This window comes from Papio anubis, chromosome 5, assembly GCF_008728515.1.
Source record: "Papio anubis isolate 15944 chromosome 5, Panubis1.0, whole genome shotgun sequence".
Taxonomy (NCBI): domain Eukaryota; kingdom Metazoa; phylum Chordata; class Mammalia; order Primates; family Cercopithecidae; genus Papio; species Papio anubis.
Genome location: NC_044980.1, coordinates 170,619,858 through 170,689,543, shown reverse-complemented (window position 1 = coordinate 170,689,543; position 69,686 = coordinate 170,619,858). Strand labels below are relative to the sequence as shown.

At 48.3% G+C, this 69,686-nt stretch overlaps 3 protein-coding genes, 1 long non-coding RNA gene and 2 pseudogenes across 12 annotated transcripts in view; 3 read left to right on the top strand and 3 right to left on the bottom strand.

The window, feature by feature from the left end:
- The window catches only part of LOC103885634, a 12,733-nt gene extending 2,247 nt beyond the window's left edge, over positions 1–10,486 (bottom strand). The window contains exons 1-2 of the long non-coding RNA XR_648814.2: positions 10,458–10,486; positions 4,650–4,809 (exon numbers count right to left, since the gene is read on the bottom strand). This is a non-coding gene — a long non-coding RNA (uncharacterized LOC103885634). The remainder of the gene's footprint in view (positions 1–4,649; positions 4,810–10,457) is intronic.
- A 61-nt stretch (positions 10,487–10,547) lies between these two features.
- On the top strand, positions 10,548–13,105 carry GMCL2 (germ cell-less 2, spermatogenesis associated). The gene has a single exon (XM_003900609.5). It carries the CDS (start codon positions 10,796–10,798, stop codon positions 12,365–12,367), a length of 1,572 nt encoding a protein of 523 aa, XP_003900658.2. The 5' UTR covers positions 10,548–10,795; the 3' UTR covers positions 12,368–13,105.
- A 7,961-nt stretch (positions 13,106–21,066) lies between these two features.
- LOC108586558 lies at positions 21,067–21,511 on the top strand (annotated as a pseudogene).
- A 7,294-nt stretch (positions 21,512–28,805) lies between these two features.
- LOC101007438 lies at positions 28,806–30,129 on the bottom strand (annotated as a pseudogene).
- Positions 30,130–42,471: 12,342 nt separating this feature from the next.
- Positions 42,472–46,922, top strand: NHP2 (NHP2 ribonucleoprotein). Of its 2 annotated transcripts, XM_003900607.3 has the most exons (4): positions 42,472–42,782; positions 42,863–42,932; positions 45,383–45,488; positions 46,545–46,922. In XM_003900607.3, exons 1-4 carry the CDS (start codon positions 42,623–42,625, stop codon positions 46,668–46,670), a joined length of 462 nt encoding a protein of 153 aa, XP_003900656.1. In that variant the 5' UTR covers positions 42,472–42,622; the 3' UTR covers positions 46,671–46,922. The 2 variants fall into 2 exon arrangements, with proteins under 2 accessions (XP_003900656.1, XP_009207933.1); XM_009209669.1 differs by lacking the exon at positions 45,383–45,488 and having other exon boundaries at positions 42,485–42,782.
- Positions 46,923–47,817: 895 nt separating this feature from the next.
- On the bottom strand, positions 47,818–66,452 carry RMND5B (required for meiotic nuclear division 5 homolog B). Of its 8 annotated transcripts, none has more exons than XM_009209664.2 (10): positions 65,975–66,023; positions 58,719–58,869; positions 53,865–54,010; positions 53,601–53,741; positions 52,858–52,958; positions 52,475–52,641; positions 50,091–50,256; positions 48,742–48,844; positions 48,503–48,657; positions 47,818–48,417 (listed from the first exon to the last, which is right to left on the bottom strand). In XM_009209664.2, exons 2-10 carry the CDS (start codon positions 58,855–58,857, stop codon positions 48,354–48,356), a joined length of 1,182 nt encoding a protein of 393 aa, XP_009207928.1. In that variant the 5' UTR covers positions 58,858–58,869; positions 65,975–66,023; the 3' UTR covers positions 47,818–48,353. The 8 variants fall into 8 exon arrangements, with proteins under 8 accessions (XP_009207928.1, XP_009207931.1, XP_009207927.1 ...); XM_009209667.2 differs by having other exon boundaries at positions 58,581–58,869; positions 65,975–66,012; XM_009209663.2 differs by having other exon boundaries at positions 65,657–66,007.
- Positions 66,453–69,686: the final 3,234 nt, after the last annotated feature.

Genomic DNA, 69,686 nt, shown 5'->3' with positions numbered 1-69,686 from the left:
TCTGATGGTTTTATAAACATCTGGCGTTTCCCCTGCTGGCACTCATTCTCTCTCTCCTGCTGCCGTGTGAAAAGGTGCCTTCCGCCATGATTGTAAGTTTCCTGAGGCCTCCCCGCACGCAGAACTGAGTCAGTTACACCTCTTTCCTTTATAAATTACTGAGCCTCAGGTATTTCCTTATAGCAATGTGAAAACAAACTAATACTGTTTCAAGCCAGCACCTTGTGGACTACAGTTGCCTCTTGGACCCACTTGCTTGCTCTATACAGTGTTTTGTTCTGTTTTTGTTTTTGAGAGAGGTTGCCCAGGCTGTAGTGCAGTAGCTGTTCACAGGCGTGATTGCAGCTCAGTGTAGCCTTAAACTACTGGCCTCAAGTGATCCTCCCGCTTCAACCTTCCTAGCAGCTGAGACGCACACCACTTCACCCAGTCCTACGCAGTGTTTGGCTCATTTGAAAAAAATGTTTGCCAACATTTACGGATTGTGACATTTCTTTCATATATATGTGTGTGTGTGTGTGTGTGTGTGTGTGTGTGTGTGTGTATTAGATGGAGTCTCACTGTGTTGCCCAGGCTGGAGTGCAGTGGTATAATCTTGGCTCACTACTAAAACCTTCACCTCCTGGGTTCAAGCGATTCTTGTGCCTTAGCCTCCCAAGTAGCTGGGATTACAAGCATGCACCACCACGCTAATTTTTGTATTTCTAGTAGAGAAAGGGTTTCATCATATTGGCCATGCAGGTTTCGAACTCCTGACCTCATAATCCGCCCGCCTCAGCCTCCCAAAGTGCTGGGATTACAGGTGTGAGCCACCACGCCCTGCCAGATTATTTCTACACAAGGTTGTATGTCCAGTTACTTTTGAAAAATTGTTAGCTAAGGTGACATTGGGCCACAGTCTCTTATGTCCAGAATCAGCAGGAGCTGAGTCACAGTGACCCCCAGTGGATGAGGCAGGCACTGTCCAGCTAAACCCAGCCCCCACCATGTTCTAATGTCTTCCTCCAGGGCCCCACTAAACCTATTCCCATTGACCAAAAGCATCTGAGATGTGGATCCCTAAGCAGACCTCCATGAAGTTCAGCTTCTTCATCTTTTTTTACGTTTTTTTCTGAGACAGGGTCTTGCTCTGAGTGCAGTGATGTGATCACGGCTCACCGAAGCCTTGACCTCCTGGGCTCACGTGATCCTCCCGCCTCAGCCTCCCATTTAGCTGGGACTACAAGCGTGCACCGTCAGACTCAGCTTGTTTATTTATTTAGCTAGAGACAGGGTCTTCCTGTGTTGCCCAGGCTAGTCTCGAACTCCTGGGCTCAAGCCATCTGCCTGCCTTAACTTCCCAAAGGGCTGGGATTACAGGCATGAGCCACCACTCCCAACCTACTTCATCTTAAAAAAAAAAAAAAGGATGGCGCCTGTCTCTCCAGAGTCCTGCAGCGCTATGGGAGGACGGCTGCTAAGGGTTTAGAACAGCGCCCGCTGTAAGTGAGAGCTGCTGCGACTGCTAACAGCAGCAACAGTGGAAGCATCCAAGGTAACATTCCTTTGCCTGCTGACACCCCCTCCCCCGCCACCGGCCCCCAGCCACCCCACAACAACATATCTCAAAATATATCTCAAGTCAAATCCTTGAAACAGGCGAGTAAGAGATCTGGAGAGACAACCTGGGGCAGCCTCCCTAAAATCACACTTTCTTGCAACAGCTACCCCACGCCCTGCTGAGTCTCAGAGGCAGCCTCCGTCCTTCAGAAACCAATCAGAAATGGCTAGAGCCCTGTTCTGTGGTTCCCATACAAACCCTCATCCTCCCAGTTTCCTCGAGAGCTCACAAAGCTGCATACAGTGGGCACAGCTCACACAGGGGCCCAGCCTCGTCTGCAACACGATCTCCTGTGTAGTTTTTGAAACTTCAGACTCCCTGACCCCTGGGGCTGGACTCTCAGTTTTATAAAGCATTCTAGGCACCGGTCATTGCGACAGGGGCAGATTTTAGGACTCACTACTGCAGATTAGGTGGGGAGAAAGCCTATTAAACTGGGAAATGCCTGTCACCCTCTGAGAGGCAGCAGTGGCTCCTAAAAGAGGCTCTTTATGTTTATGTCTTCGCATTGCAACTAGGTCAGTGTGGACCTGCGGGCTCTTTCTTTGAGCCTTAGTTTCTTTTTTTCTTTCTTTCTTTCTTTTTTTTTTTTTTCAGACTGGGTCTTACTCTGTGACCCAGGCTGGAGTGCAGTGGCACCATCTCGGCTCACTGCAACCTCCATCTCCCAAGATCAAGCGATTCTCCTGCCTCAGCCTCCCAAGTAGCTGGGATTACAGGTGCCCACCACCATCTCTGACTAATTTTTGTATTTTTAGTAGAGACGGGGTTTCACCATATTAGCAGGCTGGTCTCAAACTCCTGACCTCAGGTGATCCGCCCACCCCAGCCTCCCAAAGTGCTGGAATTATAGGCGTGAGTCACCGTGTCCAGCTTGAGCCTCAGTTTCTGATTCCGCAACAGTTCATCTATTCACTCATGTATTCACTCGATTGAATTGTTGAGGCTTCAATTGCCAACAACATGCCCTTGACCTCCAGGACAGACTGGGTCTCTGAACTCTAAACCCTCATGCATAACTGTCCCTTAAACATCTTTACTGAGGCTGAGCAGGGGTTCTCCAGCAGAGACAGAAAAGAAGGGGTACAGGCAGAGGAGATGACACAGCTCAGCTTCTAAGCTTGAGAAAGGAGAGGCTGCTTGGAGAACAAGTTGCCGCACACGATGAAGAGGAGCTGGGACTGCGCGGCTGGGCAAGGACTTTGGGTGCCATGACAAAGGGTTCAGATTTATCCCGCAGGAAACTGGAAGTCAGTGAATACTGCTGTGGCCGTGCTCCAGTGGAGGAGATGGGAAGGAGGGATGATGAGAGACCTTGAGGAGGGTGCGTTGGCAGAACGCTGTGTTTGTGTGTGGTTACAACCCCAACTCCATGCATGGCGCAGGACGGGTGGTGAGGCTGGAGCACCGGACCAGAACCGCTTGGTGGAGGGCCTTGGACTCAGAGGCTTGCTTCTCTCAAGAAGAAACCATTCCAACCCTTGCTTCCTGGCTATCCCTCCTGCTGGTGGCACCAATTGTCATGACCATTTCTTCTAGTATATTTGTCCCTAGAGGCTAGAGAAGGATCAAGAGATGATCCATTTGCAAGATCAAGTCCAAACCCCTTGGTAACAAAGGCTGGCAGAGGGAAAAGTGAGCCGAGCAGCGCCGGGCTGCCAGCCTCCCCGTGCCACGTCCTTTCAGCTCCTCCACCACACAAGGCTTTGGTCTGATCAGACCCGAGGGAAAGAGACAAGGGCACTCCGAGGTTTTCATCTTCCTACCCAAGTGCTGAGCCTGAAAGACCACAGAGACACAGACACAGAAAACCTGCCTTCCTCCTGCCAGCCGAGAAGCAGGAAGCCACAGACAAGACCATCCCCGCCGCACCTCCCACCTCCCTTCTCCCTGCACAGCAGAGGGGAAGGCAAAGCTGGTTCCGTGGGTGTGAACAGGAAGCGTAAGAAGCCCCAGCTCTGGCTGTTCCCAGCACAGGGCCAGACCGGGCAGGCCTCCCCAGGCAGGGCAGAGGAGGCAGCAGCGGGTGGGGTGTCGAGGACAGAGACTCAGCCTCTAGTCAACACAGGGAAAGAGCCAGAGGCCTTCTGCTGTGAAAAGAAAGGATTCTTGGCTTGTTAGGGCTTCATGTCATGGATGTCTTAACATACAGTTTCACATTCTGCCAGTGAACTGGTCAGAACCCTTCTCCAGTAGGGGCCAGGATGTAGGCTTGGAGTGGAAGACAAGGACATGCTGTGTGCTGATCCAGGTGGGTGAAAGATGGAAAGCCCTCAGGCAGGGGCTCTCTCATACTCACCACCTGGTCAATTGCTTGGCAACATCTTGCTTTTAAAATTTTATTTATTTATATAGAAACATGGTCTCACTATGTTGATTAGGCTGGTCTCAAAATCCCGGCCTCAAGCAATCCTCCTGCCTTGGCCTCCCAAAGTGCTGGGATTACAGGCATGCACCACCATGCCCAGCCAACATCTTGCTTCTTGCCACCTGGCTTGCTGCACAGCCTCTTACAGATACCCCACAAACAGCTCAGTCCCTACCCGCAAAGCCCACACCACTCCCTCAACTCACTGCTGCAGAAGCCCCCTCAGTGTGTGCCTCCCGGAGCCCTGCCCCTCCACTTCACCTTAGTGAAATCCAGCTGTCCCTCTGTGACCCCACACCCCACTGCTGAACACCAGGCCACACCCTTCCACTTCCCCCAAGGCAAATTGGGGTCATCTCACTCTGGGCGCTCCAGCTTCACTGGTAGAGCAGCACTGTATACCAGATACAGATGCAAGCCACAAGTGCAAACACATGTATCATTTAAATTGTTCTAATAGCCACATTAAAAAGTGACTCAACAGTGAGAAGATGCTATGGTTTGGATGTGGTTTGTTCCTACCAAAACTCATGTTGAAATGTAATTGCCAATATAATGGCATTGACAGGTGGGGGACCTTTCAGGGATGTTTGGATCATGAGGGATCTGCCTTCATGACAAGATATTCATGCAGAGTCCCACAGAAGCGAGTTCTCACTCTCTTGGGTCTGGATCAGTTACCTTTAGAGTTGGGTTGTCATCAAGCAAGGTCGCGCCTCATGTTTTCCTCCTTTCCCCCATGCACCTGGTCCGCCTTCCATTTCTCTGCCATGTTTTGATGCAGCACAGAGCCCTCACCAGAAGCTGCCAGATGCAGCTGTCCAATCTTGAACTTCCCAGCCTGCAGAACCATAAGCTAAATAAACCTCTTTTCTTTCAAAATTATCGAGTCTCAGATATTCAAACAACAGAAAGTGGACTAAGACAAAGTAAAAAAAAGTAAAATAAAAAATAAAAATAAAAAACTGGGGGGTGAAGTTAATTTTAGTAATATATTTTACTTATTCTGAGATATCCAAAATATAATAAAAAGTTATTGGGATATTTTGTTTTTTATACTGTCTTCAAAATCTAGTGTGTATTTTACACCTAAGCTTTTTTTTTTTTTTTTTTTTTTTGAGACAGAGTCTCGCTCTGCCGCCCAAGCTGGAGGTCCAGGGGCACAATCTTGGCTCACTGCAAGCTCCACCTCCCAGGTTCACACCATTCTCCTGCCTCAGCCTCCCCAATGGCTGGGACTACAGGCACCCACCACCACGCCCGGCTAATTTTTTGTATTATTTTTAGTAGAGACGGGGTTTCACCTTGTTAGCCAGGATGGTCTCCATCTCCTGTCCTCGTGATCCACCCACCTTGGCCTCCCAAAGTGCTGGGATTACAAGAGTGAGCCACCGTGCCCGGCCACACCTAAGCATATTTTAATCCAGTACAGCCACATTCCTTTCTCTCTTCCTCCCTCCCTTCCCTCCTTCCTCCCTTCCCTTCCTTCCTCCCTTTCTCCCTCCCTCCCTCTCTTTTTCTTCCTTTCTTTCTTTTGTTTCTTTTTCTCTCTTTCTTTTTCCTTCCTTTCTTCTTTCTTATGTTCTTTCCTTCTTTCTTTCTCTTCTTTCTTTCTCTTTTTCTTTTCTCTGTTTCTCCTTCTCCTCCTCCTCCTCCTTCTCTCTCTCTCTCTCTCTTTTTCTTTCTTTCCCTGTCACCCAGGTTTGGGATGCAGTGTTGAAATCATAGTTCACTGTAACTTGAAACTCCTGGGTTCAAGCAGTCCTCCCACGTTAACCTCCAAAAGTGCTGAGATTACAGGTGTGAGCCATCGTGAGTGTCCCTGGCCACATTTCAAGTACTCAGTAGCTGCAGGTAGCCAGGGGCTACTATGATGAACAGGGCAGATCTAGACCAGAGGTTGGCAAACTATTGCCCATAGCCCAAATTTTGCTTACTGCTTGATTTTATATGATCCCTGAACAAATAATGATTTTTACATTTTTAAATCATTGAAAAAAAAATCAGGCTGAGTGCAGTGGCTCATGCCTGTAATCCCAGCACTTTGGGAGGCCGAGGCAGGCAGATCACTTGAGATCAGGAGTTCAAGACTAGCCTGGCCAACATAGTGAAACCCCATCTCTACTAAAAATACAAAAAAATTAGCCGAGTGTGGTGGCACATGCCTGTAATTCCAGCTACTTGTGAGGCTGGGGCAGGAGAATCGCTTGAACCTGGGAGGCAGAGGTTGCAGTGAGCTGAGATCACAGCCTGGGCAACAGAGCAAGACTCTATCTCAAAAGTAAATAAATAATCAAAATAATAATATTTCATAACACATAAAAATTGTATGAAACTCCACTTTCAGCATCCATAAATTAACTGTTACGTTCTGTCAATAACAATCCCCCAAATTATGGAATTTTGTTTTATTTCTTGTTACGAACTTACCTACTTAATACCCTCGATTTTGCCTGTTGGCCCAAAGCATAAAATATTTATTCTATCCAGGCATGGTGGCTCATTCCTGTAATCCCAGCAGTTTGGGAGGCCAAGGCAGGTGGATCACTTGAGGTCAGGAGTTCGAGACCAACCTGGCCAACATGATGAAACCCCATCTCTACAAAAAATTCAAAAAATTACCCGGACATAGTGGCACATGCCTGTAATCTCAGCTACTTGGGAGGCTGAAGCACAGGAATTGCTTGAGCCTGGGATGTGGAGGTTACAGTGAGCCAAGATAGCGTCATTGCACTGCAGTCTGGGCAACAAGAGTGAAACTCTGTCTCAAAAATAAAATAAATTATTTTTAAAATAAATAAAATAGAGATCATAAGACACAAAACAGATTTTTTTTTTTTTTTTTAAGACAGAGTTTCACTCTTGTTGCCCAGGCTGGAGTGCAATGGCATGATCTCGGCTCATTGCAACCTCTGGCTCCCGGATTCAAGTGATTCTCCTGCCTCAGCCTCCTGCGTAGCTGGGACTACAGGCTTGAGCCACCGCGCCCGGCCAATTTTTTGTATTTCTAGTAGAGATGGGGTTTCACTATGTTGGCCAGGCTGGTCTCAAACTCTTGACCTCTTGACCTCAGGTGATCCACCCGCCTCAGCCTCCCAAAGTTCTGAGATTACAGGCGTGAGCCACCATGCCCGGCTCAAAACAGGCTTTTTATAGCAATAAGATGCCAAATTTCTACCTGACTCTGGTACAACATCACATAACAGATAGCAGACCCTGAAGGAAATCAAAATACTTTACCCCAAAATATATTTATTTGACAATATTTTGAAATGGCCCTGCAAAGCTGTCTCCTGTGGGGGAAATTTGCATCTGTAGAGAATTTCCATTAATTCAGCCAGGACTTTCTCAGAGTTAGGAGAGATTCAATGAGAGTCTAAAACCTTTGAAGGTCTGAAAAGAGACATTCACTATCTCTTCTCAGGGTTGCTACCTGGAGGCCATCTACGTAACAAGAACCTCAGCTTCCGCAACGCCCTTATCTTAAGCATTTCTTCCCACTGACTTCAACTCTTGTTTTTTTTTTTTTTGAGATGGAATCTTGCTCTGTTGCCCAGGCTGGAGTGCAGTGCACCCTCCACCTCCCCGGTTTCAAGCGATTCTCCTGCCTCAGCCTCCAGAGTAGCTGAGACTACAGATGGCTGCCACCACACCCAGTTAATTTTTGTAGTTTTAGTAGAGATGGGGTTTCACCATATTGGCCAGGCTGGTCTCAAACTCCTGACCTCGTGATCTGCCCTCCTCGGCCTCCCAAACTGCTGGGATTACAGGCGTGAGCCCCCATGCCTGGCTTGACTTCAACTCTTTATTTTATTTTATCTTATTATTATTATTTTTTTTGGAGATGGAATTTCATTCTTGTCACCCAGGCTGGAGTGCAATGGTGCGATCTTGGCTCATTGCAACCTCCGCCTCCCAGGTTCAGGCGATTCTCCTGCCTCAGCCTCCAGAGTAGCTGGGACTACAGATGCCCGCCACCATGCCCGGCTAATTTTTGTATTTTTAGTAGAGATGGGGTTTCACCATATTGGCCAGTCTGGTCTCGAACTCCTGACATCAAGTGATCCATCCACCATGGCCTCCCAAAGTGCTGGGATTACAGGTGTGAGCTACTGCGCCCAGCCTATTTTATTTTATTTTATTTTTGAGACAGGGTCTCATTCTGTCTCCCCAGTTGGAATGCAGCGCTACAGTCATGGCTCACCATAGGCTTGACCTCCTAGGATGAAGTAACCCTCCCGCCTCAGCCTCCCAAGTAGCTGGGACTACGAGTACACATCACCATGCCCAAGTAATTTTTAAAATTTTTTTGTAGACACCGGGTCTCACTGTGGTGCCCAGGCTTGTCTAAAACTCCTGGGATCAAGCCATCCTCCTCAGCCTCCCAAAGTGCTGGGATTCCAGACGTGAGTCATTGTACCTAGCCACTTCAACTCTTTAGACACAGCTTAACTTTTCCAACCAATTGCCAATCAGAAAACCTCTGAATCACCTATGACCTGTAAAGCCCCCGGAGTTGTCCTGCCCTTAGAGACCGAACCAATGTGCACCTTCTATGTATTGATTGATGTATTTGCTTGTAACCTCTGTCTCCCTAAAATGTATAAAGCCAAACTGTAACCCAACCATCTCAGGCACACTTTCTAAGGACCTCTTGAGACTGTACCCCAGGCCATGGTCACTCACATCAGCTGAGAATAAACTTCTTTAAATATTTTACAGAGTTTTGTTTGTTTGTTTGTTTTGTTAACACAGACCATTCACCTGGCCCCTTAACTCCAACAGAAACTCCAGATTTGCCTTTGGAATCAGGAGGCTGAACTTCCTGACTTCGCAGCTCTGGGATTTAGAACAAGTCACTTTCCCTATTGAAACCTGTTTTCTTCATCTGGGAATGGGGCAGGCACTCACGCAGGTTTGAGGAAGCCACCAGGGCTGGTTGCTCTTCACTTGTGTCCAGCATCCTATCCACCTCCCTGGCATGGCACCACCTCCCCCTGCAGCACTGGTCCATCTAGGGTTCCTCACACCTACGTATCTGGCCCTGATGCCCCTCACCAATCTCTGCCCTCACTGCGACAAAGGTGGAGCCCCGCATGGTGGTGACTCCTCCATTGTTCTAGCAGCACAGACCTCCGTCCGCCTGGAACAGCCTCCCACCTTCCTCATCAAGTCCTGTTTTCTTGCAGGAAGATACCCACATGCCCCAGCCATCCCGTTCCCCAGGACTGGCCAAGCAGTTCCAGCACGCCTCTCGGGTGGTCTCCATGTGTGCCCTTTTCCACCTCCCCTGGGTCTGGGCCTGGGTCAACCCTTTACACACACAGGGTTCCCAACAAGTAGCTTCCAGATGGCCTGGTGAGGCTAGGCTGCAGGCCAAATTTCCAGGCCCATGCCCCGCTTCTCCATGCCATCCCCCAGGGACAAAAGCCTCCTCGATTCCAACATCCTAATCCTGCTGCCCCGTCTCCACAGATCCTCCCCGCAGAGAATCCCTGCCCATCCTGCCCTGGCCCTCTGCTTGCTTCTGCCTTCCCAGACCAGCTGCAGTCATCACTCCACCCAGCCATGGTCATTTTCACCATATTGGCCAGGCTGGTCTCAAACTCCTGACCTCGTGATCCACCCACCTCGGCCTCCTAAAGTGCTGGGATTACAGGTGTGAGTCACCGTGCCTGGCTTGACTTCAACTCTTTATTTTATCTTATTATTTTTTTGGAGACGGAGTTTTGCTCTTGTCACCCAGGCTGCAGTGCAATGGCACGCTCTTGGCTCACTGCAACCTCTGCCTCCTGGTTTCAAGCAATTCTCCATTTCAGCCTCCTGAAAAGCTGGGATTACAGGTGTGCGCCACCACACCCAATTAAATTTTATATTATTAGTAGAGATGGGGTTTCACCATGTTGGTCAGGTTGGTCTCAAACTCCTGACCTCAAGTGATCCACCCATCTCAGCCTCCCAAAGTGCTGGGATTATAGGTGTGTGCCACCGAGCCTGGCCTATTTTATTATTTTATTTTATTTTTGTGCCTGGTCACAAATTTACATTGGACTGGTTAGGCTCAAGCACCTGGCACACACATTTGCCTTTGTCGGGTCCGCAAATAAACCTTTGCTCCTGGGGAAGTGGTGCTTCTAACACGGACCTTGGTTTTGGCTGCCAGATGAGAACTGCTTCCAGCAATGAAGAATGCTGTCCAAGGAGTTCAAGACCACCCTGAGCAACGCAGGGAAACCTTGTCCCAGGTCAGGAGTTCGAGACCAGCCTGGCCAACATGGTGAAATCCCGTCTCTACTAAAAATACAAATATTAGCCGGTTGTGGTGGCAGGCGCCGGTAATCCCAGCTACTTGGGAGGCTGAGGCAGGAGAATTGCTTAAACCCGGGAGGTGGAGGTTGCAGTGAGCCGAGATCACGCCACTGCACTTCAGCCTGGGCAACAGAGCCAGACTCTGGCTACCAAAAAAAAAAAAAAAATTACAAAAATTACCCGGGTGTGGTGGCCAGAGCCTGTAATCCAGCTACTCAGGAGGCTGTGGCAGGAGAATCGCTTAAACCCGGGAGGCGGAGCTTGCAGTGAGCCGAGATCGAGCCACCGTGCTCCACCCTGCGCCACAGGGCGAGACTCTGTCTCCAAAAATATATACATATCTATAGTGGGGGAGGGGTGCGGAGGATGGAGGCGGCGGTGTCCGCTGCAACGGTTGGGCTGCGCGTGAGAAGCTGGCGGTGCAGGCACCTGCGCTCGGGGAAGGCTGGCGGCGGCGGCCGGGCCGTGGCGGGACACCCCCTCCTCCGGGCTCCCCGAAGTCCCGGGAGCCGCGACCCATGGGATCGTCGAGCAGCCGGGTGCTGCGCCAGCCGAGGCGAGCCCTTGCCCAGCAGGAGCAGGGTGCCAGGGCGGGGGGCTCGGCCGGAAGGCCGGACCCTGGAGACCCTGCGGCGGGCTACGGCTTCTGTTACTGCCGGGGCAGTCACAAGAGCAGCGGGGCCTTCCGCTACTGTCGCCCTGACTGGGAGAGAGACGAGGATGAGGAGGAGAGGGAGGAGCAGCGGCCGCTCCTCCACATCCCTGCAAGGAAAAAATTAAGGAGTACATCCAGATATATTTATCAAACATTATTTTTGAATGGTGAAAACAGTGACATTAAGATTTGTGCTCTAGGAGAAGAATGGCGATTACACAAAATATATTTATGTCAATCTGGCTACTTTTCTAGTATGTTCAGTGGTTCTTGGAAAGAATCCAGCATGAATATTATTGAACTGGAGATTCCTGACCAGAACATTGATGCAGAAGCGCTGCAGGTTGCGTTTGGTTCACTGTATCGAGATGAAGTGCTGATAAAGCCCAGTCGAGTTGTTGCCATTTTGGCAGCCGCTTGTATGCTGCAGTTGGATGGTTTAATACAGCAGTGTGGTGAGACGATGAAGGAGACAATTACTGTGAAAACTGTATGTGGCTATTACACATCAGTAGGGACCTATGGATTAGATTCCGTAAAGAAAAAGTGCCTTGAATGGCTTCTAAACAATTTGATGACTCACCAGAATGTTAAACTTTTTAAAGAACTCAGTATAAATGTCATGAAACAGCTCATTGGTTCATCTAACTTATTTGTGATGCAAGTGGAGATGGATGTATACACCGCTCTAAAAAAGTGGATGTTTCTTCAACTTGTGCCTTCTTGGAATGGATCTTTAAAACAGCTTTTGACAGAAACAGATGTCTGGTTTTCCAAACAGAGAAAAGATTTTGAAGGTATGGCCTTTCTTGAAACTGAACGAGGAAGACCATTTGTGTCAGTATTCAGACATTTAAGGTTACAATATATTATCAGTGACCTGGCTTCTGCAAGAATTATTGAACAAGATGCTATAGTACCTGCAGAATGGCTGTCTTCTGTGTATAAACAGCAGTGGTTTGCTATGCTGCGGGCCGAACAAGACAGTGAGGTAGGGCCTCAAGAAATCGATAAAGAAGAACTGGAGGGAAATAGCATGAGGTGTGGTAGAAAGCTTGCCAAAGACGGTGAATACTGCTGGTGTTGGACGGGTTTTACCTTCGGCTTTGACCTGCTTGTAACTTACACCAATCGATGTGTCATTTTCAAACGCAATACACTGAATCAGCCATGTAGCAGGTCTGTCAGTTTACAGCCTCAAAGGAGCATAGCATTTAGATTACGTCTGGCTTCTTTTGATAGTAGTGGAAAACTAATATGTAGTAGAACAACTGGCTATCAAATACTTATACTTAAAAAGGATCAGGAACAAGTGGTGATGAATTTGGACAGCAGGTTTCTGACCTTCCCTTTATATATCTGCTGTAACTTCTTGTATATATCGCCAGAGAAAAGAATTGAAAATAATCGTCACCCAGAAAATCCAGAAAACTGAAGATCTCATCAGTTGGGAACAGTAGCACTTTGAAAACTTTTTAGGCCAGCTTTAATTTAATGGCTCTACTGATATTCACATCTAAGGTGACTAACAATGGTATGTCTATACAGACAATACAGAAGATTATTCTTATCCTCATTGCATTTCTCTGCATATATGAACAAAACATTTTAAAGCCAAGAAAATATCTGTCGAACCATTTCTGTTAGTACAATGTCAACTCATGCTTTTAATTTAGCAACAGCAGAAAATTACTGTAGGTAAATCTCACATTTATCTGCAACAAAATATAGATTTAATTTTTAGCTTAAACTTTGTTTCTACCTTATGTTAGTGGACCTCAGTTATCCATCAGTAAATTTATTTTTATTTGGCTAAAATAATCTGAAAGAATAATTTAGATGGCCAATTAGAAATGCTGTTTTGAGTTGGTGCATTTAAAGCTTTCTTTTAATATTTTAAACCGGCTTATTATGATTCCTCCTTTTAGTCTGGTATCTTTCCAGTTCATACGTGTTTTTAATCATTAAATGCTTTCTTCCTGGTTTTGGAGACTAAGCTGAGAAACTTTTTTTAAACTTAAGCATTGTCATGCTATTTTTTTAAATTTGGCTTTCCTAGGATTTTAAGAACAATGAAAGTTAGCTTCACACCTTCAAATGATCTTGAATGAGTGAAAAATCAGTTTGATTCCAAGGATATTTCTTGCCTTACATGGTCTTTTCTTTGACAGTCTGTACACCTTTATTATTAGTTTTTGAATTATTTACATAAATGTTATGTAATATTTATTATACTTTTAAATATATTTATTATATATTTATTATAATAAATTATTATACTTTTAAACATTAAATACTTTTAAAACAGATATTATACTTTTAAACATTAATACTCTCTGATCTTTGGAATTATTTGTGTGCAAATTTTAGTTGGGAGTTTTGTTTCCTACTTAAGCTCAGGACTTTACACCCTCTGAGTTGAGTGCCTTTGAGTGACACATGCTAACAGCAATTTCATAGTAAATACAAATAAGGTCAGAGCATCTAATATAGAAGCTGATGAAGCATTAATGTAAAAATGGAACTCATTTTTGTCAAAATTGAGATGTATACTTGTCATGATTTAGATATGTTGACCTTTTGTGTTTATTGCTGTTTTGAATATAGCCATGTTCATTTTCTTTCCAGTTAGAGTAAGTACTTCTGTGGTTAATGTATATTTTTATTGTGGCTTTTAAAATGGGAATAATTTGTATGTATCTGTGCAAATAATAAATGCACATTTGGAAAAAGAATAAGTAAGCTCTTATATAAAATGGACCAAAAAAAAAACCTTAATTGAAACCAACATTTTTTTTCTTTCTAGTTGGAATTTTTTCCAACTCCTTTTAACTTTTGGAATTTACTAATAATTTTTTTCTTTCTTAATGATATGTCCATAGGTTCATAAATTGCTTTTTCTTTTAAAATTCATTCACTTGGTTTAACTTAAAGGAACATTTTAAATACCTCACCCTTGACCCCCAGAGCTGGAATTTAAATGTTTCTAATACAGTGATTTGGCTGTTATCAAGAGGTTACATTTCAGCTGGGCGTCAGCCGGGCATGGTGGCTCACACATGTAAGCCCAGCACTTTGGGAGGCTGAGGCAGGTGGATCATTTGAGGTCAGGAGTTTAAGACCAGCTATGACCAACATGTCTCTACTAAAAATACAAAATAAAAATAAGCTGGGCATGGTGGCATATGCCTATGATCTCAGCTACTCAGGAGGCTGAGGCAGGAGAATCACTTGAACCCGGGAGGCAGAGGTTGCAGTAAGCGGAGATCACACCATTGCCCTCCAGCCTGGATGACAGAGAGAGACTCCGTCTCAAAACAGAAAAAAAAAAAAAGAGGTTACATTACTTCTTTTTATATTTGACTAGATTAGGCCTCTTTCACAGGAAGCTGTTGTTTTCTTTCCGTCTCATTACTGTGTAAAAGGTTCCTGACACTTTTTGTATTGAAAAATATAGAAATACCAAACTTCAGTTATTTGGATAATTAAATTTTTGAAAATCTTGGAAGGAAAGATAGTGTTTGAGCATATTAATGAATAAAGTTAACTGTTTCATTACACTTATATAAGTTAACTGGCCAAATTGGAATTCTATGTGGTTTCATCCACTGCTTCTGTCCTGGCCAAGTTGCTTATGCCATCCATAGACAGGATAATTATTTCTTCAATCACAAGTAGGTTAATGTTCTTATTTGAGAAGTTGATCATTGTCAGTTCGTAATTCACATTGGTCGTAAAGATGTGCTTTTGTTTTCTTACCAAATACTTTTAAGTGTTTGCATAGTATGTTCTTTTAAATAGAAATATTTTCTATAGGTCGGGCGCGGTGGCTCACGCCTGTAATCCCAGCACTTTGGGAGGCCAAGGCAGGTGGATCATGAGATCAGGAGATTGAGACCATCCTGGCTAACACAGTGAAACCCCATCTCTACTAAAAATACAAAAAATCAGCCAGGCGTGGTGGCAGGCACCTGTAGTCCCAGCTACTCGGGAGGCTGAGGCAGGAGAATGGCATGAACCTGGGAGGCGGAGCTTGCAGTGAGCCGAGATCGCGCCACTGCACTCCAGCCTGGGTGACAGAGTGAGACTCTGTCTCAAACAAACAAAAAAAGGAATATTTTCAATAAAGTGTTAATAGTGTAAGTTAAACTATTGTATAAACTATGGTTTATGAAAAAAAATTTTTTTAGAAAATTACCTGGGCATGGTGGCACATACCTGCAGTCCCGGCTACTCTGGAGGGGAATCACTTGAGCCCAGGAGTTTGAAGCTGCAGTGATCTGTGATTGCACCACTACATTCCAGCCTGGGTGACAGAGGGAGACCCTGTCTTTAAAAAACAATTGTTTTTAAAAGAATGCTATTCAAGAAATGGGTTTCCAACAGGCACTCTTGGCCCCAATTAATGTTTCTCCATTTTGCCAAAAAAGTGAAAACTGGCCCCTCATAAGTGGGACCAGTGCTATGCTGACCTAGGGGTTGTGGGTGCAGCCAGCTGTGGCTGTGGCTGGAGTCATAGGCAGTAAAGGAATTTACTGAGACCGTCATAGGTAAAGAATGGCAGGGTTTTTTTTCTGTAGATATGGTGGTGTTGCTGAGGCTGGTCTTGAACTCCTGGGCTCAAGTGATCCTCCTACCTTCACTTCCTAAAGTGCTGGGATAACAAGCATAAGCTACTGCGCTCAGCCTAGACATTGTACATAAATGGAATCATATAATATGTGGCCTTTTACGTCTGACTTCTTTCACGTCGCATAATGCTTTCAAGGTCAGCTATACTGCAGCACGTATTAGTGTCTCTTTCCTCTTCATTACCAAGGAATTTTCTATATACATATTTTTTTTTGCTGGTTCCCCCTCAGAAGATGAACCCTTTTTTTTTTTTTTGAGTTTAAGTGTAGACGTCTAGGCCAGCACAGTAACTCACACCTATAACCCCAGCACTTTGCACTTTGACAGACTGAGGTGGGTAGATCATATGAGGTCAAGAGTTCGAGACCAGCCTGACCAAAATGGTGGAACCCTGTCTCTACTAAAACTACAAAAAATTAGCCGGGCGTGGTCGCGGGCACCTGTAATCCCAGCTGCTTGGGAGGCGGAGGTTGGAGAATTGCTTGAACCCGGGAAACAGAAGTTGCAGTGAGCTGAAATTGTGCCACTGCACTCCAGCCTGGGTGACAGAGCGAGACTCCGTCTCAAAAAAAAAAAAAAAGAAAGAAAGAAAGAAAAGAGAGTGGAGGTTTAATAGGCAAAAGAAAGGGAAAGGAGAATAGCTCTATCCTGCAGAGAGATAGGGGGCCCTGAGTGGCTCTTCTGGTTAGGTGGTGAAATGCACTGGGTTTCATAGACAGCTTGAGGAGGTGGTGTCTGATTTACATAAGGCCCAAAGATTGGTTGGGCCAGGTGTAACGTTTATTGTCCACCCCACTGTAATCTTTTATTATGCAAACAAGCTTCCTACCTGGAGCGCACCTTTTCCCGTTCGCACAGCTGCCAGCATTTCCCCCAGAGGATGAACCTTGAAATATGTTGGAACACACTGTAGTGCTTGGTCCTGGGTCTTCTGCCTTCTCTGTCTACGTTCCGCCCCTAGGTGAGCTCATCCAGTTTCCCGGCATGAAATTCCACCTTTATGCAAATGATTCAAATCTCTCTCCAATCTGGCCTTTTCCCCGAGCTCCACAAATGGTCTTCCTCTCCACTTCCTGACACATTGTACTTGAAACACTAGGAATCTTCAGAGACATATGAGTGCCTTTTGTATGCTAATGAGATGACTGCTGGCTGGCGGACCCCTAGGTAGCTTCGGGTCACTGGAAAGACCAACGCACCTTTCGAAGACTGGGATTTTCAGCTCCACGCCCCACCCCCCAACCCCCTGCCCCGCCCCCAACCTCCCAGGAAGGGAGAGGGGCTGAAGGTTAAATCACTGGCCAGCGATTTAATCAATCATGCCTCCATTAAAAAAAACAAACAAACAAACAAAAAAACGGGATTCAGGGGGCTCCCAGCTGGCTGAGCATGTGGAGGTTACTGGAGCGTGGTACACTCCTTTCTCCATACCTCACTCTATGCGTCTCTTCTGTCTGGCCTGTGTGATATCCTTTAGAGTAAATGGGTAAATGTGTTTCCCTGAGTTCTGGGAGCTTCTCCAGCAAATTAATAAAATCTAAGGAGGGGTCATGGGAACCCCAACGTATAGCCAGTTGGTCAGAAGTTCCAAAGGTCTGGACTTGCAACTGACCTCTGAAGTGGGGGACACTCTTGTGGGACTGAGCCCTCAGTGTGTGGGATCTGACACTAACGTCAGGTAAATGGTGTTAGAGTTAAACTGAATTAGAGGACACACAGCAGGTGTCTGACAGAGAATTGCTTGCTTGCTGTGTAGAGGGAAAATACACACGTCTGGGGTCACAGATGTGTTGACTGTTGAGTGAGAGACTAGGAAAAACACTTTAGTTTTTCCTATATCTCAACAACAATCCATAGCACATTAATATAATTTAAAATGATATTCACGTGGACTTACTCCAGAAAGGCAAGGATGGTTTAATATTAGAAACTCAATTAATATAATTCATTACATAAATAGATAAAATGAGAAAAGAAACCAGTCTTATCAATACCTATTAACAAGGCAGTTGATAAATTTCAACGTTTTTTTCTTCTTTCTTTTTATTTTTTTGAGACAAAGCCTCCCTCTGTCACCCAGGATGGAGTGCAGTGGCATGATATCATCTCACTGCAACCTCTACCTCCTGGGTTCAAGTGATTCTTACGCCTCAGCCTCTCAAGTAGCTAGGATTACAGGCACGCACCACCATGCCCGGCTAATTTTTGTATTTTAGTAGATACAGGGTTTCACCATGTTGGCCAGGCTGGTCTCAAACTCCTGACCTCAGGTGATCCACCCACCTCAGCCTCCCAAAGTGCTGGGATTACAGGCGTGAGCCATCATCTTTTTTCTTTTCTTTTTCTTTCTGTGTTTTGTTTTGGAGGCAGGGTCTCCATATGTTGCCCAGGCTGGATTCGAACTCCTGGGCACAACCAATCCTCCCATCTTAGCCTCCCTGAGTAGCCAGGACTACAAGTATACATTGCCATGCCCAGCTCAACATATACTTTTATTTGTAAACTTCATTGAAAAAAAATTTTTAGAGACAGAGTCTCACTCTGTCACGCTGGCTGGAGTGCAGTTGTAACTAAGTACCTCTCTTTATCAAGGGAATGATTTAATTATTTTTTTTCTCTCTCTTCTCTTCTTGCTTCTCCCCTTCCCCGTTTCCTACTTAGCCTTTTAGAAATACAAATACAGCCTTCTACCTCCCCTTCACCAGACTCCCCCCAGGGAAAGTTTATCTAACTATGGGCTCCGAGACAGAACAAACCAAGGGTTAACAGTTGATTTGCAAACTGAAGCATGCTGGCTAAGGAACTCTCACCCTAGAGCAGGCTGCCTGAGAGACACCAGCTTCCCCACAAAGATGTCAACAGTCACCAGCCCAGTGGCCCAGCAGGGAAGGCACCAAGTTAACACAGAGACCCCCATCTTGCTCACTTTCTCCCTTGCTTTTTAAAAGTGTCTGCTTTTTGCTCCAAAGGCCAAGTGGCACATTTAAAGGCAGGATGCTTGTGGTGCCTTTTCCCCTAAACTAGCTTCATAATAAATTACTGTCTTTCTTTTTTTTTTGAGACGGAGTCTCACTCTGTTGCCCGCGCTGGAGTGCAGTGGCGTGATCTCAGCTCACTGCAAGTTCTGCCTCCCGGGTTCACGCCATTCTCCTGCCTCAGGCTCCCAAATAGCTGGGACTACAGGCGCCCGCCACCACGCCCGGCTAATTTTTTGTTTTTTTAGTAGAGACGGGGTTTCACCGTGTTAGCCAGGATGATCACGATCTCCTGACCTCGTGATCTGCTTCAGCCTCCCAAAGTGCTGGGATTACAGGAGTGAGCCACCGCGCCTGGCCCATAAATTTCTTTCTTTCTATCAGACCTCCCTTTTGCTAATTGAACTCTGCATGCAGCAAGCAACTCACCTGCTGTTGGGTTGCAATTCTGGTGGCCCGGACTGGGAAGTGCTGCGTGCTCCGGGTAGGCCTGTGCTTGACCACCTGCTTTCATTACTGGTGAGGACTAGGGTCACCTGTGCGCATCAGCTGCTCGTGGCTAGCAGACCCCATGACGGGGATGTTAGGGAACTTCTCAGAAGCTGCCAAAAATGCTTTGTTTGTGGGAAATCTCCCTTTTGCCTGGCACAACGTTGGCTGCCTTCAATACTTCTCTGGTTCAAAGAAAGTGAACTTTCTTTGTTTACTTTTTTTTGGGGTGGGGGGCAGGGGAAGCCACCATCATTACCAGCTGGGTAACTTGGTCGGAAGTGCACCCGACTGCCCACTGCCTTTTTTTCGGGTGTCACTGCTCTACTTAAGATTTGGCTGGGTGGGGCGCGGTGGCTCACACCTGTAATCCCAGCACTTTAGGAGGCCAAGCTGGGCGGATCACCTAAGGTCAGGAGTTGAGACCAGCCTGGCCAACATGGCAAAACCCTGCCTCTACTAAAAATACAAAAATTAGCTAGGCATGGTGGTGGGCACCTGTGATTCCAGCTGCTTGGGAGGCTGAGGCCAGAGAATCGCTTGAACCTGGGAGGTGGAGGTTGCAGTGAGCCAAGATCATGCCACTGCACTCCAGCCTGGGCAACAAGAGCAGAACTCCATCTCAAAAAAAAAAAACAACCAAAAAAACAGATTTAGCTGTTAGTGATAGCATTTGAGTATCTGCATTTGTCTGCATGTGGGGCACCCTGAGAGCTCTACTTGGATGTGACTCAGCAGTCCGTGGAGTCATTTGCAACTGCAGAGGGAAATTCAAGACCCCACCTAGCCCCTTTGATTGGGACTCCTTTGGAAGTACGGTTTATTTGCACGTATGAATGTGTGACTTTGTGGATGGGTCATGATCCCTTCTTCAACAAACAGGAACAGTGTGGATAGCGACCCCACACTCTTTAGTGGCTGGAGGGTTTTCTTTCGGTTGCTTCATCTTTTTTCCTTCCCCTCCTTTCTTTCTCTCATCCCACTTGTAAAACCTGGCTCCTGTATGGAAGCCAGCCAGGCTGTATCTTTCTCTATTTTGTTTTCTACCTGCTTTAAATGAGTGTGTATGTGTGTGTTTATGTGTATGTACAGGTATTTTGTTACGTGTTGTGGCCACAAGGTTTCAAATTGGCTTAAAGTTAAGGAGTACTCATAAATTAAGTAAAGTCTTTAATAAATAAACTGGCTTTAAAATTGTTGGCAAAATAATATTAGAAATGTCTTAACTGTCAACATACATTTTTGTTTGGATTCCTTGATCAAGTGGTTTCATGTTTATCTCTGCCAGATATTATTAGCGGTAAAAATTTTGCATAAGAGTTATAAAACTATAATGCAAAATTTTGATCCAAACCGAATGATCTTTGTGAAATTTTTGATAAATAAGACATTTAATATTGTTTAATGAAAACAGGCTGTGCTCCTGCTTGTAATCTTAACACTTTGGGAGGCCAAGGTGGGAGGCTTGCTTGAGCCCAGGAGTTCAAGACCAGCCTGGGCAACATAGTGAGATCCCTTCTCTAAAAAAAAGAAAAAGAAAAAGAATAAAACAGCTAGGCTGGGTGCGATGGCTCATGCCTGTAATTCCAGCACTTTGGGAGGCTGAGGCGGGTGGATCACCTGAGGTCAGGAGTTCAAGACCAGCCTGGCCAACATGGCGAAACCCCGTCTCTACTAAAAATACAAAAATTAGCTGGGTGTGGTGGCAGGCACCTGTAATCCCAGCTACTTGGGAGGCTGAGAGAGGAGAATTGCTTGAACCCAGGAGGCGGAGGTTGCAGTGAGCCATGATCATGCCACTGCACTCCAGCGTGGGCAATAGAGCGAAACTCCATCTCAAAAATAGTAATAATAATAATAATAATCGCTTAAATCAACCATATGTTGTCAGAAAAATAGAAACTTTAGGCTGGGCGCGGTGGCTCATGTCTGTAATCCCAGTACTTTGGGAGGCCAAGGCGGGTGGATCACTTGTGGTCAGGAGTTGGAGACCAGCCTGGCCAACAGGATGAAACCCCATCTCTACTGAAAATACAAAAATTAGCCAGGTGTGATGGCAGGTGCCTGTAATCCTAGTTAGTCGGGGGGCTGAGGCAGGAGAGTCACTTGAACCCGGGAGGCAGAGCTAGAAGTGAGCCAAGAGCTCTTGCCTCCACTTGTCGCCATGTCTTCTCACAAGACTTTCAGGATTAAGCGATTCCTGGCCAAGAAACAAAAGCAAAATCATCCCATTCCCCAGTGGATTCGGATGAAAACTGGAAATAAAATAAGGTACAACTCCAAAAGGAGACACTGGAGAAGAACCAAGCTGGGTCTATAAGATGGCACATATATTTGTGCTGTCTGAAGGTCACGATCACATTACCGTATCAAACTGAAAATGTCACCACTCTCTGGAGAGTTTGACGTATTTTCCTCTCTGAATCTATTATGAATGCGTTGGTTGGCTGGGTTCAGTAATAAATATGTGAGGCCTTTCATTTAAAAAAAAAAAAAAGAAGTGAGCCAAGATCGCACCACTGCACTCCACCCTGGGCTACAGAGACTCCATCTCAAAAAAAAAAAAGAAACATTAATGCCTTTTAGGTCATGTGTTTAAAGATTCTTGATAAAGTAAAATAAAACATCCTCAGAATTTATACATTTGGGCCAGGCACAATGGCTCATGCATGTAATCCCAGCACTTTGGGAGGGCAAGGCGGGCGGATCACCTGAGGTCAGGAGTTCGAGACCAGCCTGACTAACATAGTGAAACCCCGTCTCTACTAAAAATATAAAAATTAGCCAGACGTGGTGGCACATGCCTGTAATCGCAGCTACTCAGGAGGCTAAGCCAGAAGAATAACTTGAACCCGCGAGGTGGAAGTTGCAGTGAACCGAGATCGCGCCACTGCACTCCAGCCTAGGTGACAGAGCAAAACTGTCTCAAAAAAAAAAGAAAAAGAAAAAGAAAAAAAAAAAGCCGGACACAGTGGCTCATGCCTGTAATCCCAGCACTTTGGGAGGCCGAGGCAGGGGGATCATCTGAGGTCAGGAGTTCGAGACCAGTCTGACCAACATGGAGAAACCCCATCTCTACTAAAAACACAAAATTAGCCAGGCATGGTGGTGCATGCCTGTAATCCCATCTACTCCAGAGGCTGAGGCAGAAGAATCACTTGAACCCGGGAGGCAGAGGTTGCGGTGAGCCGAGATCATACCATTGCACTCCAGCCTGGGCAACAAGAGTGAAACTTTGTCTCAAAAACAATACAAATAAAAAATAAATGTATACATTTGGTCTAAATTAGGCAGGCCAGATACTATCTGCTAGATGCTTTAAGGCCATAAACTGCTTCTATGACTTTTAATAATTATTTGACTTGTCTTTTTCTTTTTTTTTTTTTTTTTTTTTTTTTAGACGGGGTCTCGCTCTGTCGCCCAGGCTGGAGTGCAGTGGCCGGATCTCAGCTCACTGCAAGCTCTGCCTCCCGGGTTCACGCCATTCTCCGGCCTCAGCCTCCCGAGTAGCTGGGACTACAGGCGCCCGCCACCTCGCCCGGCTAGTTTTTTGTATTTCTTAATAGAGACGGGGTTTCACCGTGTTAGCCAGGATGGTCTCGATCTCCTGACCTCGTGATCCGCCCGTCTCGGCCTCCCAAAGTGCTGGGATTACAGGCTTGAGCCACCGCGCCCGGCCGACTTGTCTTTTTCATAGCCATTAGTGTCTAGGTATGGGCTAGGCATGTGACGTTAACCAGGTCCCCTGGCCAGACTGGGAAGAGGCATATGTTATCTGCAGCTCTGTCGTTGTCCTGAGCCTTACAATCTGATACATGGTTAACACTGCTACTTACCAGGATGTTCATCGAAAAGTACAAGCTGCTGAGAGGTCACATTGTAACAGGTACTTGAGACGACCAGAGAAACCGGTTTTACACACAAGGTGCATAAGGAAAGTAGAATTTTTTTTGGTAAAATATTATAAGATATGAAAATACATTTTTTGTTCAAGGGAATATAATTTTGTCTGATTCAGAGGGTTTTTAAGGCTTGTCTAATCTAAAAGAGTAATGGGACAAAATTGAAGATTTAGACAAGTCGTAAAGGATTTCTGAAGGGTTGATCTTGTAAAGAAAATGCTGTGGGTTTGAGCAAGTTGGCTAAGATTTTGAGGGGATTATTTTGTCTTTCTGTGGGTTGAATACTGAAATAAAAGTACATTGGCCAGATATGGTGGCTCATGACTGTAATCCCAGCACTTTGGGAGGCTGAGGTAGGCAGATCACTTGAGGTCAGGGTTCAAAACCAGCCTGGCCAACAGAATGAAACGCCGTCTCTACTAAAAATGGTATGGTGGCGGGTGCCTGTAATCCTAGCTACTTGGGAGGCTGAGGCAGGAAAATCACTTGAACCCAAGAGGCAGAGGTTGCAGTGAGACAAGATTGCACCATTGCACTCCAGCCTGGGTAACAGAGCAAGACTCTTGTCTCCAAAAAAAAAAAAAAAAAAAGTATATTGATGCAGGGCCAAAATCTGGGCCCATGTGTCTGAATAACAAGGTTTTCTTAGAGAATTGAGCTGCTGTTTAACAGAAACTTGTAAAGGGCTATAAAAAGGTTTATGGAAATGTTACATTCTGGTCAAACTAATTAGGATTGGATAGATTTGTCTATAAGGTTTTATTAAGAATCAGGCTTATAGGGCCGGGCGTGGTAGCTCATGCCTGTAATCCCAGCACTTCCGGAGGTTGAGGCGGGCGGATCATGAGGTCGGGAGATCGAGGCCATCCCGGCTAACATGGTGAAACCCCATCTCTACTAAAAATATTTTAAAAAATAGCTGGGAGTGGTGGTGGGTGCCTGTAGTCCCAGCTACTCGGGAGATTGAGGCAGGAGAATGGCGTGAACCTGGGAGGCGGAGCTTGCAGTGAGCCGAGATCGCGCCACTGTACTCCAGCCTGGGCGACAGAGCGAGTCTTTGTCTCAAAAAAAAAAAAAAAAAAAATCAGGTTTAACATTAATAGTACACTAATGCAAAGGTGAAATTTGACTTTCTCTTTTGAACAAGATTTTAATGTAATATTAAAAGTTAATAAAAGATTTTTGGTTGGATATGGTGGCTCACGCCTGTAATCCCAGCACTTTGGGAGGCCAAAGTGGGTGGATCACTTGAGGCCAGAAGTTCAAGACCAGCTTGGCCAACATAAAAAAAACCCTGTCTCGAATAAAAATACAAAAATTTGCCAGGTGTAATGGCGCACACTTGTAATCCCAGCTACTTGGGAAGCTGAGGCAGGAAAATCACTTGAACCCGGGAGATGGAGACTGCAGTGAGCCAAGATCGTGCGACTGCATGCCAGCCTGGGTGACAGAGTGAGATTCTGTCTCAAAAATAATAATAATAATAATAATAATGATGATGAAAGATTTTTGTTTGCCTTTTGAATAAATGACAAAAAAAAAGTGGGGGGAAGAGAAAGAGACAGATTCAGCTGGCCTCATGCTGTCTTTATGGGGTCCCATTCGGAAAGCTGAGTATTCCCTCTGTCAATGATTAAAGATTTTTCCCTTTTACTTATAATGACCTGGGATTCTATTTTGTAATATCAAGTGCTTAAACCTAGGCTGGGTGTAGTGACTCACGCCTATAATCCCAGCATTTGGGAGGCTGAGGTGGGTAGATCACCTGAGTTCACAAGTTCAAGACCAACATGGGGTTGGCTAGGTGTTAGTATTTGTAAGTATGCTTAATTTATGGCCATATAGTTATTTGCATAAGGTCAATACAAATCTGTTCTGTCTTTGTTTTTGAGATGGAGTCTCACTCTGTTGCCCTAGCTGGAGCGCAGCAGTACCATCTTGGCTCACTGCAACCTCTGCCTCCCAGGTTCAAGCAATTCTCCTGCCTCAGCCTCCCAAGTAGTTGAGATTACACGCGTGCTCCACCATGCCTGCTAATTTTTGTATTTTTAGTAGAGACAGGGTTTCACCATGTTGGACAGGCTGGTCTTGAACTCCTGGCCTCAAGTGATCCGTCCACCTTGGCCTCTCAAAGTGCTGGGATTACAGGCGTGAGCCACTGTGCCTGGCTCAAATCTGTTTTCTTTTGTAACAGGACACCACTAGAGACACTTTACCAAGGCTTTGACTGGAATGGCTGCTTTCAGGTGTAAACAGACTGCTCTAAGGAATGAAAGTTGATTTACAGAGCCCATAAAGCCCCTTGGAAAAGCTGGTCTCATACCTTGGCAACATGGTCCCTGTACAGCATCTCCTGACCCATGGTGAGTAAAGAGTATCCCTTTTTTTTTTTTTGGCAATGGAATCTCGCTCTGTCGCCCAGGCTGGAGTGCAGTGACATAATCTTGGCTCACCACAACCTCCGCCTCCCGAGTTCAAGCGATTCTCCTCCCTCAGCCTCCCAAGTAGCTGGGACTACAGGCGCTCGCCACCATGCCTGGCTAATTTTTGTATTTTCTTTTTTTTTTTTTTTTTTTGAGACGGAGTCTGGCTCTGCCGCCCAGGCTGGAGTGCAGTGGCCGGATCTCAGCTCACTGCAAGCTCCGCCTCCCGGGTTCACGCCATTCTCCGGCCTCAGCCTCCCGAGTAGCTGGGACTACAGGTGCCCGCCACCTCGCCCGGCTAGTTTTTGTATTTCTTAGTAGAGACGGGGTTTCACCGTGTTAGCCAGGATGGTCTCGATCTCCTGACCTCGTGATCCGCCCATCTCGGCCTCCCAAAGTGCTGGGATTACAGGCTTGAGCCACCGCGCCCGGCCAATTTTTGTATTTTCAGTAGAGACGGGGTTTCACCATGTTGGCCAGGCTGGTGTTGAACTTCTGACCTCGTGATCCACCTGCCTTGGCTTCCCAAAGTGCTGGGATTACAGGCGTGAGCCACTGCACCTGGCCAAGAGTGTCACTTTCTGACAGGTCCAGGAACCCCACGTTATCTTGGGACCCTGAGGAGGGGAATTCACCCAATTCCTATAGCATTTGCAGGCACAGGTAAATTCATGGCTGGGTTCAAGACTTTAAAAAGTCTTCATCTGAGATTCCTTATAAAACAAAGTTCCAGTAAAGCCGATTTTTTAAAAAGCCAAGATGATGAATAATAATTCTTGCTATACTTTATGCAAATACTCAGGCCAAGTATTATAAGACTAAAACTTATTTTTCAAATAAATTTGTCCTACTATGATTCGTCTTTAGTAAAAACGGGAACTGGAGAGAGAAAAATCATGTTTCAGAGAAAACTATAGTATACCTGTTGTTAGATTCTAGTCTTGCCTACTGTTTTTCAGCTTTTCTTATTTTCTGCAATTTGGACTAAATCCTGAATTCTTTCCAGGCTACAATCCCAAATTAATGCCTTTAAATTTTTCTTCCATTTTTCTGAGTTGGACTCAGTGAAATTGCCACTATGTTATTCCTTGCAATACAGGTGAGAAAAACGTGTCAGACTGCCACTGCCTTCCTCCTCTGTAATTAAGGATGCCTTGAGCCTAACATCTGGACAAACTGCCCAACATTAACCTTTGTTTTTCTTCTGTTTCCATGGAAACACTTCTTATTAAAAATCTGTTTGCCTTCATTACATGCAGAGGCCTAGCCCATCTCCAATGCCACCTTCTGGATGAGACACAGCTATTTAAGCTGATCCTTTCTCAAAAACGGGACACTTTCATGAGGATTCATAGCTCTTTTTGGAGCCTGTCAAATATATATACCCAACCAACCTGTCACCATATCCAGTTACAATTGGCAGTGGCGAACCTGCATGATAATTAAGAGTTCAGGAAGTGCCTCAGATAGCCACGTGGAACATGCACCAACAAATCAAAGGTGTTTGCTAGAGCAGCAGTTAGCATCCTGGTCCAGGTCAGAACCATCCTGGTGGCAAAGCTGCGTGTAACATTGGCCCTGATCGCAGGGACAGGCATATCCCTCTGTTGTAGGGTCCACTGCTGTTGCACCCTCTGTATAGGAATGCAAGACAGGCACTCTCTCAGAGGCTCTCGAGACCTCGCACCATATTGCTCCGACAAACATCATCTGTAAGCCCAGGTACTCATGAATATTTACATCTCCAAATACATCAGGTCCATTCCGATGCCCAATGGCTATGATCCCTTTCAGCAAGAAGTAGCCAGAATGAATATGGTGCCCAGATCCCACAGAAATGGAATGGAAGTTGTCAGTGAGGAAATGTAACTGAGTACCTCCATTTTTCTAGAAGGTGGTTTAATTTTTTCTTTCTCTTCTTTCCCCTGGCTCCCCACTTTCTACTTAGCCTTTTAGAAATGGAAATACAGGCCGAATGCGGTGACTCACGCCTGTAATCCCAGCACTTTGGGAGGCTGAGACAGGCGGATCACCTGAGGTCAGGAGTTCAAGACCAGCCTGGACAATAGGGTGAAACCCTGTCTCCACTAAAAATACAAAAATTAGCCAGGTATGGTGGCAGGTGCCTGTAGTCCTAGCTACTCAGGAGGCTGAGGCAGGAGAATGGCATGAACTCGGGAGGCGGAGCTTGCAGTGAGCCAAGATGGTGCCACTGCACTCCAGCCTGGGCGACAGAGCAAGACTCCATCCCAAAAAAACAAAACAAAACAAAACAAAACAAAAAACAAAATTAGCTGGGCGTAGTGGCACATGCCTGTAATCCCAGCAACTTGGGAGGCTGAGGCAGGAGAATCACTTGAACCCGGGAGGTGGAGATCGAGGTGAACTGAGATAGTGCCATTGCACTCCAGCCTGGGCGACAAAAGCTAAACTCTGTCTCCAAAAATAAAAACAACAGACAAACAAACTCCAGAGCTACCATTTAACCCAGTACTCCCATTAGTAGATATATATTCAACATAAAATAGATTTTTCTACCAAAAAGACACATGCACATGTATATCACAGCAGTGTTCACAATAGCAAAGATACAGAATCAACCTAGGTGTCCATCAGTGGTGGATTGGATAAAGATGATGAAGTTCAACTTGAGGTGGAGAAAAAGAGAAAAAAAATAAAGATATAAAACATTTAATAACTAAAAATAATTTTTTAATGTGGCACATATTCACCACAGAACACTGTGCAGCCAGAAAACCCAAAATAATGTCCTTTGCAGCAACATGGATGCAGCTGGAGGCCGTCATCCTAAGCCAATTAACACAGGAACAGAAAACCAAACACTGCATATTCTCGCTTAGAAGTAGGAGCCAGGCCGGGCGCCCTGGCTCATGCCTGTAATCCCAGCATTTTGGGAGGCTGAGACAGGTGGATTACCTGAGGTCAGGAGTTCAAGACCAGCCTACCAACATGAGAGGAGAGGAAGGGGGCGTGTAGTAAAAAACTAACTGTTGGGTACTACACTGAGTACCCGGGCAATGGGAAAAATTCTACCCCAAACCTCAGCATCACGCATTATACCCAGAATAGACCCAGGTAACAAACCTGCACACGCCTTCCCTGAATCCAAAATACAAACTGAAATTATTTTTTAAAAATGTTAAAAAGCAAAATGCAGAATGCTGTGCATAGTATGCTACTATTTCTGTGAAGAGAGGATGGACATTTACTAAGAAATAGGTGGAAAAAAAGGGGAAGCATAGTATTGTGTATTCATACAGAATATTTGCAGAATGCAATGTTGGAAGTGGATCCCATTGGTTGCTTCTTTTTAAATTCTTTTCTTTTTCTTTTTCTTTTTTTTTTTTTTTGAGATGGAGTCTTGCTCTCTCACCCAGGCTGGGGTGCAATGGCACGATGCTTTTCTTTTCTTCCTTCTTTCTTTCTCTTCCCTTTCCTTTCCTTCTTTCTTCTTTCTCTTTCTTTCTTTCTTTTTTTGAGGGGGGGATTCTAAGTCTTTATTGGGAAGAATACCCACCCACCTTCCCTCACTGCAGACCATAGACACACTCAGTATCAGGGCAGGGGGCAGGTTCAGCTGTTACTTCTTTTCCAGAGCAGGTGGCACAAAACGACCCCTGGTGGATTCTGGTAACATGGGTTGCAGATTTTTGGGTGCTGTGAGGTAGATGAGCACGTCTGGCTGGATCCCTGCAGAGTCCCCTTCTCCACATCCCATCCTGAGGGAATGTTGATGCTGGCAATGGGCGCAGTAAGTCCCTTCAGGACACTCAGGATGCCGTGGAACGGTTCCCGAACATCACCCTTGAAGCTGAAGCCACAGGCGGCATCCACCACCAGCTCATACAGCTCAATCATCACGGGCTCTGAGTGCATTTCCCCAAGGAAAGGGATGTCCATTTTCTGACACTGGGTCACCAACGCAATGAAGAGGAGCTTGTTAGGCCTTTTGGGGTAATAGATGCTTGGCTGGTAGCCAAAGAGTTTGAGGTGTCCAGCACAGATCAGACCATCTCCTCCATTATTCCCCAGGCCACAGATGACCAGGACAGTAGAGGGCTCCTGAACATGGACGTGGGGGGTATGCCGTGGCAATGGCTGTGGCACAGCTCAGCCTGGCCAGCTCCATAAGTTGGTCCACGTTGAACTGGTACTGGTTAAACAGCTCTTGGTCCACAGCCTGGGCTTCCTCCTGGCTCAGGTACTTCACCGCTAGGCTCTCCATGACCGCTGAGTCCCAGCGGCCACCCAAGTTCACCGCTGTGGTCCCCACCAGCTGGGTCCCGAGCGGCAGGCGCTGGTCTGGCTTTTGATCGCAGCAGGTGCAAGCCCGCAACCAGCAGCCTGAGCCCCAGCAGTGCCCGCAGGCCGGACATCCTGCTCGCAGAGGGCGCGCCCCCAGCCCAGCCCGGCGCGACCCTGGGGCATCATTTTTTCTTTCTTTAACTTTGTTGTTGAGACAGAAGTCTCGTTTGTTGCCAGGCTGCTGATAAACTTCTGGGCTCAAGTGATCCTCCCACCTCGGCCTTCCAAAACACTGGGATTCCAGGCATGAGCCACGGCCCCCAGCCTCAGCTGAAGCATCTGATTGGAAAAACCGGTAGACGCCGCCACCAACATCCAAATCAGAGGTCAGCGAACTACGGCCAGCGGAGCCATGTTTTCGGTTTGTTTGTTTATTTGTTTGTTTTGAGACAGAGTCTGGCACTGTCACCCAGTCTGATGTGCAGTGGCGCGATCTCAGCTTACTGCAGCCTCCACCTCCCGGGTTCAAGTGATTCTCCTGCCTCAGCCCCCCGAGTAGCTGGAATTACAGGCACCCGCCACCACGCTTGGCTAATTTTTTTGTATTTTTAGTAGAGACAGGGTTCCACCATATTGGCCAGGCTGGTCTCGAACTCTTGACCTCATGATCTGCCGGCCTCAGCCTCCCAAAGTGTTGGGATTACAGGTGTGAGCCACCGCGCCCAGCCCCCTTGTTTTTTATAAATAAAGTTTTATTGGTACATAGCCACCCCATTTGATTACATATTGTTTCTGGGTGCTTTCCTACTATAACAGCAGGGCTGAGTAGTTACAATAGAGACTGTATAGTTCACAGAGCCTAAAATGTTTACTGTCTGGCCCTTTACAGAGAACATCTTCTGACCCTGATCTAAATCAACGGGACTGACACCCAAGCCCTTTGCCTAGGAAGCCCCAGACACCCTCAGCCCAGTTCTCCACCCTCCCCCTCAGCCCCCATTCTGGCCTGGCTGCTCTCCTCTCTTTCACAAAGAAAGAGAAAAACAGATGCCTCCTTATCTCACGAGAAAAGGAAGGCCAGCAGCGCCAGGTGTCTGTTCCTGGAGAAGGAGCACAGGTCAGAAGCAGGAGGCGCACTGCTCCCTGCCTTCCCTCCTCTCCACGGCCAACTGGAAGCCAGAGGCTGAGCAGGTGCCAAGGAACGAATGAGGGAGGGCTGCCTGGGTTTTCCTCCCACCTTGGAACCTGATTTGCTCTGGGCCCAGCCTCATTCCACTCTGTTGACAGGGGAGGGTGAATCAACGGCCTCTAAAGACCTTCCAGTTCTCACTTTCTAGGGCAGGAGCATGACCTCCCTGCCTCCTGCAAAGCAAGAGGCCGGATGTCAGTGGAGCACGGTCAGAAGAAGGAGGACACGAGAGGAGAAGACTCCCAGAACCAAAGCCCGCCGACTGACTGCTGGCGATTCCACACTGCTCCACGAGGTGGCGGTACAGGCGACGGAGAGGAGGCCACAGCGCGCTTCCGGGCGGCGGGGCCGCGCACGGTGGCTCAGGCAGCGCAATGCCCCCTGCTTTCCCCGCCCGCCCGTCACACCTCCGTGGCAGGTGGAGGCCTTTGTGCCACAACGCACAGATCTCCATTCCCGTTGCCACCGTAGGTCTCCCAGTCCCCGCTGCGGCCGCACGTCCTGTACATGCACTTGGCTCTCCCAACAGCCTGATGAGGTGGGGACCCTTATTATCCATCCCGAGTCCCCGGGACCTCTTTCCTCTGCCCGCCTGCCCTGCCTCGCCCTCTACATCGCTTTTCTTTTCTTTTCTTTTCTCCCCCTTCCTTCCTTTTCTTTTCTTTTCCCTCCCTTCCTTCTCTTTTCTTTTCCCTCCCTCCCTCCCTCCCTCCCTTCCTTTTTCTTTTTCCTTCTTTCCTCCTCTCCTCTCCTCTTTTTTTTCTTTCCCAGCCTGCCCTGCCTCGCCCTCTACGTTGGTTTTCTTTTCTTTTCTTTCTTCTTTTTCTTTCTCCTTCCTTCCTTCCTTTTTTTCTTTCTCTTTTTTTTTTTTTGAGATGGAGTGTCACTCTGTTGCCCAGGCTGGAGTGCAGTGGGGCAATCTTGGCTCACTGCAACCTCTGCTTCCTGGGTTCAAGTGATTCTCCTGCCTCAGCCTCCTGAGTAGCTGGAATTACAGATGCCCACTACCACGCCCAGCTAATTTTTGTATTTTTGGTAGAGACAGCGTTTCACCATGTTGGCCAGGCTGGTCTTGAACTTCTGGCCTCAAGTGATCCATCTGCCTCGGCCTCCCAGGGTGCTGGGATTACAGGCATGAGCCACCACACCAGGTCTCTATGTTGGTTTTCACTGCAGTGAATGTGTCCAGAAATCTGGTGTATGCGCTCCCCATTGCTGCTGTAACAACTGACCCCTCAGTGGCTGAGAAAGACACCCAGCTATGATCTCACGGGTCTGTACGTCAGAAGTCCTGGAGGGCAGGGCTTGGGCTGAAGTCTCACATCAAAGTCTCCATCCACTGTGATCTCATCTGGTGCTTGGAATCCCCCTCCAGGCTCACTCCTCTTGCTGGAAGGGTTCAGTTCCCGGTGGCTGTAGGACCTGGGTCCCGCCTCCTGTCAGCCAGTCACTCTCAGCTCCTGTGGTTGCTTTTTGGTCCTCACTCGTGGTCCCCCCATCCTCACAGCCGGGAGCAGCGTTCAGATCCTGCTTGCTCCTGGGATCTCCGCCACTGCCCCTCCGCCGCCAGTCAGAGAAAGCTTTCTGCTTTAAGGCCTCAAGGGATTACACTGGGCTAACCCGGATAATCCTGGATTGTCTCCCCGTCTGAGTCAACTGTGCCAAATAACGAGACATGCAGGAGTGACAGCTCCTCATACTCACAGGTTCTGGGCAGGGCATCTCTGGGGGGCTATCTCAGAAATTCTGTCTGCCTGAGCCATCCTCCTGTTCCACTGCCACACCCCGTATCTCAAAGTCCTGTCATGTCCTGTATATCGCTCTTGCCAACTCCCTGAGCGCAGCCTCACGGCCACCATCCTGGGCCAGGCCACCCTTGCAGCTCCCTCGCTGCTCTCATTCTTCTCCCCCTTCCCCAGGCATCCTGCCCACCCTCTGGTTCCCCTGCTAGAGCCTAAATGCTCTTCCAAAAACACGAAGCTACCATGCTACTCCCCAATTTAAAATCCTGCGGCGGTGCCCCAGGAGCTTCGGGGGATGAACAAAAGTCCATAAAAGTCGTTTGTTCAAATGATTTCTGAGCAGACTCTCCACCAGGCACCTCCTGCAGCTTCCTGCACTGTAGGATGGGAAGGTTCAACTATGAAGAAGGCTGCAGTAAGCACTAAGGGTGGCTGTCCCAGCAGGCCCTGCCCTCGTTCCCTCTTCACCCCTAGGTCTTCCCAGTACCCTCCTCCTCTGCCCTGTCACATCCAACAAATCCCGTAGGGAGCCCTTTTCCCATATCCCTTCCTAGGTTCCCTTTCTATATTGCTCTCCCGGCTGGCACTTTCCCGGGCGGAAGCTTGGGAGACCAGGACTCTCTCTCTAGCTCACCATGGCTTCCCCGATGCCCAGCACAGTGTTGGGCACATAAAGAGGCTCAGTAAGTTGTTCTGAATGAATGGAAAGTCCAGTATGCACGGTGCAGACCCAAACCTACTGAGATTCCCTTTACTTCTAATAATCGTCTGCCTTGTGTCAGTGATTTTTCAGTGAACCCTTAGGGGCCAATGGTCCTGGCCCCCACAGCTCCATGGCACAAAGTCTGGAAGGAGGCTGGGTGCAGTGGCTCACACCTGTAGCCCAGCACTTTGGGAGGCCGAGGTGGCAGATCACTTGAGGTCAGGAGTTCAAGACCAGCCTGGGCAACGTGGTGAAACCTCGTCTCTACTAAAAATACAAAAATTAGTCGGGCGTGGTGGCACATGCCTGTAGTCCCAGCTACTTGGGAGGTTGAGGCACGAGAATCGCTTAAACCCAGGAGGCAGAGGTTGCAGTGAACCGAGATAGTGCCACTGCACTCCAGCGAGGGTGACAGAGGGAGACTGTCTCAAAAACAAACAACGACAAAAAAAACAAAGTCTGGGCCAGGGGTGGTGGCTCATGCCTCTAATCTCAGCGCTTTGGGAGGCCAAGGCAGGAGGACTGCTTGAGGTCAGGAGTTTGAGGCCAGCGTGGGCAACATGGTGAGACTGTCTCTACAAAAAATATAAAAACATGGCAAGACTCTGTCTCTGCAAAAAATATAAAAATGAGCCGGATGTGGTGGCGCATGCCTGTGGTCCCAGCTACTCTGGAGGCTGAGGTGGGAGGATCGCTTGAGCCTGGGAGGCAGAGTTTGCAGTGAGCTGTGCTTGTGCCATTGTACTCCAGCCTTGGCGACCGAGCAAGACTCCATCTCAAAAACAACGAATTCTGTCTGGGAAAAGCTCAGGCTTTGGTTGGTGGCCCAGAGTAAAGCGTGTCTCCCACTGCAGCTGGGGATCTGTGGCTGATAATGGATTCAATGGCCACCCCGCTCCCCCTGGCCAGAGCCTGCAGGTGCCATCCCTCTTGTGGCTCACCTCCACCTAGAGCACCCTGGCAGTGAAACAACTCTGTGTGATACTGTAGTGGTGGATACATGTTAGAAATGTGTCCAAACCCATAGAATGTACAACACCAAGGGTGAACCCTCATGTCAACAATAGACTTTGGGTGGTTATGATGTGACAATGTGAGTTGATCAATTGTAACAAATGTACCCTCTGGTAGAAGATGATGATGGGAGAGGAGGTGCATGTGTGGGGCAGGGGGCAGATGGGAAATCTCTCTACCTCCCTTTCAATGTTGCTATGAGCCTACAACTCCTCTGTTGAGGCTAAAGCAGCTCCATCTTGGATGCTAAACTACTGTGTTGGCTTCTGATTAACTCCTGTTCCAGGAAGGCCTCTAAGATTTCCAGTTTATCTGTTGTTCCTTGTGTATGAGGCTGTATTTACCAACAATCCTGCCATGACGTCAAAGAGCCTTGATGTTATCACACTTCGCTTGCCCACACATCCCTTCTGAATAACCCGCTCCCTTGGTACAGAAGCTTTGGATCTGGGGATACTGCTGCGGGGATCTACGATTTTGTCTCCCCACACCGGAGACACAGACATGGCTTCTGTTCATAAGTCCCTTTGAAACGCTTCTTTCCAAGAAACTGGATCTGTCAGATAACAACGTGTTAAAAATGTGAAGAAATTGGGACGTTTATACACTGTTGGTAGGAATGGTGCAGCCACTTTGGAAAACGGCCTGGCCTTTCCCCAAAACGTTAAACACAGAGTTACCGTTTGACCCAGCCATTTTCCTTGTATCTACCCAAGAGAACGGCAAAATATACCCACACAAACACTTGTCCATGGATGTTCATATCAGCATTATTCGTAATAGTCAAAAGGTGGAAACAATCCAATCCATGAACTGCCGAACGGATAAAATGTGGCATATCTATACAATGGAAAATTATTTAATAATAAAGCACTAGGCTGGGCACGGTGCCTCACGTCTATAATCCCAGCACTTTGGGAGGCAGAGGTGGGCAGATCATGAGGTCAGGAGTTTGAGACCAGCCTGGCCAACATGGTGAAACCCCGTCTCTACTAAACATACAAAAATTAGCCAGGCGTAGTGGTACGTGCCTGTAATCACAGCTACTAGAGAGGCTGAGGCAGGAGAATTGCTGGAACCCAGGAGGCAGAGGTTGCAGTGAGCTGAGATCATGCCGTTGCATTCCAGCCTGGCCGACAGAGTGAGACTCCATCTCAAAATAATAATAATAATAAAGCACTAATAAAAGCTGTAACATGGACAAACCTTGAAAATGTTATTCTAAGTAAAAGAAGACAGTCACAAAAGACTGCATATTACGTGATTCCATTTCTATGAAATGTCCAGAACACAGAAATTGATAGAGACAGAACGTAGACTAGGGTAGCTTAGAGTTCAGGAAAGATAAGGAAGTCAGAGGGTGATAGCTAAAGGGTACAGCGTTTCTTTTTTCTTTTATTTATTTATTTATTTATTTTTTTGAGGTGGGGGTCTCGCTTTGTCACCCTGGCTGGAGTTCGGTGGCACAGTCACAGCTCCCCACAGCCTTAATCTCCCCAACTCAGGTGGTCCTCCTACAGGCTGGTCTTGAACTCCTGGGCTCAAGAGATTCTCTCCCGGCCAGGCGCAGTGGCTCACACCTGTAATCCCAGCACTTTGTGAGGCCGAGGTGGGTGAATCACGAGGTCAGGACTTCTACACCAGGCTGGCCAACCTGGTGAAACCCTGTCTCTACTAAAAATACAAAAAATTAGCTGGAAGTGGTGGCAGGCACCTGTAATCCTAGCTACTTGGGAGGCTGGAGGAGAATCGCTTGAACCCAGGAGGCGGAGGAGGCAGAGGCTGTGGTGAGCCGAGATCGTGCCACTGCACTCCAGCCTGGGCAACAGAGCAAGACTCCATCTCAAAAAAAAAAAAAAAAAAAAAAGTGATTATTTTGCCTCAACCTCCCAGAGTGCTGGGACAGGTGTGAGTCACTATGCCTGGTAATATCTCAATTTGTGGCTCGGCCCAGTGGCTCGAGCCTGTAATCCCAGCACTTTGGGAGGCTGAGGCTGGGTGGATCACTTGAGCCCAGGAGTTGGAGACCAACCTGGGCAACGTGGCAAAACACCATCTCTACACAAAATACAAAAATTAGCTGGCATGATGGTGCATGCCTGTAGTCCCACCTACTCGGGATGCTGAGGTGGGAAGATTGATTCAGTTCTGGAGTTCAAGACTGCAGTGAGCTATGATTGAGCCACTGCACTCCAGCCTGGGTGACAGAGGAGACCCTATCTATCACCTATCTATCTATCTATCTATCTATCTATCTATCTATCTATCTATCTATCATCTATCTACCTACCTATCATCTATCTATCATCTATCTATCTATCTATTATCTATCTATCATCTATCTACCTACCTATCATCTATCTATCTATCATCTACCTACCTATCATCTATTTATCTATCTATCTATCTATCTATCTATCTATCTATCTATCAATCATCTATCTTCTATCATTTAATCTATCATCTATCTACCTACCTATCATCTGTCTGTCTGTCTATCTATCTATCTCTCAATTTAAAAAAAATCCTCCCCAATTTTTTAAAAAATGTACCTCAGTCCATCTAGATCTAACTTTCTCAGTTTGTAGGTGAAGCACTGACGCCCAGAGAGGCTAAATGACTTGCCTAAAGTCATTTGTCATTTAGTGCAAATGGACTAGTGCCCATTAATCTTTATGTTATCAGTCATTGTACACTGCTTAAAGTAAGCTCAGCTGGGCACAGTAGCTCACGCCTGTAATCCTAGCACTTGGGAGGCCGAGGTGGGCAGATCATGTGAGGTCAGGAGTTTGAGACCAGCCTGGCCAACATGGTGAGCCTCTGTCTCTATTAAAATACAAAAATTAGCCAGGCATGGTGGTGTATGCCTATAATCCCAGCTACTTGGGAGGCTGAGGCATAAGACTCACTTGAACCAGGGAGGCAGAGGTTGCAGTGAACCGAGATTGTGCCACTGCACTCCAGCTGGGGCAACAGAGCAAGACTCCATCTCAAAAAAAAAAAAAAAAAGAAAAAGAAAAAAAAGAAAAAAGAAATAACCTCAAATAGTAGCCATTCCAACAAAATCAACAAAGCAATAAACTCACACAAAACAACTTGGGTTCAGAACAGATTTCTGAGTCTGGCCTTAGAAATACACAGTGTATTGGCTGGGTACAGTGGCTCACACCTGTAATCCCAGCACTTTGGGAGGCCAAGGCAGGCAGATCACGAGGTCAGGAGATCGAGACCATCCTGGCTAACACGGTGAAACCCTGTCTCTACTAAAAATACAAAAAATTAGCTGGGCGTGGTGGCGGGCGCCTGTAGTCCCAGCTACTCGAGAGGCTGAGGCAGGAGAATGGCATGAACTTGGGAGGGGGAGCTTGCAGTGAGCCAAGATTGAGCCACTACATTCCAGCCCGGGCGACAGAGCGAGACTCTGTCTCGAAAAAGAAAAAGAAAGAAAGAAAGAAATACACAGTGTGTTAACAACAAAAAAAGAAAACAGGCCAGTTGTGGTGGCTTACATCTGTAATCCCAACACTTTGGGAAGCCAAGGCGAGTGGATCACTTGAGGTCAGGAGTTCGAGGCCAGCCTGGCCAACATGGTAAAACCCTCTCTCTCCTAAAAATACAGAAATTAGCTGGGCATGGTGGCAGGTGCCAGGATCACTTGAACCTGGGAGGCGGATGTTGCAGTGTGCTGAGATAGCACCACTGTACTCCAGTCTGGGTGACAAAGGGGGACTCAGTCTTAGAAAGAAAGAAAGAAGGAGAGAGAGGGGGGGAGAGAAGGGGTGGGGAGAGAGAGAGAGAGAGAGAGAAAGAAAGAAAATAAAACAAAACAGTGTGGCTTTCTGAAGACATATTTTTTCTCAGCACTTCATTGTCTTATGGCTCAAAATGCAGACACATGTGACCTGGGCCAAACTGAGGTTCCTACACTTTCACTATTTACATATCCTTTTTAGCTAAACTCAAATGTCAAATCACAGGTATGGGTAAAGTCTGGGCTTGGAGACAAGTGGACCTGGGTTCAAATCCAGCTTTGTGTGAGCTACACCAAACTATTCACCTTTATGTGTGTCAGTAAATTGTTAATATAAAGGTTTTATTCCTGGTAAAGGGATGGTAAAGTCTTTACCTTTACCATAGAGGTATTTTTTGGTGAGCACTGAATGAGATATTGTATGTAATATGCTTGCCACATAAATGTTAACATGTTAACTGTCTTTTTCCTTCCATGTAAGAGCTGAAGGGACTCCACAACTGAGGCTCTGAGTGAGGTCAGTCAAGTGAGTCCATTTGTTTGAATTTGTTTGAATTGGGTTTCTCAGGAATGAAATTCTCCATCACTCTGCTGGACAGAGTTCATTGTGCCCCATGCACACAACTGGCAGTACTTCTCCCCTTGGTGAACCTGGCACATTTTCATCTGTCCTGAAAGGCAGAAACACCACTCAGAAACAAGAACAGAAAACCACCCTGCAGAGCCCTGCCACTGTGTGCTCGGAGGAGGCCACAGAGCTGCTCTCACAGACCCACACGACACTCAAGAAAGGATTCCCAGGGAGGGGCAGAACCGCTATTACAAGACAGAAAAGGAGGAAGAAGAGTGGGGAAAGTATGGGGGTGGAGAATGGTACAGCAAAGTTGTCAGCAGGAAGGCAAAAGCTGACAGTAACCTAAAGCTCAGGAAGGAGCTATCTTTTCTCAAGAAATCGCAAAACAAAAACCTTTAAAGGATCAAATTATTTTTACATTGTATATACAAACCTTATTTGCTGAATTGGTTTTTTTTGAGGCGGAGTCTGGCTCTGCCGCCCAGGCTGGAGTGCAGTGGCCGGGATCTCTGCTCACTTACAAGCTCCGCCTCCGGAGTTCACGCCCATTCTCCTTCCTCGGCCTTCCGGTAAGCAGGACTGCAGGCGCGCCACGGCGCCCGGCTAGTTTTTGTATTTTTAGTAGAGGCGAGGGTTTCACGTGTGGTATTGCCAGGATAGTCTCGATCTCCTGACACATAGTGATCCATGCGTCGGCCTCCCAAAGAGATGCTGGGATTACAGGCTTGAGCCACACCTTTGACCTCAAATTATTTTTTATTGTTTATATAGCATGTTCATTATTTAGTATATTTTGTATTTGTGAAGAGTTTTGGGAAGCTCTAAAGTGAGCATGGATTACATCATAATTTCTCTTATTAAAATGCTTTAAATTTGGGTTTGGTGCGGTGGCTCATGCCTGTAATCCCAGCACTGGAATGCGTGGCGGATCCACAAGGTCAGGAGATCGAGAGACTATCCTGGCTGACACAGTGAAACTCCATCTCTACTAAAAATACAAAAATTAGCCGGGCTTGAGTGGCGAAGCTTGTTAGCAACTACTTAGGAGGCTGAGGCAGGAGAATGAAGTGAACCTGGGAGGCAGAGGCACAGTGAGCGAGATCCCATGCCACTGCACTCCAGCCTGGGCAACAGAGTGAGACTCTGTCTCAAAAAAAAAAGAAAAAAAATTAAATTTTAAGGTAGGTGCAGGTGCACCTGTAGTCCCAGCTACTTAGGAAGCTGAGGCAGAGATTGCTTGAGACCAGGAGTTCAAGGCAAGCCTGGGCAACAAATATACTGAGATTCCATCTCCCAAATAAGCAAATAAACAAACAAGATAAAATACTATTTTTTTTTTCTTTTGAGACAGAGTTTCGCTCTTGTTGCCCAGGCTGGAGTGCAATGGCGTGATCTTGGCTCACTGCAACCTCCGCCCCCTAGGTTCAAGCGATTCACCTGCCTCAGCCTCCCGAGTAGCTGGGATTACAGGCACCCACCAAAACGCCCAGCTAATTTTTTGTATTTTTAATAGAGATGGAGTTTCACCATGTTGGCCAGGCTGCTCTCGACCTCCTGACCTCAGATGATCTGCCGGCCTCAGCCTCCCGAAGTGCTGGGATTACAGGCATGAGCCACCGTGCCCAGTCAAAATACTGAATTTTTAAAAATATTTTTTGTTCTGTTTTTGAGGCAGAGTCTCTCTCTGTCGCCCAGGATGGAGGGCAGTGGTGTGATCTCTGCCCACTGTAACCTCCGCCTTCCAGGTTCAAGTGATTCTCCTGCTTCAGCCTCCCGAGTAGGTGGGACTACAGGCCCATGCCATCATGCTCAGCTAATTTTTGTATTTTTAGTAAAGAGAGGTTTCACCATGTTGGCCAGGCTAGTTTTGAACTCCTGACATCAAGTGATCCGCTCTCCTCGGCCTCTCAAAGTGCGGGGATTACAGGCATGAGCCACCGCGCCCGGCCGTAATAAGCTATTTGTTTTGTTTTGTTTTGTTTTGTTTTGAGACAGAGTCTCACTCTGTCTCCCAGGCTGGACTGCAGTGACGTCATCTTGGCTCACTGCAAGCTCCGCCTCCTGGGTTCACCCCATTCTCCTGCCTCAGCCTCCCGAGTAGCTGGGACTACAGGTGCCCACCACCACTCCCGGCTAATTTTTTTGTATTTTTAGTACAGACGGGGTTTCACCGTCTTAGCCAGGATGGTCTCGATCTCCTGACCTTGTGGTCCTCCCGTCTCGGCCTCCCAAAGTGCTGGGATTACAGATGTGAGCCACCACGCCTGGCCTGTTTGTTTTTATTTAATGCAAAATAAATAAAATTGATTGCACTTTAGTTCCAGAGTTAAAAGGTTTTGTTGTTGTTGTTGTTGTTGTTTTGTTTTGTTTTAGAGACAGGATTTTCCTCGGTGGCCCAGACTGCAGTGCAGTGGCTATTCACAGGTACAGTCATGGCTCACTGAAGCCTCTAACTTCTGGGCTCAAGCGATCCCCCTCTCAGCCTCCTGGGTAGCTGGAACCACAGGCACGAATCACCACACAGGAGAAAGGCCAAGTTTTAAGTTGGTTTAACTGACCTGCGCTCCCACCCACAACCACCAGAACACTTCTAAGTTTCTACTTACTGGCCTGTTGCAGCAACACAAAAATGGCAGGCCTGCCACATCAGGATCAAAGGTAATTAGTATTACAAATTAGTAATTTGCAGCGATTATCTAATTAATATCCATCCAGAGTTCCAAAAAATAGTGGAAGCGGCTAATCAGAGATACCAAGATCCACTGGATCTCGGCCTGCCACCGCCCCCGACGCCCTGGCAGCCCTGTCCCTTAACCTTCTACGGACCCATGCAAAGGGCGGCTCCTCATAGCTCTCCCCGTGCACTACAGGGAGCTCTGTCCCCAAAGCTTCCCTCCGCTGTTCCCGGCTTCGCTGGAGCCGTCCTTCCCTCAGCCCCCGATGGCTTCTTGGCTAGGCCCTCCGCATGTGTAGCGTCAGGCAATGGTAAGAACTGCGGGGAAAACAGTGGTGAGGGCAAGCCAGTTTGGAGAGAGAGGGGATTGCAATTTTAGATAAAATCATCAGGGAAACCTCTCCCATGAGAAACACTGGAACGGAACGCTGCGGGATGAGAGTGAGCCACATGCTATCTGGGGAAAAGCGGTGCAGACTCAGGTCAGTGGGGTCATTACTTGCTCTGTATCTTTCACACCTGCGCAACGGGGTCCAGGGGTCAGAAAACAAAGTAAGAAAAATTATGCATGAAAGGAGGCAGCCTTAGGCCGGGCGCGGTGGCTCACGCCTGTAATCCCAGCACTTTGGGAGGCCGAGGCGGGCGGATCGCCTGAGGTCAGGAGTTCGAGACCAGCCAGACCAACATGGAGGAAACCCCCGTCTTTACTAAAAATACAAAATTAGCCGGGCATGGTGGCGCATGCCTACAATCCCAGCTGCTCGGGAGGCTGAAGCAGGAGAATCGCTTGAACCCGGGAAGCGGAGGTTGCAGTGAGCCGAGATTGCTCCATTGCACTCCTGCCTGGGCGACAAGAGCGAAACTCTGTCAAAAAGGGAAAAAAAAGGGGACAGCCTTTCCAGCACCCAGGGCCCCGCTCCCTCCGGCCCCGATTCCCACGGCTCCGCCCCTAGCCTCACATTCCCTCGGCTCCGCCCTAATCCGTTCCGCCCCGTCTCTGGACCTGCGCTCCCACCCACAACCACCAGAACACTTCTAAGTTTCTACTTACTGGCCTGTTGCAGCAACACAAAAACGGCAGGCCTGCCACATCAGGATCAAAGGTAATTAGTATTACAAACTAGTAATACTAATATATAGGGGATGGCCCCGCCTATAGGACCATGACTCCGCCCCTCTCCGCTCTCCGTAGTCACGGAGCTGAGCATCAACGATTGGGCTGAGTCGGAGACGTCGTTTCCTGATTGGCCGTGTTGTGCGGCGGCTTCTCGCGCAGCTGATGACCTGGAAGTGATGCCTGAAGCTGGGGACCGCGTGGGCTCGCCTCCCTGGGACTAGGTTTCCGTGGCCGCTGCGATGACCAAAATAAAGGCAGATCCCGACGGGCCCGAGGCTCAGGCGGAGGCGTGCTCCGGGGAGCGCACCTACCAGGAGCTGCTGGTCAACCAGAACCCCATCGCGCAGCCCCTGGCTTCTCGCCGCCTCACGCGGAAGCTCTACAAATGCATCAAGAAAGGTGAGGCGGGAGCCGGCGTGGCCGGAATGGGGTCGCGGGTGGCGGGGCGAGGCCCCCGACCGACTCTTCTGTTGTTGCAGCCGTGAAGCAGAAGCAGATTCGGCGCGGGGTGAAAGAGGTTCAGAAATTTGTCAACAAAGGAGAAAAAGGGTAAGAACCCTCCTTTAGATTTTGCATTTCTAAACGTAAACGGAGAAATCTCTGCTTAGTAGGTGCACAGTAAAAAGGTTGACTCTGACCTAGCCCCATATGCAGAAGCCAATCAAGCAGTCGGTAAAGTCCCTTTGGTACAATACCGATACATCAGGTATACGAGCTCAAAGTGAATTCCAAAGTGAAGCGAATCGTGTAAGCCAAGTTCCTTAGGGTAGACCCACCTTCATTAATGCAGGGACCTTCCTCCTCGGGCTCCGCTCCTTGCCTCAGATTACCTCGGGCCTCCGCCCTAATCCCCTCAGCCCTGAATCTCAGTCCTAGGGATGGCCCTTCTCCAGCTCTGTATTTAAGGAGCTGAGCGTTAACGTTTTTGTTTTTGAGATGGGTTTAGCTCTCACCGGGTTGGAGTGCAGTGGTGCGATCACAGCTCACCGCAGCCTCGTCCCCCTTGGGCTCAAGTGATCCTCCCACCTCAGCCTCCCAAGTAGCTGGGACCACAGGCTTGCGCCGCTACGCCTGGCTGATTGTTGTTGTTTTGCAGAGACAGAGGAGTCTCGCCCTGTTGCCCGGGCTGGTCTTGAACTCCTGGGCCCAAGGGATCCTCCTGCCTCAGCCTCCCGAAGCGTTGAGATTACAGGCATGAACCACCGCGCCTGGCAGCCTTAACTATTGAGTATACTCTTTTTCAGGCACTGTGCTGTGGGAGAAACAATGACATTCATTGATCAGATAATGACACACACACAAATAATTACACGTTGTGATAGCCATGAAGGAAAATGACAGAGTGCAATGAGAATTACTTCTTCACCCCACTTTTCTTAATGGCATTTATCAAAGTTTGAAACTTACTTACATTTTTCTTCCCTGTATCACCCTCTCAGGCCAGATGGTAAGCTCCTTCAGAACAGGGCCTCCGTGCTTTATCCCAAGAAGTGAAACTGTGGGTGCTCAAGAGCTCAATAATGTTGGGCACACTTGATGCTCCATGGTGTCTAACCTTGCTGGGGAGGGCACCTCAGGGCAAGTTTGCCTCAGCAGTCCCATTTGAGCTGAGCTCTTAAGACACAGGGATTAATTTGGAGGGGGGCGGTGGGAGGATCCTGCCAGAAGAAAGAGGCCTCGGGGCAGGCGAAGGTCTGGTGAGCAGAGGTGCTACCTTCTTAGGAGGCTTGTAGGCCACAGTAAATTTAGTTTTTATACTCAGTGCTTTGGAAGCTATTGGGGGTTAAAGCCAGGAAGTGACATAATTTTTATTACTTTTTACACCCTAAGATTTTTCTGGCAGTTGAAGAAAGGATTAGAGAGGTACGAGTAGGTTGGGGAAAGTTCAGGCAGTAGACTACTGTAGTCGTGGAGAGGTGATGGTGGAGACAGAGTTAGAGGGGACAGATTTGAAAGGACTTTAGATGTGGAGAATGGGGAGGTAATGACAACTTTTCGGTTCTGGCACGCCCAGTTGGAGGGAGAGAGGGCCCAGTCTGAGATGTGAACAGTGGAGGGGACCAGATTTGTGTAGAAAGATCACAAGCTTGGCTTTGGATAAGGTTTTGGGGTGCCGTAGACACATGACTTCCACCCCTCCCCCCACCAGGAGAACTGTCAAATACGCAGATGGCTATAGGGGTTTGGAGCATGGAAGAGAGGGCCAGGCTGGAGATGGTAGGTAAATCTGGGAGTTTTCAGCACACAGATGGCACTTGACCCCACGGCAGTGGCTCTGGTCAGCCGGGAAGAAGGTACTGCGAGGGGATGGCAGCCGAGGATAAGGCTGTGAGGAACACTCACAGTTAAAGGCGCTTAATAGACGGGGAGCCGGCAGAGGAGCGCTAGGTGTGGGGAAGAGCGCTTTCAGCTGAGGACTCTGTCCTTGTGTGTCTGCCTGTTACCCAGTGGGAGAGCAGACTTTTCCTTCTGTGTCTTCAGGCTCCTGAGGCCCTTGCCCCCCCAGTCTTCACACCTGGCCAGCTAGGAACCCTGGCTGAGGCGTCTCTGGCAAGCTTTCATTGCCTCACTGTCACTCTTGGGACAGAGCCCATGCTTCTTAGCCTGGTGCTCAAGGCCTTGGAGGTGTCCCCTGCCAGTCTCTCTGGTGCCATTCTGATTCTCCCACCTCATGCTCTCCCCACTCCCAACCCCTCCATGGGCTGCCTGACACAGTCATCATTTAGCATGCTGTTCAAGTATCACCTCCTGGTTGAAAGCTTTTTTGACTCTCCAAAGAGAGCTGAGCTTATACACCTTGGCACCCATCCTGTACTTCACCTGTCCGAGCACTACCTCACTTTGATGGCACTTACATGTTGCCAAGAGGTAGAGATCACCCCAGGAGAGTGCACTCACCACACACAGTTTTCTCTCTCTCCGTAAGACCCAGCCCAGGGCGGCACTTACAACTGAAAGGAGGGAGCAAAGCCAGAAACGACTGTTTCCTCTCATTTCAGGATCATGGTTTTGGCAGGAGACACACTGCCCATTGAGGTATACTGCCATCTCCCAGTCATGTGTGAGGACCGAAATCTGCCCTATGTCTATATCCCCTCGAAGACGGTAAGGAGCACATGGCCCCCTGACCTTGCACAGCACTGGGGTGTCTGGGATCGTCTGCCGTAGCAGAAGAGTATAGGACAGAGCCAGGAGTGTTGGAGCTAAGACAGGCCTGGATGGATTCTCGGCTCCATGTCTTCTTAGTTTTGTGACTACAGATGAGTTACCTCTTGCATTTCAGTTCCCATCTTATAAAATGGGAATCCTAGCCCAGGTGCTGTGGCTCACACCTGTAATCCTAGTGCTTTGGGAGGCCAAGACAGGAGGATCAGTTGAGGACAGTAGTTCAGGAATAACCTGCGCAACAAAGTGAGACTCCATCTCTACAAAAAAAAATTTTTTTAATTAGCTGGGTGTGGTGGCACATGCCTGTAGTCCCAGCCACTTGGGAGGCTAAAGTGGGAGGATCACTTGAGCCCAGGAGTTCGAGGCTGCAGTGAACCATGATCATACACCACCACACTCCAGACTGCATGATAGAGTGAGGCCCTGTCTGGGGGAAAAAAAAAAAGGCTGGAGGGTGGATCTTGGGTAGCTACAGTATCACTTGTTGGGATAAAGCAGGGAGAGGCCCTGTTCTGAAGGAACTTACCAATTTGGCTTAAGAGTAAGAACCGAAGTCAGTTCTCTGTGGACTATGAGAATAAAAAGAGACAGATGTATGTGAGTAAGTTTTGTAAGCTAAGATGCTTCACCCATGTTAGTCCTGTTAGGTGGGTTTAGGCTCGGGGGACCTCTAGCTGTCCTTATCTTACATAGCAGGGGCCAGATCTGAGGCACAGGAAGTGAGGGATGGCAGGGACCGGGACGGCCCCTGCTGGACTGGAGCCCTTTCATAGCTGTCATGTGGGAATGTAGGCTGTGTGTGGCTAGACCATGCCTTGAAAGTCTGATTGAGTTTAAATGATGGCAACCAATTCAAGATGCTTTTAAATAGAACATGGACCGAAGAGAACATGGTTGTGGGACAGATTAGGCTGGTGGGTCATCAGTTGGTGACTTTCTGGCATACAGGTTGCACAGCCTTTTTTCCAAACAGCACTTCTTTCCTCTCTGTAGGACCTGGGTGCAGCCGCAGGCTCCAAGCGCCCCACCTGTGTGATAATGGTCAAGCCCCACGAGGAGTACCAGGAGGCCTACGACGAGTGTCTGGAGGAGGTGCAGTCCCTGCCCCTACCCCTATGAGGGGCTCCGGGAGCACCTGGGCACCTGCCGCTGGGAGCTACTGGGCTGGCGGCGGGATGACTGGCTGTCCTCCTGCCCACACACACTGACTGCATCTTCCCACTTCCCCAAGGCTTGCCTTCTTCCCAGGCAGCTCTAACAGCCCTTTCATGAAGGTAATGCCAGTCTTCTGTCCATCAGTGCCATTTCCTGTAGAACTAAAGGCTGTTCCAAGAAAGTGGGGTGGGGAAAGTAAATGCTAAGACTAAAATGTGGTGAGTCTGTGGGTGTTTTCTTAAGCAGCAGCTGCTGGTTGGGCCAACGAGTTGGTGGGCGGGAAGAGTGAAGCGGTTTTCCTCACCAGAGAGCCCGAAGGGCTCAAAGGGTTCTGTGCTAATGCTCAGCTGCCCCGGCCAGGTGCTTTGGCTCAAGCTGAGAACTGATCCTGCTGCTACCCCAGCGCTTTCAACTCCCTCCTCCAGGGTAGATGGGGGCTGTGAGGTAAGGCAGGGGGCCCAGACCCACTTCATGGAAGCCTAAAGCCCCCACATCAGGAACACCCCCATTCCTAACTTTCCCCCAGGAGCCTTAAATGCCACTGTGAAGCTTATGGAAGCAATTTATCCACCCACACAGCAAATTTTAAATAGGAATATGAAGCTAAAATGCATCCCCCCAGGCTATCTCTCTTGCTTAACATAATGGCCTTAGTAACCCAATCCCTTCAAACATTTTAGACTTGGGGCCTCTTACTGCTGTCAGAGGCCCTGCACAGGACTCAGTATACACAGCAACCAAGTTCAGGCACCCTGGAATAAACTGGAAATAGCTTGGGCTTGAGGGTCAGATCTGGTTAAAACTCCAAGCTGTTTCCTTTCCAAGCTGTGAGCCTGTTGTGCAAGTTATTTCATTTTCCTGAATCCCATTACACGGATTTCTCCCATGGAGGTAATAAGATCTGGTAATGGGTATATGTAAAAGCACGTTGCCTGGGGTCTGACATCTAAGCTCCCCGCAGTCAGGGCTGCAAGCTGGGTTCTTTCTGCCTGGACACTGGACACCTGGCCACGTTTCTGTGTGCAGCAGCCACCAGGCCGCGCCCAGTACCTGTGTGTGGTAGACATGTGGTCATAATTTGTCTGTGAGGCTAAAGGTTGGCCAGGAGAAATGAGAAGGGCAGCGAATATATTTGTTCAAAGTTATAAAACCACGGCATTCCATTCTAACTGGGACTATTTACAGTGGGAGATGGTACATACTGTTGAGGCTGTACAGTGGGAGGAAGAGGTGGGCCACCGCTGGACACCCTTGGGCCGAGGGGCAAGGGTGGACATAGCATTGGCATGGCAGCAAGAGACTTGGCTGAGGGCAGGGGTAGAAGGATGTCTACTGCTGAAGACCAAGTGCCTTGCCACTCTGTCGGCTGCTACTAAGTCAAGGGCAAATAAAAACAGGAAGAGACAGCAGGAGCACAGAGGCCAGCATCTCCCTTTCCTTATGCCATGGAGCCAGCTGCCAGGTGTGGGCTGGTCCATCTCCCTCCTCAGTCTCTGCCAAAGGGCTGCTCCAGCCCTCCCCTCAGCGGAACTCCTCAGCCAGGTGCTCTGAAACCAACCACAGTCCACTGACGCTAACCACCCTACTGAGACAGACCAAGGCTCAGAGGTGAAAACCCCTTTCAACAAAATTCCTTCCAGGTAGGAATCAGAATATGATGCGTTTCCCATCTGCCGGGTTCTGCTCCATGGGACAGTAGGGACACTTCAGCCTGTAAAGGGAGGAGAACCAAGAACGTTTCAGGGGTGGCCAGTAGGAGAGCAAAGCCAAGGTGGAGTAGAGCACAGGGAACTTACTTTCCTCCATTAATGAGCTTATTGAGTGCATCTCGGGAGATAACATGGCCACAGATGAGCTTGATGGGAGGGTTGGAATCTGACGTCTGCTGGCGGAGGATGGGGCAAGCGAACACGGAGTGGTACCAGCACTTCATGCCTAGTTCAATCTCAATCTGGGAAGGGCAGCAAAGGAGGTGAGTTCCACTTCCTGTCCTCCCCAGTGCCTCTTGCCCACAATTCCCCGGGCCAGGCCTCACCGGTAACTCGTCCTTATGACTCCAGACCCCAGTGCACTGCCTTTGCTCAATCACAGCCTTGATGTTCATCAACACGGGCAGTGCCACACAGCCAGAGGCAAAGCTGCAGACAAGGAACAGAGGCTAGAGTGGCTCAGACCACAGCAGACAGGCAACAGGGCCAGCACGCCATGCTTCAGCATGGACCTTGAGACCGGGCTCCAAAATGATGCATGGTCCTCAAAGATCCCTCACATTGTTTGTAAGGTGCCACATAGGTACTTATGTGTGTCTGACTCTAGAGACTCATTCTAATGCACCCCAAAATTTGAGCATCTACAGGGAAGACTTCCTATAACTCTAGGGGCAGATATCTGCTCATCCTAATGACTGAAAAGTCCTTGGTGTGACTAGGGGACAGTGAGCAGTTCCAAAGGGCCCCAGCCTGCCTATAGGATGCACCCTGCTGTGTAGTCATAATACATCTTTATAATGGTGGCTACCAACTAGGCCGCCTAACAAGTGGAGGCTGGGGTTCCGTTCTCATGACAACTGCATGGGGAAGGGAGCCTACTGGCTGGAACCTCAGATGCTAAATACCCTACAATGCACAGGGTAGTCCTGCACGACACAACCATCTTAAGGTGCTGATGTTGTTCTTGCTGGGAAATAACATTCTGTAACCTGAATCCACGGTCACAAATTAGATGAGCGTGGAATCAGTCCACTATATTGAGCTGCTGTATTCAGACTCCATAAACAGTCTAAATACACAGTAACAACTGTCCACTGTGGTGGAGTGTGTGGTTCTGGGGTCAGGTCCAAGTGCCTCTTATTCCCTGTGAGGCCTTGGGCAAGTGAGTGCACATCTTGACTCTCCATTTCTTCCAACTGTAGAATGAGGGTAACAGTGGCTGTCCCTCCCAGGGTTGCTGAGCTGTGAGGGAGGTGTCTGAGCAGCAGTGTTGAATACATGTTACTCAACCACTCACATCTCCCCTGAAGGCAAGTAGTATTGAAGACATGAGGTCATGAGGAAGGCAGGCTGCAGAGGGGCGTGGGCTAGCTGGGAACGTCTTGCAGTGATCCAGGGTGAGGTGTAAGAGAGGCAGGGACCTCATTCAGGAGACCTTACAAAATGGGAACCGTGACCATGCCACTGACCTCATGGTGACCTCGGGCCATAACTCTTCCTAGTCTCAGTTTAACTGTAAAATCAGGTAATTCCTCTCCTGAAGAATGACTAAGAAAGCCAGTTTCAGTCTCTGAAAGCACCGAGCACTGTTCCTGGCACATGGCAGGGCCTTGGCAAAATGATGATTCCCTCTCCACCCTCCCACTTGTGCTGTCCTCACAGGGCTAGGTTGTACCTGACGCTAAGGGGGGACTCCACAGAAAGCCCCAGCAGGGAACAGGCGTCCCGGGTAAAGGTCTCACAGATCTCTGCCCAGTGGCTGTTGTCCAGCAGGTGGCAGTAGGGTGACTTCTCCAAGCCCAGCCGCAGGTACACCAGACTGCCCATCATCACCTGGATCTCTACAAGGCAACCAGGGGGTGCAGCTCAGGGGGTGCAGGGCTCTGGGTCCACCCCAAGCGGGTGGCAGGACTGTACAGCACCATAGACGGAGCCCAGCGGCTCCCAAGCCCCCAAGCACACTGAGCAGGGATGAAAATGCCCTCAGGCAAATGGGACTGTAAAACCCACTGGGGAGGTGGAGTCCAGGCTGCTTCTGCAGGACAAGAACAGGCGTTACCTACGTGGAATCGGGAAGGAGGACAGTTCTTTTCCAGTTCTCTTTCCTCCCCAACTGCATCAAGGATCAAATAAGTCCTCAGGTTGGCACTGGTGTCTCCACACTAATCTCCATTTAGAGTAACCCCAGGTTAAGAGCTTTCAAGAGGCAGCAGTATGTAGCTAAAACTTAAATCATGGCTTGGGGCCGGGCGTGGTGGCTCATGCCTATAATTCCAGCACTTTGGGAGGCCGAGGTGGGTGGATCACATGAGGCCAGGAGTTTGAGACCAGCCTGGCCAACATGGTGAAACTCCGTCTCTACTAAAAAATATAAAAATTAGCCGGACGTGGTGTCAGGCACTTGTTTTTTTTTTTGAGACAGAGTCTTGCTCTGTTGCTAGACTGGAGGGCTGGAGTGCTGGAGTGCAGTGGCGCAATCTCAGCTCACTGCTACCTCCGCCTCCCAGGTTCAAGTGATTCCCCTGCCTCAGCCTCCTGAAGAGCTGGGACTACAGGCGCCCGCCACCACACCTGGCTAATTTTTTGTATTTTTAGTAGAGATGGGGTTTCACCATGTTGGCCAGGATGGTCTTGATCTCTTGACCTCATGATCCACCCACCTTGGCCTCCCAAAGTGCTGGGATTACAGGAGTGAGCCACTGTGCCGGCCAGAGTCAGGCATTTGTAATCCCAGCTACTCAGGAGGCTGAGGCAGGAGAATTGCTTGAACCCGGGAGGTGGAGGTTGCAGTGAGCCGGGATCACGCCACTGCACTCCAGCCTGGGCAACAGAGTGAGACTTTGTCTCATAAATAATAAATAAAATCATGGCTTGGTTTACATATTTATTTTGAGATAAAATTTAATAAATATGAATGGAACTAAAAAAACAGGTTAGTACAGGTTACTACACGTAAGCATAGGTGAGACTCAGATTCCAGGTCTGGAAATTCTAGCATGACAGGAAGAGTGCTCAATTGAGTCTTTTTCATTTTCCTTTTTGTAGAGATGGGAGCAGGGGCAGGGCTTCGCCATGCTGCCAAGGCTGGTCTCCAGCTCAAGTGATTCGCTCCTTGCTTTGGCCTCCCTAAGTGCTGTGATTACAGGCATGAGCCATCGCGCCCAGACAAGTTTCTTTTTTTTTCTTTTGAGATGGAGTCTCACTCTGTTGCGCAGGCTGGAGTGCAGTAGCGCGATCTCGGCTCCCTGCAAGCTCCGCCTCCCGGCTTCATGCCATTCTCCTGCTTCAGTAGCTGAGACTACAGGCGTCTGCCACAACGCCTGGCTTTTTTTATATTTTTAGTAGCTACGGGGTATCACCGTGTTAGCCAGGATGGTCCTGATCTCCTGACCTCGTAATCCGCCCACCTCAGCCTCCCAAAGTGCTGGGATCACAGGTGTGAGCCACCGCGCCCCGCCTTTTTTTTTTTTAAAGGACTTTTCCATAGGCCAACCATATCAGGGAGGCACACGAGGCAGAACAGGTGGGGCTCTGAGTGTGGTGTGGTGCACAGCAGGCACGAGGACCCTGGGTGGTCTGCGCTGAAGCTATAAACTAAAGGTACAGCCGGGCTCAGTGGCTCATGCCTGTAATCCCAGCACTTTGGGAGGCCGAGGCGGGCGGATCACCCGAGGTCAGGAGTTCAAGACCAGCCTCAGCATGGAGAAACACCACCTCTACTAAAATACAAAAATTAGCCAGGCGTGGTGGTGCATACCTGTAAACCCAGCTACTGAGGCTGAGGCAGAACTGCTTGAACCTGGGAGGCAGAGGTTCGCGGTGTGCCAAGGCTCGGCGCCGTGCTGCAGCCACCAAGCGAGCTCCATCTCAAAAAAAAAATAACGGTATGGCAGATGTGAGAGGAGAACCTAGAGTTCATCCCGGGACTGTGGGGGTCAGAGAAGTTTCTAGTTGGGGAGAGGCATCTGCATGGGCGCAGGGACTGGAGCCTGATGTAACCCACCATATCCAAACATGTGTCAGGCCAGGCAGCACAACCCCAGCCCCCTAGGCACTCACCCCGCTGGTGCAGCTGGGCAAAGGGCTGGAAGTGCCGAGCATAGCTGAGGGCCTCCAGCTGCTTCTCGGGGCCTCCTGCCAGGAGGCGGATGAAGTGCAGTCGGTGCAGCTTGAACTCCAGGGAGCTGTTGAGTTCCAGCAGGCGCTGCCTGTGGGAGACGGCCCATCTGGGAAGAAAGGGGCCAGTTTAGTGTAGAGCTGGTGGGGGCTAGGACCTGAGAGCCAGGACCTGAGAGGAGGGCCCCAAAAGCCTGTGTGAGGCTCTTGAGACAGGGCTGGAGGCAAGTCAAGTACATCTGGGTGAACTGAAGACCACAGTCAAGCCCTGTGCCCTGAGAGGTCGGAGAGCAGAGTGCTGCTGGCCCACCCAAGGGCTTCCTTACTCCAGCGCAGGACCGAGGTCTTGTTCGTGCAGGGCTTCCAGGATTCGATTCAACTCTAGGAAAGGCTGCTTGAAATCCAAGTCCACGTTCAGCGTTGATTCCTACAAGGAGAGAGAGAAGAGATCCCACCACTGCAAGATGGTGTTTCCAAAGTTCTCTGCTGTGCACATAATAAAAGCTCACCCGCCAAAGACAGGCCAGAGAGAGCTGGGCTTTGCTTGAGGAGCTTGGTCTCGTGCCAGCCACTTGGGCCTCTCTTGTTCCCATCTCGATCCTGGGGAAGCTGAGTAGACATGCTGACCTCCAGAGTGCGGACTGCAAACCCCACCCTACAACCGTAGCAGTGGAGACAGTCCCCAGGCTACGCACGGAGTTGCATGGCGAGAAAATTATTCCTCTTCAATCCTCCTAGTACAGTAGGGAAAATCTTTACTTTTACCACCAGTGTGTCTTTAACACCTAACAAGTACTACTTTGTCATTTCACTCATCCATCTTCCTTTTCAATAAAGGGATATGAGGCCTCAGCTCTGAACCCTGGCTGGCAACCAACTCTAACTAGAAATGAGTAACTTCTCTTTTCATCATATACGTTTTTAAAGCTACCTTCTACTTCTGGCAGAGGCGCTGATTTCCTTTAGGAAATAAACGGAATTGAAGAATGGCAGGGACTTCATATACTGAAAACTAGCAGGTGAAAGGCAGAGCAGGCAGGTTGTCAGCACCTGCCCGGCCCAGCTGTACCTGGCACAGCTCCTCGGCCACGCTGAGCATGCCCTGCTGGTACAGGTGTTCCACGATGGCCATCTGCAGGATCTGCTGCTGCTGTTCCCGCGCGTCCCACACCGCATCTGACACAACACCACAGATCTCAGAGTCGAAGTTCTGACAAAGGAGGAGAGACAGGGCCTGGTGATGTGGGCACTCTTGCTGGCTCTCCTTCGAGTCCTTGTACATCCCAGCTTCAGGGTACTCCCAGCCCAGGCCTGGAGCCAGCCACGTGCTCACCCTGTCAATGGCTTTGCCCACTCGGGATACACTGCTGTGAATGTCCTTATGGTCCGAAGCCAGTTTCTGCACCGTATCTTTGATCTTCCGGCAGCATTGTGACATCACCAGAGAGAGGGTGGCTGAGAGAGGGGTCCCCTGGAGGGCTGCAGAGAAAGTGGAATAAGGACACAGAGGAGGCAGACTGGGGCACCTGCCTTGGCAGCAGACCTTAGCTCTGCCTCCTCTATTCTAAATGCCAGCCCCGTGGCCCAGGAGGCAGCCCTAAATGCCAGGGTGAAAGAACTAGCTTCTCTTTCAGGTCCTGCCACTTTTTAACTGTCTGACTTGGAACTGGTCAAATGGGAAAAGCCAGTTCACCTCTGGGAGCCTTCATTTCCTTATCTGTAAAATTACAGTGAAATGAAGATGATTTGGCACTTACTATGGGCCAAGTGTTTATTTTAACTCACGGACTACAGCATGCATAGGATTCTGTTTAACTGTGAAGTTAAACATAGAGTTACCATAGGATCCAGCAATTCCACTCCTAAGTATACACCAAAATAAATAAAAACATATGTCCACACAAACACTTGTAAGTGAATATTCATAGCAGCGATATTTATAATAGCCCAAAGGTGGAAACAACCCAAATGTCCATCAATCAGTGGAAGAATATGGCACATCCATACAATGGACTGTCATTCAGCCATAGAAAGGAATGAAGTGCTGATACAGGCTACAACATAGATAAGCCTTGAAAACGTCACATTAATCAAAGAAGCCAGACACAAAAGGCTACATGTGATATGATTCCTTTTATATGAACTGTCCAAAATAGGCAGATCTATAGAGACAAAAAAGAGATTAGTGGTTGCCAGAGGCTAGGGAGAGGGAGGAATGGAGAGATAGTTAATGGGTTAGGTTTCTTCTGGGGGTGATGAAAATGTTCTGAAATTAGATAGTGGTGAAGATTGTACAATTCTGTAAATATGCTGAAAACCACTGAGTTGTACTTTATTTTTTAAATTTCCATCTATGTATGTATGTATGTATTTAAGATTTTCATCTATGTATGTATGTATTTAAGATTTCCATCTATGTATGTATGTATTTATTTTAAGATTTCCATCTATGTATGTATGTATGTATTTATTTTAAGATTTCCATCTATGTATGTATGTATTTATTTTAAGATTTCCATCTATGTATGTATTTATTTATTTTAAGATTTTCATCTATGTATGTATGTATGTATTTAAGATTTTCATCTATGTATATATTTATTTAAGATTTTCATCTATGTATGTATTTAAGATTTTCATCTATGTATGTATATATGTATTTATTTTAAGATTTTCATCTATGTATGTATGTATTTATTTTAAGATTTCCATCTATGTATGTATGTATTTATTTATTTTAAGACCGGGTTATGAGACTGGCTAATACTTGTATTTTTGGTAGACGGAGTTACCACGTTACCCAGACTAGTCTCGAACTCCTGGACTCAAGTGATCTACCTGCCTCAGCTTCCCAAAGTGTCGGGACTACAGACATGAGCCACCATGCCCATCCAGAGTTGTACTTTATTTATTTACTTGGATACAGAGTCTTGCTCTGTCGCTCAGGCTGGAGTGCAGTCCAGCCTTGGCGCAATCTTGGCTCACTGCAACCTCTACCTCTCGAGTTCAAGCGATTCTCCTGCCTCAGCCTCTCTTGTAGCTGGGATTACAGGTATGCGACACCACGCCCAGCTAATTTTTGTATTTTTAGTAGAGACAGGGTTTCATCATGTTGGCCAGGCTGGTCTCAAACTCCTGACCTCAGGTGATCCACCTGCCTTAGCCTCCCAAAGTGCTGCGATTACAGGCATGAGCCACTGCACCCGGCCAGAGTTGTACTTTAAAAGAGTGAGTTTAATGGTAAGTGAATTGTAGCTCAGTTTTTAAAAAAGACATAGGAACCAGGGACTCCCGCTGGTCAGACCTAAGACAATTTGAACATTACATTAAATAACCGTAATGGATTATAACCTATTGAATACAATAAGAATATGAGTGTGAAGTGATAATAATGAAAGGAGAAGGGAAAGCTTTACAGTTGAATGCCAACTAATAAATGTATAAAGAATGACAAAGCAGGAAAAATTAGCATGTTGCAGACAGCTTAGTAATAATTCATACAACAATCATTAATGGATAGTAAAACGAGTAGAGGCTGAAATTTGGTAAACAGCAGGACATTTATAGGGTATCGAAGTATCTCCCACATACCACTGGTTGTGGTTTTTTTTTTTTTTTTTTTTGAGACAGTCTCGTTCTGTCACCCATGCTGGAGTGCGGTGGTGCAATCTTGGCTCACTGCAACCTCTGCCTCCTGGGTTCAAGCGATTCTCATGCCTCAGCCTCCCAAGTAGCTGGGACTACAGGCATGTGCCACCATGCCTGGCTAATTGGTTTTGCCATGTTGACCAGGCTGGTCTTGACCTCCTGGGCTCGAGTGATCTGCCCGCCTCAGCCTCCCAAAGTGCTAGGATTACAGCCCACAAACTACTTAGTGATTACAAAGAAAAATTAGGAACTTTACAGTGGAAAAACTTAGCAGATACCATCTTAACTAAGTGATCAAAGTGAAGATCAGGCCAGGTGCAGTGGATCATAATCCCAGCACTTTGGGAGGCTACACAGGAGGATCACTTGAACCCAGGAGTTCAACACCACCCTGGGAGACCCCATCTCTACAATAAAAAAAAAAATTAGCTGGGCGTGGTAGTGTATTGCTGTGGTCCCAGCTACTCCTGAGGCTGAGGTGGTAGGATCACTTGAGCCCAGGAGGTCAAGGCTGCAGTGAGCCAAGATCATGCCACTGCACTCCAGCCTGGGCAACAAAGTGAGACCCTGTTTCCACAATAAAAGTGAACAACAGCAATAATGCAATAAACCAACATCTTGTGTCTTCCAATGTGATGCACTGAGAAACAAATCACTTCTGAAGTACTCCTGCCAAAAATGCAAAACCTAAGTAATGAGAAAACATCAGACAACTCCAAATTGAGAGATGTTCTGCAAAATTGGCTTGAATGCTTCAAAAATACCAATGTCATGAAAAATAAAGGAAGACAGAAGAAATGTCCCAGATTAAAAAAACTAAAGATTAGACAGGAGAAACGAAATGAAGTGTGTGATCTTGGATTGGTTCCTGGACTAGAAATCAAAATGCTTTATGAAAATTCCTGGGACAGCCAGGCATGGTGGCTCACACCTGTAATCCCAGCACTTTGGGAGGCCAAGGCAGGTGGATCACCTGAGGTCAGGAGTTTGAGACCAGCCTGGCCAACGTGGCAAAACCCCATCTCTACTAAAAATACAAAAAAAAAAAAAAAAAAAAAATTAACCAGGCATGGTGGTATGGGCCTGTAATCCCAGCAACTTGGGAGACTGAAGCAGGAGAATTGCTTGAACCTGGGAGGCAGAGGTTGCAGTGAGCAAAGATTGCACCATTGCACTCCAGCCTGGGCAATGAGAGCAAAACTCTGTTTCCAAAAAAAAAAAAAAAAAAAAAAATTCCTGGAACAATGGCAAAATTGAAATGTGAACTACATTGGCTGGGTGTGGTGGCTCACACCTGTAATCCTAGCACTTTGGGAGACTGAGGCAGGCAGATCACTTGAGGTCAGGAGTTCAAGACCAGCCTAGCCAACATGTCAAAACCCCGTCTGTACTAAAAAATACAAAAATCAGCTGCAGGTGGTGGCATGCGCCTTTAATCCCAGCTACTCGGGAAGCTGAGGCCGAGAATCACTTGAACCCGGGAGGTGGAGGTTGCAGCTGAGGTGAGATCACACCACTGCGCTCCAGCCTGAGCAACAGCGAGACTCCATCTCAAAAAAAAAAGAAAGAAAGAAAGAAATGTGAAGTATAGTTACTAGGTAATATTATATCAATGTTTCATTTCTTGGATTTATTTATTTATTTATTTTGTTTTTTTGAGATGGAGCCTCGCTCTGTTGGCCAGGTTGGAGTGCAGTGGCGTGACCTCTGCTCACTGCAGCCCACCACCATGCCCAGCTAAGTTTTGTATTTTTAGTAGAGAAGGGGTTTTGTCATGTCGGCCAGGCTGGTCTTAAACTCCTAACCTCAAGTGATCTGTCCGCCTTGGGCTCCCGAAGTGCTGGGATTACAGGCATAAGCCACCGTGCCTGGCAATTTCTGGGTTCTAATAAGTATGCTGTTTTTATGCAAGAGAATGCCCTTGATTTTAGGAAATACACACTGAAGGCTTGGGGCTATGTTATCTACAACTTAGTTTCAAATGGTTAAAAAGTAATAATAATGGCAAATATGGCAACATATGAGCAGGTGGTGAATCCAAGTAAAGGGTGTATATCAGTTCTTTATACTATTCTTGGAACTGGTCTCTAAATTTAAAATTATCTTTAAAATCTTAAAAGCTAAAAATAGGCCAGGCATGGTGGCTCACGCATATAATCCCAGTACTTAGGGAGGCTGAGGCAGGAGGATCACTTGAGCCCCTAGGAGTTCAAGACCAGCCTAGGCAACATAGACATTGTCTCCACAAAAAAAAAATATATATATATATATATATATATAATGAAAAGAAAAAAGTTAAAAATAGAAAAGTAAGTTGAAAACAAAATGTAAATGGGAACCATCTCAGGTAAATTAATCATTTCTGTTGGGCTTTTTGAAATAGTTCAGAGACTGTCATTACCCGGCTTCAAGGAGGCCTAGAGATGCTGGTACCAATATCCTCATCATCGTCCTTCCGGAACCCTGTCACTCAGTAGCTTCGGGTCTCCCATGTCCTCAGGGAGGCTGTCGCAGGGCACTTGCAAGGGTGGCCACCCACCTGCACTGGCCAGCTCAGCCCGCAGCTGGCCCACGTAGTGCAGCAGCTCCTCCAGGCTCTGCTCGCAGTGCTGCCCGTAGGTCAGGAACTTCTGCAGGACCTTGTCCAGCTCTCTCTCCACGCACGCACACTGCTCCATGGTGGCCTCAGCCTGGGAAGGGTCAGCTGGGTCAGGCCCCATCTGGGCCACGGTGGCATGGCAGGCAGGGTGCTCAGACCACCTCTTCAGATCCCTCTCACCATTCCCACATCATGTATCAATGTTCCCTGCTTACCAAAACATAGGTTTCGGTAAGCATGTAACATCCCATCCCCTCACTCCAGTGGAGGATGCAGGCTGGTGTGAGGACGGGGTTTTTCTGAATCATGATGAGAAAATTATTCCATTTTCAACTCTTTTCATGCCTTAATCTTTGTTCATTCCCTTTTAAATCAGAATAGAGAGCAGGCCTCACAGAGCCCTTAGCTGGCAATACTATCTAACTAGAAATCCACATGCTGCATAACGTCATATTACACGTATGTATTTTCTTTTTTTGAGACAGGCTCTTGTTCTGTTGCCCTGGCTAGAGTGCAGTGGCACTATCTCAGCTCATGGCAACCTTGACCCCCCAGGCCCAAGGGATTCTCCCACTTTAGCCTCCTCACTAGCTGGGACCACAGGAATGTGCTTCCACACCTGTCTAATTAAAAATTTTTTTTTGTAGAGACGGGGTCTCCCTGTGTTGCCCCGGTTGGTCTCCAACTCCTGGGGCTCAAACAATCTTTCTGCCTTGGCCTCTCAAAGTGCCGGGATTATAGGCATGAGCCACCATGCCTGGCCCATGTGTTTTCGTAGAGTCATTATGGCCACATTCTTACAGTTAAAGGAACTGCTTTCCATGTACTACAGTAACATAAGCCATAAAGGCCGTCCTTGAGTGGCTGGTATTTGGAAACACAGCTTGGGGAATAACTGCCAACCATGCTGGCCTGACGGGCTTGCCTACCACCCCTGCCTCACCCTCACCCGCTGCGCACCTGAAGACAGGCACAGAACCCTTGCTCTCTCATAGCCCCGTGCCCTGGTACATGCTGCTTCCTCACCTGGCCTGCTCTCCATCACCCTTACCTCCTCGACTACTTGAGAGGCTGGCCCATCACTTCTGAGTTAGCTCAGACGTCAGCATCTTTAGCAGCTGTCTCTAGCCTGTGCCCACCTAGCTCCCTCTACTCTCACTTTGCACCCTTCTATTTCAGTTTTGGTCACTGGGCCTGCCTCCCCAACCAGACCAGAACCTCTCTTGCTGCAATACCAGCTTCCTTCCTCATTAGACCATTGAAAGAAAGTTGACTTTTCTTGTCCTGTCTCCTCTCCCTACCACTGGGGCTTCCTTGTCCTTTCTACCCTGGGCCACTGCTCCTTTCCATTTCAGAGCAGCCTTTGACACTGAACATGTGGGCAAATCTCAGAATGTCTGTGACACAGCTGATTTCCTTCCCCATCCTTCCATCTATGAGATTTGAAATGAGAGGGTTCTGTCACATTTCCCTCTGAAAGATTCAAATCTAGCCCATTGCCCATTCTCAAGAAGGGTACGGAGGAACATCAGAAAGAGAAAGAGAATCTTATGTCCAAGGTGACCACCAAGATCTTCCCAGTTTCACAGGCTCTCTTCACTCATTCCCACCAGCATGAGTCCCGGCCTCAGCACCTTGGCCCATCTGTAGCCACTGTCACCCAACCTGACAGGGAACAAGTGATAGTGAAATGGCACCCAGGGCCTTGGGGGCTGTGTTTATTCCCTCTTTCCTTACAGCGAATGCTATTACACTGGAATCTATAGTCACGGAGTCCAGAAGCTAAGCCACCCCTCCCATCCCCTCTGTACAAACATCCTGCAACTGGATGTGATCCATTATGGCAAAATATAACAGGGTCTCCTATCTGAAATGATGTAATTATTATTATTGCTATTGTTAACAGCTGACATTCCAAATAGGAGCCTGTTCTGTGCCAGGCACTGCTCTAATGACTGCATACATTAATTCGTTTACCTAATGCTCATGAAAACACTATGAGGTAGGTACGATGATTAGACCCACTTTGCAGACGAGAAAATGAGACACAAAGATTAAATCAGTTGCCCAAGGTCAGGCATCTGGGAAGTGGAGGAGCTGGGAACTGAAGCCAGACAGTCTGGCTCTGACCTGGGAGTCCTTCTCTAAGTACTTCACATCACAGGCACTCCCAGGACCAGCTTCACAGGCCACTGTTTCACCAGGAAAGGCAAGCAGCAAATATCTGTGTTGGAATGAGTGTACAGCAACCATTAATGACGATGAGAAACAGAAAATTAACCACAGAGCTCATGAGAATGATCAACTAGGGAAGACGGCAGGACACTAGAATGTTGGCCAAGAGTGTCTGGGAACTAGAATCACAATTTTTCAAAAATAAACATATCAAACATTTTGATATATTTATCAAAAATAAACATGGCTCAAAAAAGCCAGGACCTCATGAAGGTCAAACAATCTGGCCTGTCAGACCCCAAGAGCTACCAGGCTTATCAAAGGCAAGCTCAAATCAGCATCTTGAAATTGTATTTACTACACTTGATCTTAGCCAAAAGGCAATAAAATTGCCTTTATGAGAAGCAATAAAATTGTATTTACAAAGTTGAGGAAGGAGATGGTACAGGATTGCATTGTGGCAAGGAGTAGGAAACAATCTAGGGACCTCATCACTAGAGGAATCAAGTAAGTAAGTAAAATGTGGGGGATGCATCTATGGAAACCTGTGGAACATTTAGAAAGTGCATCCCAAATATACCCAGAGCAACATCAGTAAGATCCACACATGGCACTGAGGTGGAAAAAAATGAGGTCTAGGCAGAATCCATTTATGTAAATTAAAAATATATGCGGCCAGGCATGGTGGCTCACGTCTGTAATCCCAGCACTTTGGGAGGTTGAGACGGGAGGATCACGAGGTCAGGAGATCGAGACCATCCTGGCTAACACGGTGAAACCCCGTCTCTACTAAAAAAATACAAAAAATTAGCCGGGTGTGGTGGCGGGCTCCTGTAGTCCCCGCTACTCGGGAGGCTGAGGCAGGAGAGTGATGTGAACCCGGGAGGCGGAGCTTTCAGTGAGCCGAGATTGCACCACTGCACTGCAGCCTGGGAGACAGAGCAGGACTCCGTCTCAAAAAAAAAAAAAAAAAAATTATATATATATATGCATGCATATAGGCCAGGAGCAGTGGCTCGCATCTGTAATCTCAGCATTTTGGGAGGTCAAGGCAGGCAGACTGCTAAGCTCAGGAGTTCGAGACTAGTTTGGGCAACATGGCAGATTTACCTGGGCATGGTGGCACATGCCTGTGGTCCCAGCTACTCAGAAGGCTGAGGTGGGAGGGAGGATTGCTTGAGCCCGGGACATCAAGGCTGCAGTGAGTCATGATTATGCCACTGCACTCCAGCCTGAGCAACAGAGTGAGACCCTGTCTCAAAAAAAACAAAAAGAAGATATACACCAAACACATCAGAATGGTTTCCTGTGGTGAGAAGATGGGGGAAGAATAGGGACAAAAGGGAATATAAATACAAAGGAGAAAAAGGCCCTGCATGGACCAGTAAGTGTCACCGTGAGGAGTGTGATTAACTCAGTACTTTTTTTGTTTGTGTTATTTGGAGACGGTCTTGCTCTGTTGCCCAGGCTGGAGTACAGTGGCACTATCTTGGCTTACTGGCAACCTCCACCTCCGGGGTTCAAGCAATTCTCATGCCTTGGTTTCCCAAGTAGCTGGGATTACAGGTGTGCCACCACACCTGGCTCATTTTTTTTTTTTTTTCATTTTTGTATTTTTAGTAAAGACGGGGTTTTGCCATTTGGGCCAGGCTGGTCTCAAACTCCTAGCCTCAAGTGATCCACCTGCCTCGGCCTCCCAAAGCACTGGGATTACACGTGTGAGCCAAATCACCTGGCCAAATTTTTAAAAATAAAATAAGTGAACTGAGAAAACAGAACTGTTTGCGGGTATTCTATCCAAAAAATCCAGGAAGTTAATTCAGTCTGTCCAGAGCAAGCACTCCGCCTGAATCATAGTCAGTCATCTGCACCAGGCACAAGGAATTGTGTTTGTCTTTACAAACTTCATGATTAATAGAAGTACTGATGATTGAAATTTCATGTCCACTGGTCCTAAGCCTTCCTCCCCAAGGTCTCACATATACAGAAATTATCCACCAGGATGACCCTCCGAAACACACACCAGATCCTGTTACCTTGTGCCCAACACTGCCATGGTTGACATATAAGCCCTTTGCAATTACATATTTGCTTCCTTTGCACAAGTTGTTCCTATTTTTAGAGCACCCTCTGCACTTCTTTGTATAGAGTACGTAAGCTGTAGTTAAATTATCACCTCCCTTAAGCCCTCAGTGAAATCTCCCTGCCTCTTTTTCTGCTTCATAACCTGGCAGGAGTGGCCATACCACACCCATCTGAGTCCTCAACCACTGCAGCACAGTAACGGCCTGTCCACGTCGGCCTCCCCCATTGGTCTGTGAGCTGCTCAATGGCTGGAGTGCAGTCTTGTCCATTCTCCCGCTCGGTGCCCAGACCAGGGCCTGGTCCATGGCAGATGCTCAGTAAACATCTGTTGATTGGGGCTGGGCGCGGTGGCTCACGCCTGTAATCCCAACACTTTGGGATGCCAAGGCGGGCAGATCATGAGGTCAGGAGATCGAGACCATCCTGGCTAACACAGTGAAACCCCATCTCTACTAAAAAAACACAAAAAATTAGCCGGGCGAGGCGGCGGGCGCCTGTAGTCCCAGCTACTCAGGAGGCTGGATGGAGCAGGAGAATGGCGTGAACCCTGGAGGCAGAGCTTGCAGTGAGCCGAGATCACGCCACTGCACTCCAGCCTGGAAGACAGTGCGAGACTCCATCTCAAAAAAAAAAATAAAATTTGTTGATTGGCCGGGTGCAGTGGCTCACGCTTGTAATTCCAGCACTTTGGGAGGCTGAGGCAGGTGGTTCACCTGAGGTCAAGAGTTTGAGACCAGCCTGAGCAACATGGTGAAACCTCGTTTCTACTAAAAATACAAAAATTACCCAGGTGTGGTGGCGCGCGCTTGTAATCCCAGCTACTCAGGTGGCTGAGGCAGGACAATCGCTTGAACCGGGAGGTGAAGGTTGCAGTGAGCCAAGACCACATCATTGCACTCCAGCCTGGGCAACAAGAGCAAAAATTCCGTCTCAAAAACAACAACAACAACAACACATTTGCTGATTAAATGACACATCCATTTCATAACTTCGCCCTAGAGAGCCTGAGCTCAAACGTGTAGGAGTGGGTAGAAAGAGACATGAGTGAAATATTAAATCTCCATGATGGCATGCATGGAGGTTTATCCTGGAGTATTTGGCATCCTGAAACAAGGGGCTCCTGTGCAGGGAGAAAAGAAGTTTGAGCAAATCACAAAGGTCCCCTTTGCCTGACAAAGATTAGACAACCTCCATTGACTCAATTCTTAATGCTTTTTTTTTTTTTTTTTTTGAGGCAGGGTCTCTTCAGTTACTAGGGTTGCTTAAAAATTAAAAAAAAAAAAAAGAGAGAGAGAGACAGGGTCTCAATCTGTTGCCCAGGCCAGAGTGCTGTGGTACAATTAGGGCTCGCTGCAGCCTCGACCTCCTGGGCTCAAGTGATCCTCTCACCTCAGCCCCCCACCCCAAGAAGCTGGCACTACAAGTGCACCATGTAGTCCCCCCATGAACACTCCTGAGTTTATGACACATTTAATTGGTCCATGCAGGGCCTTTTCTCCTTTGTATTTATTTATTTATGTATTCCCTTTTGTCCCTATTCTTCCCTCTCTCCCCACCACACCTGGCTAATTTTTTTGTTGTTTGTTTTTGAGATGGAGTCTCGTGGCATGATCTTGGCTCATGGCAACCTTCGCTTCCCAGTTTCAAGCGATTCTCCTGCCTCAGTCTCCTAAGTAGCTGGAATTACAGGCACCTGCCACCAGACCTATTTTTTGTATTTTTAGTAGAGATGGGGTTTCACCATGTTGGCCAGGCTGGTCTTGAACTCCTGGCCTCAAGTGATCCTCCCGCCTCGGCCTTCCAAAGTGTTGGGGTTACAAGCGTGAGCCACTGCGCCAGGCCTAATTTTTTGGAGAGACAGGGTTTCACCATGTTGGCCAGGTTGGTCTTGAAGTGCTGAGCTGAAGCCATCTGCCAGCCTCAGTCTCCCAAAGTGCTGGAATTACAGGCGAGAACCACCGTGCCCAGCCAATTCTTAGACTTTTGCAGCCGCCACCTGCATCTATTCTCTACCCTATATGTCACTCCTCTTCTTAAAACCAAAAGATTTCCACTGTACTTAGAAAAAACTCCACATTCCTTTCTATGACCTACAAGCTCTACGTGAGGAAACCCCGACTCTCCGACCTCATCTCCTACCACTCTTTCCCTTTCTTACCATACTCCAGCCACACTAGCTTTCTTTCTGTTCCCTGAGGATACTCCCAGTTGATTTCTGCCTCGGGGCCTTCGCACTGGTTGTTCCCGCTGCCTGGACCACGCTCTCCCCATATCTTCCCATACCCTCCTCCTAATTTGGGTCTCAACGCAAATGTCACGTCTTCAGAGACGCTCTGCTAGACCACAGTATCTAATGCTGACCCCTCTGCCCCACCCTCACACCAGTTACCCTGTCATATCGCCCTCTTCCATTTTTTTTTTTTTTTTACCACACAGCCCTACTTGAAGTTTCTTTCTTTTCTCATTAACCAAAACTGGAGGGAGGAAAAAGCCCATCATTTTCCCTGGACAGCAGCGCCTACTGGGAGTTTGACCCGCATTAACATGCAAGCGACAGGAAACTCCTAGTCATCCTTCCAAAGACCCTGCCCCAAAGCCCTGCCGAGCCCGGTGCGCACCTGCTCACCTCCAACCCAGCGCGGTCGCACGAGGACGGGACGTTTGAGTCCGAGCTACTCCCCCGGCTGAGGCGGCTCTTCGGGGGCTGGGCCGGGACCTGAGTCTGGGACTCCAGCTCCCGGCCCGGGGCCGATAACTGAGAAGAGAACAAGCCCAAGGGCAGACTGTCCGGGGCTTAGTCGTGGGTAGCAGGGAATCCGGAGAAGGCTGGGACCCGGGAGGCCGGCCGAGCTTTCCCCGCCGCGCGCCTCAGCTCTGCCGGCCGCCGTGCCCGCCCTCGGCCCGCACCTGCCGGCCCCAAGCCCGCGCGCTCTCACCTCGCCCCGCAGCCCCAGCCCCGGCTTCCGGCGCCACTGTCATCGGAACCGGAAGCCACGGCGGTCGATCGGCGGCCCGGGCCCGCCCACTGGCGGTTTCGTGGAGGGGTGGCCGTCCCACGAGCCCGCAGCTTTGCGTCCGGCCGCCGAGCCTCCCCGCCGCGCGTGCCGAGTGGAGTCGCCCGCGGGAGCAGGGCGATGGCCAGAAAAGCCGCACCTGTAGTACTTTAGAGGGTCGCGCCTGGTCGCCTCCAGGTTCCGAGTGCCTCCGGCCGGGCCGCGGGCCTCCCAGTCGGCGGAAGCCGCTGGCCGCGACCGCTCCTCGCCGGCGGGCGGGTTCCCCACCCAGCAGAGGAGGCGTCGGCCCCGCACTCAACCCAGCGCCCGGCTCCCGGGTCAGAAGCCCCAAGTGGTTACGCCTACAGCGCTGCCCGCCCAGCTCAGTGAGGGCGGCGCGGGGGCCGTGAGCGGGGTAGCTGGGCTGTGCCCGCGGTGCGCTCTTGAAATACCAAGTGATGCTTAAAAAAAAGAAAACTCCAGGTCGGGCGCGGTGGCCGGCGCCTGTAATCCCAGCACTTTGGGAGGCCGAGGTGGGAGGATCACGAGGTCAGGAGATCGAGACCATCCTGGCTAATACGGTGAAACCCCGTCTCTACTAAAAATACAAAAATTAGCCGGGCGCGGTGGCGGGCACCTGTAGTCTCATAGTCCCAGCTCCTCGGGAGACTGAGGCAGGATAATCGCTTGAACCCAAGAGGCGGAGGTTGCAGTGAGTGGAGATCATGCCATTGCACTCCAGCCTGGGCGACAAAGCGAGACTCTGTTTAAAAAACACAGAAAACTCGTCTTTCCCGTCCCGGCCTTGCTGGTCCCCATGTCCCGAACTTAATCTGCCCACTGGGTATTTAGCAGAATTCGGTTCTGCGGACGAGCGGGTCCAGCACTACCCTGCCGCCCTCTGTTGGTCGCTGTCCTGGGGAAGGGGGGAAGGGGAGAAGATGGGACCTGCCCATTCTTCCTAAGGAGGAAGGGTGAAGGTTAGGGAGGAGAGAACAGGCACTGACCCCAAACCCAAGACCGGACTGAATTTTCTTTTTCTTCTTTCTTTTTTTGAGATGAAGTCTTGCTCTGTTGCCCAGGCTGGAGTGCAGTGGTGTGATCTCGGCTCACTGCAACCTCCACCTCCAAACTTCGAGCGATTCTCCTGCCTCAGCCCCCTGAGTAACTGAGATTACAGGCATGCTCCACCATGCCCGGCTAATTTTTGTATTTTTAATAGAGATGGGATTTTGCCATGTTGGCCGGGCTGCTCTGGAACTCCTGACCTCAGGTGATCTGCCCACCACAGCCTCCCAAATTGCTGGGATTACAGGCATGAGCCACCGCACCCAGCCCTAGATTGAATTTTCTATCCTTCCAGACCCTCTGCTCTAGAGGGAAAGAGTAAAGAAGTCCCCACTCCTCCTCAGGCCTCAGATGCTGAGACTAGGAGCAGTCCTGGAGAAAAAGCTAGGTATCTGTGTTGCCGACTTCTGCTCCCTTTTGGTTGGGCCTCATTCCAGGCCAACCTCCCCTTGAATCCTCCATGCCTCCCCATGCGTCCCCCCTCTTCTTCCCCTTTGCACAACTTACTTTTTTTTTTTTTTTTTTCAAAATAGAGACGTGGTCTCCCTATGTTGCGCAAGTTGGTTGCGAACTCTTGGCCTCAAGAGATCCTCCACTCTCAGCCTTCGGAAGTATTGAGATTACTGGAGTGAGCCACCGTGCCTTGCCCTGTTTTGTTTTGTTTTCTTCTTTTCTTTCTTTTTTCTTTTCTCCTTTCTTTTCTCCTTTCCTTTCCCTTTCCTTTCTTTGAGACAGAGTCTTGCTCTGTGACCCACGCTGGAGTGCAGTGGCATAATCTTGGCTCACTGCAACCTCCGCCTGCCAGGTTCAAGCAATTCTCCTACTTCAGTCTCCTGAGTAGCTGGGACTACAGGCACACACCACCATGACCGACTAATTTTTTGTATTGTTAGTAGAGACGGGGTTTCACCATTCTGGCCAGACTGGTCTTGAATTTCTGACCTCGTGATCCGCCCGCTTCGGCCTCCCAAAGTGCTGGGACTACAGGCGTGAGCCACCGCACCCAGCCGACCTGTTTTCTTTATAGCACTTGACTTGAAGTTATCTTGCATGTTTATTCATTCTGTCTTCTGGCCCCTACTCCCATCACCCTCTTTGGGGCCAGGCATGGCGGCTCACGCCTGTAATCCCAACACTTTAGGAGGTTGAGGAGGGAGGAATGCTTGTGCCTAGGAGTTCTAGACCAGTCTGGACAACATAGGTTGACCCTGTCTCTACAAATAACACAAAAGTTAGCCGGGTGTGGTGGTGCACATCTGTAGTCCCAGCTACTTGGGAGGCTGAGATGGGAGGCTGCCTAGGAGGTCGAGGCTGCAGTGAGCAGTGATCGCGCCACTGCACTCCAGCCTGGATAAGAGAGTGTGAGAGACCCTGTCTCAAAAACAAACAAACATGGGCCAGGCACGGTGGCTCATGCCTGTAATTCCAGTACTTTGGGAGGCCAAGGTAGTTGGATCATTTGAGGTCATGAGTTCAAGACCAGCCTGGCCAACATGGTGAAACCCTGTCTCTACTCAAAATACAAAAAAAATTAGCCAAGTTGAGGTGTAGTGGCAGGCGCCTGTAATCCCAGCTACTTGGGAGGCTGAGGCAGGTGAATCGCTTGAGCCTGGGAGGCAGAGGTTGTGGTGAGCCAAGATTGCACCACTGCACTCCAGCCTGGGCAACAGAGTGAGACCCTGTCTCAACAAAAAAACTCCACTGGGCGCACGTTTTGTCTTCATCACTGCCTTATCGCCAACACCACAGGCTTTGCACACAGGAGGTACTCAGAGATAATCAAGAAGCCAGTGTCCTCCACATATACATAAGGAAACTGTGGCTCAATAACCTTATGATATATAGCAGGGGAGAAGGCCCACAGCAGGACTGTGTGCCCGCGGGGGTGTTGGGATGGCACATCCCAGAGATGCCTGCCCAAGCATGAGGAGCCTGGGTGGCCGTGGCCCAAACAGAAGCCATTGGGGTGGAGAGTTGATTGCACCTTGCCTGGGGCCAAGGGGCCCAAGCCGCCTCCCAGACAACCTGACCTCACAGGCTTTGGCAAATGCCCCAGGCTTCCCCACTTCCTCTCCGGGAGCCTTGGCCTGCCTCACAGCCAAGAAGGATGTGAGCAAAGTTGAGGTTCTCCCCCAGTATGTGGCCATCCTTGCATCTTGATATTATTTTCAAGTGTGCACCAAGTTGTATTAAATAGTTGATTTTGTCACTCTTTCCCCATAGGGATTGTGTTTTTGTTTTTTGTTAGGGATGGGGAGGATTCCTTCAAAGCAATCAATTCTCCCATTAATTCAGTAGTAATCGAATTAACTTTTTGTCAGTGTAGAAGTTTTAAACATTCCTTGTATTCTCTGAAGTTTCAATAATTTGAGTCCCTGGAATAAAACTGACGGTAGACAGATGAACAGGAGAAAAGGCATGCAAATGTATTACATACATGCGCAGGAGTCCCACAAAATGTGAGACTCTAGTAAGGGCCAGATTGATGAAGTCTAAATAGCATTTGAGCTCCAAAAACTGGGGCCTGAGGTTTCTGGGAGGAGGTGGCGACAGATGCTAGGAGGTTGAGGGGAGGAAATGCATGGCA

Excerpts from the sequence above, each read along its gene's own strand:
- RMND5B (XM_009209662.3), bottom strand. The coding sequence starts at position 58,857 with ATGGAGCAGTGTGCGTGCGTGGAGAGAGAGCTGGACAAGGTCCTGCAG. Across the intron at positions 52,959-53,600 it reads TGGCCGAGGAGCTGTGCCAG|GAATCAACGCTGAACGTGGA; the intron begins GTACAGCTGGGC and ends CTCTCCTTGTAG. Across the intron at positions 48,418-48,502 it reads AAGCTCATTAATGGAGGAAA|GCTGAAGTGTCCCTACTGTC; the intron begins GTAAGTTCCCTG and ends CTCCCTTTACAG.
- GMCL2 (XM_003900609.5), top strand. The coding sequence starts at position 10,796 with ATGGGATCGTCGAGCAGCCGGGTGCTGCGCCAGCCGAGGCGAGCCCTT.
- NHP2 (XM_003900607.3), top strand. The coding sequence starts at position 42,623 with ATGACCAAAATAAAGGCAGATCCCGACGGGCCCGAGGCTCAGGCGGAG. Across the intron at positions 42,783-42,862 it reads CTACAAATGCATCAAGAAAG|CCGTGAAGCAGAAGCAGATT; the intron begins GTGAGGCGGGAG and ends CTGTTGTTGCAG. Across the intron at positions 45,489-46,544 it reads TCTATATCCCCTCGAAGACG|GACCTGGGTGCAGCCGCAGG; the intron begins GTAAGGAGCACA and ends TCCTCTCTGTAG.